This window comes from Oryx dammah, unplaced genomic scaffold (assembly GCF_014754425.2).
Source record: "Oryx dammah isolate SB20612 unplaced genomic scaffold, SCBI_Odam_1.1 HiC_scaffold_8, whole genome shotgun sequence".
Classification (NCBI taxonomy): domain Eukaryota; kingdom Metazoa; phylum Chordata; class Mammalia; order Artiodactyla; family Bovidae; genus Oryx; species Oryx dammah.
The window spans coordinates 39,606,908-39,676,782 of NW_024070192.1; the positions used below are offsets into that span (position 1 = coordinate 39,606,908).

The 69,875-nt window shown below is 53.6% G+C and overlaps 2 protein-coding genes and 1 long non-coding RNA gene across 5 annotated transcripts in view; 1 reads left to right on the plus strand and 2 right to left on the minus strand.

The window, feature by feature from the left end:
- Window positions 1–560: 560 nt before the first annotated feature.
- On the minus strand, window positions 561–26,358 carry DOC2B (double C2 domain beta). The gene is made up of 9 exons (XM_040243812.1): window positions 25,946–26,358; window positions 17,463–17,542; window positions 14,593–14,667; window positions 12,099–12,208; window positions 11,829–11,955; window positions 8,803–8,960; window positions 4,856–4,937; window positions 4,068–4,164; window positions 561–3,562 (listed from the first exon to the last, which is right to left on the minus strand). Exons 1-9 carry the CDS (start codon window positions 26,316–26,318, stop codon window positions 3,426–3,428), a joined length of 1,239 nt encoding a protein of 412 aa, XP_040099746.1. The 5' UTR covers window positions 26,319–26,358; the 3' UTR covers window positions 561–3,425.
- On the plus strand, window positions 4,931–6,226 carry LOC120866239. Its single transcript, XR_005721619.1, has 2 exons — window positions 4,931–5,069; window positions 5,812–6,226. It is a non-coding gene; the product is annotated as an uncharacterized LOC120866239 (long non-coding RNA).
- Window positions 26,359–57,339: 30,981 nt separating the features above from the next.
- Window positions 57,340–69,875, minus strand: part of RPH3AL (rabphilin 3A like (without C2 domains)) — a 137,224-nt gene continuing 124,688 nt past the window's right edge. For all 3 annotated transcript variants that reach the window (XM_040243814.1, XM_040243815.1, XM_040243813.1), the window contains 3 exons: window positions 61,987–62,100; window positions 60,352–60,499; window positions 57,340–58,448 (listed from right to left, as the gene is read on the minus strand). In XM_040243814.1, the coding sequence (XP_040099748.1) occupies window positions 58,445–58,448; window positions 60,352–60,499; window positions 61,987–62,100 (266 nt within the window). In that variant the 3' untranslated portion in view covers window positions 57,340–58,444. The remainder of the gene's footprint in view (window positions 58,449–60,351; window positions 60,500–61,986; window positions 62,101–69,875) is intronic.

Below are 69,875 nucleotides of genomic sequence, written 5' to 3' on the forward strand. Positions count from 1 at the left end.
CCCCACCCTGCCCCACTGCCACTGATCTTACAATTCCTGTCAAACCAAGCCTGCCCCCACCTCTAGGGGCACTGGCTGGTCCCTCCACTTGGAACACTTCACCTCCTCCAAGTCTAAGCTCAAAAGTTGCCTTCTCTGGAAGCCCAGCTCACCTTCCTATTTAAGCCCAACCTCCCCTGCCCACACGATTCCTTTATGCCCCCGCCTTTTTTTCCCCATCTTTTAACATACATTTACTGTTCATTGACCATCTTGCTGCGAATCTGCCCCGGGTTCCTAGACCGGTGGCTGGCTTTAGAGTTCACATCCGACAGCGGTTGGCCTAATGCTTTAGGGTTAGCAGAAGTCGTCTTGGGAGGCATGAGTTGACTCCTGGTTCTGTCGCTTATCAGGTGTGATTGCACACAAAAATTTTCCCCGTTTGTAATGTGGGCATGTACCTCCAGTGGGTTCTTGGTGCAGAGTAAATGAGACAATGTGCAGAATAAGTCCCTGTTACCAGAATCTCGTTCTTTCCTGCCCACCTATTCAGATCCATTAAGGTGAGTCTCCCAAGCTCATATGATCGCAATGAATGTTTCCATTTACTTTGGATTATATGTCATTATAAATATTAACAAATAAGACTTAAAAAGGACACCTTCGGGTAAGTCGGACGAAAGTACAAAAATTGTGTGTGGCGGCTGCAGTTTCAGGACCGTTTCTGCAGTCGCCACATGATAGCAAAACGGTGGTAAGCAGTGCACGAGTCTGCGTCGAAGACAGCCAGAGTCCATGCATCGGGAGGTTCTGTCGGTTGGAGAAGGAACAAAGGGAGGACATGCGCGGGCCGGGAGATGCAGTTCCTCGCTCTCGCCACTAGAGGTCAGGAGGTTACCGCCTCAGAGTTGGAAGACGGGCCCGTCAGGGATTGGCTAGTAGTAGTGGGCGGGGCGGAGACTAGGTAGGAGTGTAGGGGTGGAGATGGGATGCCCCATCCAGTGACCCCCTAGTTATTGACAGCTGACTTCGGAATGACCTTTTTTTGGCGTCAAATTACCTGTTTTTGTGGGGTTGATACAGCAGAGGAAAGCCAGTTTGGGGTCAAAGGCAGAGCTGATACCGCAGCTTCTCAAAGCACTTTGTCTAACAGAGATACAAGCTGTAAGGGGTCCAGAACAGATCCAGGGTCCTAGGAAAGTTCTGTCTCCCTGGAAGGCCTCCTGCCCAAGAGCCCAATCCTTGGCCTGAGCTAGCTGTCCTGAAGCCCCACCTCCAGCCTGACTGTCCCTGTGGTCATCAGGGACCATTTTTCAGGACCAAGTCTGCACTTGCACAGCCTAGGACGTTGGAAGGCCTTGGACTAGGTGCCCGGTGCGCCGGGTTCTTATCCCAAGTGCGTCCTGAATATGCCCCTTCTACTTGCGGGTCCTTGGTTTCCCCATGTGTCTAACAAGGAAGTTGTACTGGGTGAGGCTCTAGTATTCTTCTAACTTGGCCATTCAGCATTTCCACGTGTTTATAGGGTATCTGTCTGTGAAGCTCCTCTCTGAATGAGAGAACCACCCCCCAAGTAATGCTAAGAAGACAGCCAGAGTTAACCCAGACACAAGGCTCCTCAAAATCAGACTCTGCCTCTCTGAATCTGCTTCCTCATCTGTCACACCACGCACAAAGCCTTCTCAGAGAGGCAAAAGCAAGACTCCGTGACCAGCCAAGGTTGCCAGGTACTGCGTAGGGGCTGGAGTCCTGTTTTCCCTGGAAAATGGAAATAGGCTGATGGGCACTTGGTGGGATTCATATCATCACCTGCCGCCGGGCCTCAGATGGTGATGTGCTTTGTGTCTGCAGCAGAGGGTCCAGCCCAGCGCCCTGTGAGCCCTGTACTAGGGTTGCTGTGGGTGTGGTGTCAGAGCTGTGGGGCAGGGAATCTGAAAGACCTCAGGCAGATCACTTTCCCTCTCTGGGCTCTGTTTTCCATCAGTGCAGGGATGGGCTGAACACAGAAATTCCTGGTTTCTGCATTTGTTCATCCAGGGTTCCTGAAGGCCCCTTAGTCAGCAGGAAGAGGTGGGGGCTTCAGGCCTGGGCCCCAGAGTCTTGATGCCCTCAATCCCTTCCTGGAGACCCTGACCCAGGCTGCAGAGTGGCTCTCAGCTCCTGGAGGACAAAGCCAGCTGTTCCCAGAAACAAGGCCCTGGATGCTGCTGAGTGCTGAGAGGGATCTCAGTAGGGAATGATGCAGAGGCAGCTGCGGGGGGCTCCCTGCTTTCCAACCCTGAACCCGAAGGAAGAGCCTGGGATGGGGAGGGTGGAGGAAGGCAGGGAGCGGAGGGTGAGGACAAGGAGGCCTTTTGGTTTTTTTCATGCGAAGAAGTGACTCTCTTCCTGACCACAGCTGACCTGATGCTTAAGCTGGGAACAATGAGAAGCAGGACCCATCCTCCAGGTTCCTCAGGAGAAAGATCAAAGGTGGGAGAGCTGGGTCTGAGAACTGAACTTGACCCTGCATCAACATCAGTTTAAGCCACTCCTCCCATGGCTACAGCCCAGTTGGCCTGGCAGCTAGGGGTGAGATGGGGGAGGGCTGGGTGCCCCTGCCCCACTCCTAACAAACCGTGCCTCTCCCCTCATCCTCCCGAGAGAGACCCTGGGTCCAGACAGTTTCTCCCTGGCCCAAATCATCTTTCCTCTCCAGGCCTTGGACACTGTTTCCAGTGCCCTTCCTCCTTCGTCTGCCTAGAATCTCCACTCAGTCTTCAAGGTCTTGCTGAAATATCACTCCCTGCAGGAAGCCCTCCCAGCGGAGTCCACAGAAAGTGTAGGTGGGTCAGGCTGGCCTTGGCATTCCTTATACCCTTGTTGTAAGGGTTTGTTTTTAGCTCCATAACAAGACGGGGTCCTCCCTGCGGGCAGGCTCTGGGTCTCACTCTTCCCCAGGGGCCTGCAGAATCACTGAGTGAAGCACTTGCCCTTTGCCCATGTTCATGGGGAGCTCCAGGATCTTCAGCAGATCCTGGCTCTCAGGTGAACTTTTTCTACCCACCCAGTCACGCCAGAGCCGAAGTCAGAACCTCCTTTAGGGAATGGACTTTCTTCAGAGTCCTGTCCTACCCCAAATCTCCTTCCCCACTGCCCCTCTCAGCCTAGGGTCCCCTCCAATTCACTGCTGACCTCTGTAGGGTCCTTGTCCTCTGGGTGGCCCCATCTACTTCCTCCGGGTGGGTACTGAGGTCCTCTTCTTCCACCCAGCCCTCTTGGGCCTCAGGGGGTGGAAAGCAGGCCCAGCTCACCGCCCCCACCATCCCTCGGAGGGGCTGCAGTGGCTCTGTGTCCGAGCAGGTGTCCTGGATCTCCCCCGATGTGGGGGCTGAGGCCCTGAGCAGCAGCTGGGGAAGCCCAGGGCCAGGCCTGCGCTGGGCCAGGCGGCGGGCAGGCGGGGCGGGTCAGTCGCTGAGCACGGCCCCCGGGAGCTCATTGGTGAGTGTGTGCCAGCGCTCTATCCTCTTGTCCTTGTTCTTCAGGCAGTCAAACCAGTGCTTCAGGCGCTCTCCCTTGGCATTGATGCCCAGAACCACGCCACCTGCAGAGGGGAGCCCGGGGCAGCCGGGATACTTGACCTATGACTCTCAGGGTCCCTCGGGAACAGTGCCCCCAACACCCTCCCAGACTCTGTGGCAAGGCCAGACTACCTGCTCAGAGGGTGGACATTGCACTGACCACCACATGCTTAGACCCTCTTACTGCCCCCAACCCCCCAATCAGGGCCCAAGGATCCTATCCTGCCTTGGCTTTCCCCAGGACCAGAGCAGTACCGGGGGGCAGCTCCACCGTGCACAGCCACACAGCCCACCAGGAATCTGGGGCCACAAGGACTCAGAGTCCAGCCTAAGAGGGCTGACCATCATCCACCCTTTCCCCTGGTCTACCATACACTGCTGTGTGACCCCTGTCAGCCCTCTTTCCCTCTCTGGGCCTGTTCTTTCTCTGTCACACAGGGTCAGGCTGCAGCGTGGCTGTGGCCTGATTCAGGACTCTGCCCTAGGACCAGCATGTTGCTGAACAGCATTCCCGTCATGGCCTCTCACCAATGAAATCGTTGGATTTTCCAATGTCGTAATCCCAGACGGTGATTTCCAGGGTCTTCTTGGCCAGGTCCCCATGCTTAATCTCATAACAGAATTCCTGGTGGCCAGAAGGGGAGTGTTACGGCCAATGCCACAGGGCCTGGAAGTCGGCTGGGGGCCAGTGTGCAGTAATTGCTGTGACGGATTCTCGCCCATCTCACCCACTTCTGAGAGCCTGGCTGAGATCCTCAGGGGCCCCCTTCCCTCCGACCGCCTGCCCCTTGGTCACTGAAGCTGCCTTTCTCAAGATCCCTGAGAGGCTCCTTATCGCCAGGTCAGTGCACACCAGGTGGCCTGGGCCACTCTTGGGTCTGATTCTGCTGACCACTCCCTTCTTCGTGGAACCCTCTTTCCTGTCAGCTTCCAGGACCCTTCCACATCCTGACCCCCTGGCAGCACCTCCTCGGCCTGAGGACTCTGAGTCTCAGGCTCCTCTCCCTTCATCTCGCTCCTCGGAGCTCCTCTCCAGCTGCACCCACCTGCCTGGGTCCCTGAGGCCCCACATCCCCCATGGCTACAGTCCTATGAATTCCATCCTCTGAAGAGGTGTGCAGGCCTCCCCTCGCTTCCATCTGAACCTCAAGCTGGTTCAGCCTGGCCTCACTTTTCCCACGACTCCCCGACCTCACGGCTGGGGGCTCTCCTGTTGGCCCCTTCCCACCCTCCAGCTCCCACAGTGGCCCCTGCAAAACTCAGTCCCCCCAGGGGAGAGTAAGTGGCTTTCCCACAGCTTCACCAGCCCCTCGTACCTCGTTGAACTCTGGGTTCAGGGTTTTCTTCTTTACTGCTGTCTTGTGTTTGGATTTCTTGTCCACATCTGGCTTCAGGTATCTGGAATTATAACCAACCGGTAGGCAGAGGGTGAGACGAGGCTGTGAGAACATATGGAGCCCCCAGGGCTTGGAAGCACTTTCTCCCGGGAGAGAGACTTCTGTTCATTCGTGATGACCAGATATGGCGCAGGTGAGTGGTCAGTGTAGTGAGAGAAGCAAGTGGGTCATTCATCACCTGGACCTCTGTTCACAGCCTGTTCCTGACCTCACAGAGCCCCCTCTGTTCCCTGAGGAAAGGGGATTTTCCCAATTTCTGGAAGTTTTAATTTTCACAAAGTTCACATTTCCCACCAGAAAAACATTTTTAGCAGAGTTGGTCCCTTGCTAGAGCTTTTGTGTTTAATAGCAGATTATGGAGATAGAATTTGTATGCTATAAAATGCATCTTTCTTAAGTACATAACACAGTGGTTTTTAACCTAGTTCCTGGGGTGTGTTGCTGCTGCCTCACTGAAACTTTGGGGAGAAAAAGGTCTTTGGGGCAACAGTGCTTCCTGCAGAGAAAAGAAATCCCTGCTTGTAGAGCAGCGGTCGGGCTCAGAGAGGTGGAGGGACTTACCCAAGGTCACACAGCTGCCCAGCACAGGGCTGGTGCTCAGAAGCCAGGCCCTCTCGTTTGTAAAGCTTCCCACCCTGTCCCTGCGCCGACACTAGAATCTCTCTCACCCACCCCCAGCTTCCTGGTGCCCAGCACCAGGTGGGATCAGCAAACATAGAAAGTGGTATATCACAGTGGCTTTTCTGTACACTTAAAAAAAAAGTTGATAGTTATTACGTAAGTCATTACAGAGACACTGGAAAATACGTACTGACAAAAGCTGGGGGTGGGGAGAGAAATGAAGACATAGGTCTGCACAAAATCCTGTTCTTTAGCAGCTTTATATAGCCATCAATAACTGGAAGTGACCCCACCCTGGTGCACTTCAAGAGGAAGTGATCTGACAGAGGAGTATTCGGCAGTACAGACCTACAGACCGCACTCCGGGCGCACGCGCCACATGGCGGGCTCTCCAGAGCACTAGATCGTGTGGAAGCAGTGGAGTTGCTGTTAGAAGACAGTCTGGAAAAGGCAAAATTATTGTGACAGAAAACCAATCAGCAGTTGCCCGGGGCACCTTTCTGGGGCCACGGTATCTAAGGTGGTGGTTACGAGACTATACATCAGTCCCACAGCAAAAGGGAGAAACCTCCTGGGTGTAAGTTATGCCTCAATAAAGATGAATTTTTAAACAAGTGGGGGTTCCCCATAAACCCCCACCCAGAGATGGTGAATTTCTTCAGCTCCTTACAAGTTTCCATGTGTTTCTTGATTCATCTTTCTTTGCCTGTTTGGTTTGGGGGAGAGGAGGAGGGATGGGGGTCCTGGGCTGTGGGAGCGTCTTCCAGCCCTGCCTTTGGAAGCCCCTGAAGGGAAGCTGTCCTGGGCTCCCCACGCCCTCAGCACTGCACAGCCAGTGCCCATCTAGAGACCCTCACGCGACACCAGCTAGGGGTTGTCCCCTGTCCTGCCCCCAGGCCTTTGTCTATGCTGTCTCCCAGAGGGCGGGCGGCCTGTGTGGGTGAGGAGCACAGCCTGGGTGCTCCAGGGGCCCATCAGTGGCTGCTTCCCCTCCCTCTCCATCAGGACCCCCTCCTGCCATGGCTGCTGGGCTCCTGGAGTCCCCTACCATTGCTGCTTTTCGTCTCTTCTGCACAGTGCCTACTGCTCACCTAAGGCCTCTAGAAGACACCAGAGGGCTAGAGAAGGAAGGGGTGGCCCAGGGCAGGTTGCTTCGTGTTTCCTCAGCACCCCTGGGGGGCTGGAGAAGGTAACAGAAGGACCGTGTAGAAAGTTCCATGAGACCTAGCCCAGCCCTGGCACTCAGCAGTTACTCAGGATGTGTGATATAGGTTAACTATCACCAGCCCTGGAAGACTGGACTTAAGACTGGACTTGGGGTCAGCTTCTAGCCTGGGGAGACTGAGGCAGCTGTCATCTGGGAGGAAGTTCATAAAAAATAAGGATGTTGACAAAAGGCCTTGTTCCATCTAGCTCTGCCCTTCAACATCCTCTACCTGGCTCTTCCCTGTGGCCCCAGGTGCTCTGCTCAGAATCCCAAACCTGGGCCTGCATCTCCCCTACTCTTAGCCAGGAGGAGGCCTACGGTCCGTGAAGGGGCCTTTCAGAGATGGGAGCCCTGAGCGGCTGCCCCTGCATGTCACCCAGGGAACTTGAATCAGATGGAGGTGTTTCTAGGCCACTGGGAGCCTCCCTCTGATCCATGGGGCCACCCACAGAGCTGCCCTCTGAAAGGCCACCCTGACCCAGCCCATGGCTGGAGGGTGGCACGTGGCTGCAGTGGCCCAGTGACTCTCACGCCTGTGGCCGGGGGCGGCGCAGCCCAGGTGCAGTGGACAGGCCCCGCCAGAGCTGCCTCTCCCTGGCCCTGGGGGGTGGCTGGCCCTTCCGCTGTAACCGGTGAGACCCTGCTTTCCGGATAACCCAGCCTGAGACTCTGGAATTCCTCTCAACTTGGCAGGTGGGCACTGAACCAATTTAAAAACTTGACACCACCCTGGCTTCAGATCCTATTCTCTTCCCTAGGGAAACTAACATCATGGATACAAGTGGACGCACGTCCTCCCTTCCCAGAGACCATCCCTACAGGGTCACACTGCGTGCCCCCCTTACAGTCTGCTCCGGGCTTGGCACGCTTGGCATAGCTGTCCACGTTAATCCACCCAGTCCTCATTTATTCACTCCAACCGCATAGCACTCCTCTGTACGCAGACGCCACATTTCATGCATCTCTCCCTCTGCTGATGAACACTGGGCAGTCTCCAGCTTATGGTTATCTCAAGCAATGGCAGCAAAAGCAGCTTTCCACCGGGGCCTGGGTCTCTGGACCCCACGGACCTGGCAGGGAAGATGCGGCCACAGAATGTACACACCTTCCCAGCTTACCCAGAGTCGCTTACTTTCCCTCCACTGGTTTTAAGAGTCTGTCTTCTGAGCTAGGACAGCATGTCCTCTCCCAGTGGTCTGTGATCCACTGGAAGTCAGTTTTGCTAATGGTCGAGCTTGGGGCCCAACTCACTGTTTTTCAAATGGGAAACCAGTCGGTCTTTATGATGGCCACTGTCCCCTGAGGACAGGACCGTCCCTGCTTCTTAACTCTATCGTAACTCTGTCCCTCTCCCTGAGCAGAAACACCTCCTTTTGGCTGAGCCAAATTCCTCCCCAAGTTCTAACCTTCAAGACAGCCTCAAACAACAGTGAAGTCAGACTCAGATCCATCTTTTGCTAGTGGAGAGCCCCGAAGCTCAGATGGTGCCCACCAACCACCTGCTTCATCCCTCTCCGAACGGCCACCAGCTCCTCTCTGGACTCGGATCACAGCCTGTCCTGACCCAGATTCACGGCTCTGGGGCCCCTGTGTTAGTATCTCCCCAGCACCACCACGAGCCCCATCTGGCAGGGCTGGGGGAACCTTACCTGCCCTTGTGCCCACGTGTGCTCAGCCCTAAGTCCTGACGGAGCCCCTTCACTGCATCTCCCAGCCTCCTGTCCCTTCCTCCAACCTGCTCACAGCCCCTCCTGGGCCCCACAGTCACAGAGAGACCTGAACCAGCCATCGGGAGAGAACTACTCTTTCTGCATGGATTGGGCAGCCACTCAGCTTCTGTGGGCAACAGTTTCCTCATCTGAGAAACGGGTTTGGCCAGATTCAACCCAGGGAGCAGGGAAGACCCTTGTGAGCACAGCACCCCCTGTGCTTCACACAACCACTTGCTGCGCAATCTACTTATCGCAGCCCCTGCAGCCCCTGCACGTCCCGGTACCTAGAAATGAGAAGGTGGGGAAGGAGCGGGCCGCACACTCACATTTTCACGTAGGGGTCTGAGTAGCCGTTGGCGTCCATGGCGGCCAGGTGGGCACAGCGCACGATGCCGACCAGCAGGCCCTGCTTCTGCGAGCTGTACTTGAGGGAGACAAGGATGCGGCCCCGCTCCTCTAGGGACTTGTCTTCCGTCTTGTCCACCTGTGGAGCGGGAGAGCCATCACTCAGCTGTCCTTGCCCGCCCCTCCCGCAGCTACGGGCCCAGGCCACATGGACCCCAGTGGGTGCTGGTGTGTGTGGGGCGTGGTTCACTGGGACCCTGGCCCCTGGATCGTGCTTCCTGGAGCCTCAGGCTGTAGGAGGGCCCCGTTGGGAGAATCTGGGAAAACAGTCCAACCCCAGGGGCAGCTAAGAGGTGGGTGAGGCAGGGCCCAGCACCTGACCCTGGAGTCAGACCTCAAGTCCAGGTCTCACCGGGTGGCCTCTCCCCACCCCACTCAGCATCCTGAGACCTCCCATTTCCAGCTGGTGCTCATCCAGAACCCCTGTCCTCCCGCTTCTGTCCAGCCAGCCTGAGCCCTGTGACCTCCGAGGGCCCCTTCCTGGCGTCTCTGCCAGGCTCGTCTCACATCCGTCTCTGGGCTTGGCTATCCTCTGCCTGGCACTAAAGCAGCACCTCACGTGGCCCCTCGTGGGCCGGGGCCATGCTTGCACCTCTCTGGAGATGGGATTCCTGTGGGGTGAAGGAAGGACCGCTTCCCCCCCACATACACCCAGGGCCAGCTGATCACTGCATTCCCCCTGAGTGCAAACGCAGCTTTGGCCACTTCACACAGTGGTACCCATGGGTCCAACGGGGCAGGTGAGATTCAACCACCTGTCACTCAGGCCTCGGGCTTCGAGTGTGACAACCTCACTAAACCATGACTCTTGTGCCAGTTGTGTGATGTGTGAAAATTAAACAGTATAATGAGCTGGGATATTTTCAGCTGTTTTTTTTTTTTTTAACAGTGGGATATACTTTGGATGGTTTCGCATAAAGACCATTGAACTGGGACATTTCTCAGTATTTATGAACAATGAATAAGGTTTACCAGGCTCTCTACAATCTATGAGGTGCCATCAAAATGAATCTTTACTGCCGAGTGATTATCCCAAATTGCACCCTTGTCAACTGTGGGTCTCTGAACGTCACGAGATCCTGGCAAATTCAAGCGAGGCTCAGCAAGGCCTTGATCACGCCCCAGGCACAAGCATGTACACTCTCAAACACATCCCCGTGCATGAAACAGGTGTTCACGCATGCATTCCACACTCTTGCACACACACTGCTCACACACAATTCACATTCAACACCACACAGGTGATTGTTTATATCAGGGATCAAAACAGGAACACCACTCCAGCAGGAGTTGATGTTGCCTTTTATAAGTGACATAGATCATTTGGAGAAACTGGGTCAGCTGCGGTTAGTGACTAATAATAATGCTTAAAAGGTCGTCTCCATCGCACACATGCCCAGGAGTGGGAGAGAATGTGGTCACAGAGTACAGTTTGTTCAAGTTATGCAGAAATACAGGGCTGCTGTCCTGGGCACAACAACCTCAGGCCTGTTGTTCCCAGCCTTGACCAGGCCAGGCTGCGCTGAGCAGGGCCCTAGATGGGTACAAGCACTCAGGAGATGACCCTTGGGCTCTGTCCTCTAGAGCTTTCCCATTGCCCAGGCTTCTGGTGGGGAACTGTCCTGGGCAGAGGGAACTGTGTCCTCTGTGGGACTTCACCACGCAGTCCCTGAAGGCCCAGGTTTCTTAGGGCCCCAGACCTGGGACCTCCTGGCCAAGCCCTCCCAGTCCTTTTGAACTGGGTGAAGGCAGGCAAGGGGAGGGGAGAGGGAAGCGGAGTGGGGAGGGGAACATTGCTCAGAGACTGGGAGGGCTCAGCTGCTGGAGACGGCCGGGGGCAAAATCAGTTCTGACACGTTCAAACAATTGCAATTTCTGGGAAAGAATTATTTTCTGTCTCCTCTGGGTATCTCACAATCACCTCATGCCTAACACATTCCAGTTGAGGTCCGAGCATCCCCAGCTGCTCCTCCCACGGTCCCCTGCATCCCAGTGAATGACCCTTCACCCTCCCAGGCCCCACACCTAAGGATGCTGGTCTTCAGCCCTTCTCCCTGGCTCCTCTGCTGCCCTGCCCAGGCCCTATTCCCCTTCCTCCCTCTGCACTTTTGGTTTCCCCACCCCGGCCCTCCACTCCCTCTCCCTGAGGAGCCTGTTAAAATATCTTCAGATAGCTTGGCCCCCACCTAGCATGCTCCTGTGGTCCATCTCACTCAGAGATAAAGCTGGAGTCCTCTCAGTCTCCCCAACCCCAACTCCTGCTCTCAGCTCCCAGGACCCCTTGCCCCCTGCTCCCTCCAGCCCACTCAGTTGGCCTCTTGCCTGTGCTTCCCACAGGCCGAACACTTTTCCATGAAGGCTTTGAACCTGCAGCTCCCTCTGCCTGGGATATTCCCTGCTTGCCAGGTGAGCCTTCCCAGAGCACCCACCTAACCCATTGACCCCTCTCATGCTTTCCTTCTTGGCCTTGATCCCTGCCGAATGTTCTATCTGTTTGGGTGGTCTATCTCATTTTTGGTCTGGCTCTTGTCCAGGCTTCATGAGGGCAGGGAGATTAATCTGTCTCCCCAGCACTTGCAGCCATGCCAGGCACAGAGTAGGTGCTCAGTGAATGCTCTTGGGGGCTTGCCTGGTGCCCAATGGTTAAAATCCACCTGCCAATGCAGGGCACACAGGTTCCATACCTGGTCCAGGAAGATTCCACATGCTGTGTGGCCTCTAAGCCCAGGCGTCACAACTATTGAGTTCTGCAACAAGAGAAGCTACTGCAATGAGAAGCCCATGCGCTGCCACAAAGAGTAGCCGCCTATCGCTGCAACTAGAGAAAGCCTTCACACAGCAATGAAGACCCACCACAGCAAAAAATAAATAGATTAAAAAAAAAAAATGCTCCTGGCCTTGCGCTCATGGCAGCGTGGGCCCTGGATGGCTCCAGAGCCTGACTCACCGGCAGCTGCTTCTCCAGGCAGATGCTGAACGTCTTGGTGTGGTTGGGCTTCAGCTTCTTCAGGGGCACCCTGGTCTCCCCAATGAACTCGTTGTGGCGGAATTTGTCCTCATCACACACGGAGATCCTGGAGGGCAAGGGGCCTCTCAGTTTGCTTCCAAAGTCAGGGAGGGTTTGCAAGCGGTGGGTGGGGGTGTGAGGGCAGGCCCAGCCCTGTGGACAAGGCTGGGTTGGGTGGGGGAGCCGGTGGCCGGGGGGGCCCTCACCCACCGCAGGGTCTTTCGGACCATGTCTTCGTCTGTGATCCCGTAGTAAGTGAGAGTCTCGTTCCACGTGGGGTTCAGAGTGTTTCGGAGAGTTTTCGTTCTGAGCTTATTCGCCTGGAGAGAGCAAACATGAGCCTCTGAGCATCAAGGAGGGCAGTGGGCAGTGCAATGGCCCCCCGCACACGTCCCAATCCCCCAGAACCTAGCAAAGCGAGAGGGCGAAAGGTGCTCATCGCCTGACTTTACAACAGCAAAGGGACTTCCCTGGCGGTCCAGTGATCAAGACTCTGAGCTTCCACTGCAGGGCACACGAGTTCAATCCCTGGTCGAGGAACTGAGATCCCACATGCCATGGTGCTGGCCCTCTCCACTCCCTAGCCTTGCAAAAAATAAAAATAAACATCTGTATACAACAGGCAGATCATCTAGGTGGGCCATGTCATCACCAGGCCCTCAAAAGTGGAAGAAAAAGGCAAGCGAGAGGCAGAGGGAGGTGTGACAAGGACAGAAGGTCAGAGAGGTGCCACCGGCTTTGAAGACGGAGGAAGAGGCCACGAGCCAGCTGGGCCAAAGGGGCGCCTCTGGAAGCTGGAGAGGAATGGGAAACAGCTTCTCTCCTGGAGCCTCCAGGATGGAAGGCAGGCATGCTGCCAATCCATATTAGCCCAGTGGGACCCACGCCCTGCAGAACTGGAAGGTAAGAGCTCGGTGGTGGTGTAACCCACCCAGTTGGTGGTAACCGGCTAGCGCAGTCCTCGGAAAACAGCGGGGCCCAGGGGCCTGCCTCCCAGGGGCGTGCCCAGGAGCGGTGGGGGAGGGCCTCCGTGGGAGGTGTGGGCTGGGCTGCCCGAGGTCTGCTGCGGGACTTGTTCCTCTCCCGCGGTATCCTCGCCTGGCCCGAAGGCACCTGCCCTCCTTCCCCGGCGCTTCCGGACACCTCGGGTCTTGGATTCCTTACCTGTCTTGTCCCCTTCAGACTCTGACCTCTGTGCCTAGTTCCCTTTGATGTCTGCCACACCAGCCCAGGCTCTGAGGTCATACAGCCCTGGGTTTGAGTCCCCGCTCCCCCACTTGCATAAGCTCTGTGGAGCCCAGTGGGTTCCATACCCTCTGCCAGGGCTCCAGGGCATAACAACCACCTCCCTCAGCTCACTTTTCAGGCCCCTGTCTGTAAGGAGACTGTGCTCTATGGAATGCTGCCCTAACTCAGGGGTCAATCCTATGACGGGCCCCTAGGACTTAGCAGCAGGTACTGCCGACTTGAGGTCCTAGGAGTCTAGGGACGCTCGGTCACGGAGCCCCTTCCTGGGGCTGTGTAGCCCTGACAGCCCTGGGGATCACCCTGCCCGGCCCCCAGCATGAAGATGCAAGGCTGCAGGGGGAGCCTGCTCCTCCAGGCGTTGGAGGAGGGCCACTGTCCTTTTCCCCACAGCCCTGCCTTCCCTTCCGGGGTGACTCCCCTGGACCAGTGGAACTCAGACCTCAGCAGCCTGTGGCTCCTCAGCCTGGGTGGCCACCTGGGGGCAGGGCCACCCAATTGTCCGGAGCAGTGGCAGGGGAGACCCTCTGCCCAGAGGCCCACCCCAGTTGCTGAGTTTTCCTGTGAGGTCACTCGCGGGCCAGGAAAGAAGTCCTCAACTATGGCTTCTGAGAAAGAGGCCAGGATAAGAACACTAGCCACCAGGCTTTGCTGCTCAAGCTTTCGTGTCCTGTGTCCCCTGTCCCTCCATTTCTGCCTTGCTCTCTATTCAGAAGCAAAGCTGCTGGACTCCCGTTGAGTGCCCCTGGCATGGAGTCTGTCCACCTCACCCCTTGCAATGACTGTGGGTTCCCAAGGCCAAGGAAGGACCCACTTCTGAAAAGACAATGTGACCTTTCTTCCCATGAAATTACAAAGAAAACTGCACTCAACTGTAAGCTGTATGAAAGAAGTCTAATCAAGTTCTGATCTTCCAGTGCTGAGGGCCACCTTGATGCTTTTGTTAATAGCTAATTTAAGAAAAAAACATTTCTTTTCTTCTCTCATAGATGCACCTATTGGCCTGGTCTGTTTGTCAGGTCATCTGGTGTGGGAACAAGTGTTCTGTAGTCAAATAATCTAGGCAGATGCTGACCATTCCATCCCCCTTGTGGAACATCACAGAGCTGCCCACCAGGGCATTAAAGGCTCTCATAAATCCTGCAGTAAAGAAACTGGTTTAATAATGTTTCCTGAAGTTACCTGGTCACAGAACCTTTTGTTTGCACATACTATTAACATCCAGTTGAGGATGTTTCTTATAAAACGCTGGCCTGGAAATTCTCCAGTGGAGTTTCCCCAACTCAGCAGGCAGGTGGTGCTGACTAGAGGTCCCCTGGGAGGCCTAGAGGTCCCCTGGGAGGCCTAGAGGGTGTGGGGCTGAGTGGGTACGGGAGTTGGGAGCTCCCTGGGTACCCCAAGTCCAGCCTGGGCTCAGGCGAGCACAGCCAGTCAGCGGGCCCAGAGCAGGGCCCCTTACCTTACTGGCCCCTGGCAGCAGGTGCAGCTTGACGTACGGGTCTGCCAGCCCGTTGTGGTCCATCGGCTTCAGGCCCTGGGCAGAGGAGAACAGCAAAGGGTGTAAGTGGGGGCCTGGGGACACAGAGCAGCCAGGGCCTCCAGGCACCTGGGGCAGCAGGCCCCAGCAGGCCCCTGGACCTCCCGGCTGGGTCCACTCATGACCCTCTTCACGGAAGCACCCCTGCCCCATACCGCCAGGATGGGGGAGCAAGGATGACTCAGTACCAGTGCAATTTCCTGCCCCCTACCCCTCACAAATATCTGACTCTGTGTAGATGACCCAGGGCATCTTTGTCAGATCGGCCTCTTTCTCGTTGTTGTCGTCTCCTGTCATGGAGGCCAGGTGACTCACCTTTCTCTGAATGAGGCCCCCATTATCCTGCTGTGGTCAGATCCTCCCTTCTTCCTGAACCGTCTTCCCTTGCTCCCCAAGCCCTGCGACTTTCCTCACTGACCCTAAGTCCTCGTGAACCCCTGTGCACCCATCCACACGCCTCCCTCTGCAGCCACAGGAGAACATTATATGTCTGGAGACCAGGCTCCATTTCTCTCTGGCTTGGCCACAGGGCTCTGCCTGTCTGTGTCCCCGGAGGCCACACAAGCTGGCCAGCCATGCAGAGTCCCTCTGCAAGAGGGCACCCCTCACTCACTCTCGACCACCATCAAGTGTGCACAGCCAGGGAGCCCACGGAACCACAGACAGGCACCCGGCTGACCTCATTCCTGCTCCTCTTTCTGGAAACTCTCTCCTGGGATGGCTCACGGGGATGCAGGGAGGGAGTGGTGACATGTGCAGGGCGGAGGTGACATCCCCATGACCTCATCCAAAGATGAAATGCAAGCTCACCAGCCTGATCCCCCACCTCCTAGGGGAGCTGAGGCCTTCTCCCCACGCCCCACCTTGGTTCAGAGGAGCCCGCGGGTTGGGGCTGAGATCTGATGTCGGGGCTTCCAACTTCTAACCAGCACTGCCTGGTTACCAGGAAGGGGCCCACAGGTTTTAGCACCAGGATGGCCGTTCAGGTCCAGCTCCGGCACCTATCAGTTGGGTAAGTGATGAGGCCTCTGCCTCCTGAGCCTCAGTTTTATCATCTGTAAAAGGGGTTAACAGTCCCCATGTCCCAGGGTGGCTGTGGGAGTCAAGGAGGCAATGCTGTTGCGGGCCTGCTGCTGGGGCATTTGCCCCACTTCCAGTCTGTGCTAGGCCCTCTGATGATACCAGAGAAGTGGCTCAGGGTGGAGTGGAGCATCTGAGGCTGGGCCCAGAGCTGCCTGGGCTCCAGCTCTGTCCTGCCCAGTAAGTAGGGCTGACTCCAGGACGAGGCTTGGCTGGGCGGCTCTGTGTATACCACGGCAGAGGCGACCCTGCCCAACACACACCTCTTACCCTTTCCCACAAAGTTGGAACTTCCTAGTTCTGCTGTGGGTGGGTGTGTCTGCCACCAGGCCCTGTCCTCCAGGACAGCATTAGGTACTAAGCACTCACTCATTTATTGCTCACAACAATCACACAGGTGGGGACAATTAACCTGTTTTACAGATGAGCAAACTGAGGCCGCTCTACCCACTTATAGACCGAGTGGCCAAGCTAGGGTCCACTGCTGGGGCATCTGGTGTCCTCTGAGAGACACCCAAGGGGCTCCCTCTGTCAGCCTCAGCCTTCCTACCCCCTGGGGCCCCTCCCCACACCCCCGCCCACCCCAGCTCCTCCCACACCTGCACCACCTCCTGCCCAGCAGAGGGTGAACTGGAGACTGGGTGCTGCCATGGCCCCCCCACGGCCAATGCCTGAGTGGAGCAACCCTAAGTGGACACCCACACAGCCCCCCGAGAGCCCGGTAGAGACAGCGGGGAACACAGCACGGGGGGGGCTGGTGTCTGCACGGGTTGGGGAGGAGGGCTGGCTCTGCCAGAGCAGCCTGGCAGCCAATGCCCTTCCCCAGCCTCCAGGCCTGGACAACCTCTATCTACACAGCTGGGTGGAGGGCGAGGGGAAGGGTCTGCCCGGGCGCGCATCCTGCCCTCCACCTCGGCATGCCACCACCTGAGCGGCCCCTGGAGGAGAGGGTGGGGAGGTGATGCCGTGGGTCCACCAGGGACACTACTCACCCCACCACAGTGGCCCAGGCCCGGAGGCGCACAGCCGGGGCAGAAGCAGGTGGCCAGCCCCTCTGGATGGGCAAGAGCCACAGGTAGGGTGGGAGGAGGGAAAGAAGCTGGCAGGCTGCGGGGCTGGTGGTGGGGCTGGGCCCAGGCAGCAATGCCAGAGGCTCCTCGCTTGGAGCCAGGCCCAGGCCCTTCAACAGCTCTACCGGGAGGCTATACCAGGCGGTGCAGCCGCCCTTACCTTGCGGGAGAACATCAGCCTGGGCACCTTCCTCCCAGCGGGAGCGATGCGGTGGGGACGAAGGGAACAGCATGTCTAAGACCAGAGCTGACAGGGGCCAGCCCAGGACAGGGGATCATGGGGCTCAGATACCCGGCGCCCCCGCCCAGAGAGCAAGCTCAGGCTCATGTGACCAGAGCCTCCCCAGGGAAGTGGGAGACCCAGGTGCTGGGAACCTCGGGCAGGAGGCGTCCACGTCCAATCCCTCCTCCCCACCCTCAGGACAGGCCTGCCAGCACCCCACCTGCCCTTCCCTGACAGCTCCCCAGTTCTGGCGGCCTTAGGCCCCTAAATGCTACCCTTCCACCCTCCTCCTCTCATTCTCTCCAGTTTCTCGGTTCTGCTCTTTCCCTGAAAAGCCTCCCTGCCGGTGAGGCAGCAGTGTCTTGGGAGTAACTGGGCTGAGCACTGCCTCCTCGCCCTGCGCCCGCCGGTGGGCCTACCTTGGCCTTGGCGATGGTGCAGTGCAGGGCGTTGTTCTCCTGGTCATAGAGCAGGCTGAAGTCCAGCGTGCCCAGGGCAGCTGCGGACAAAGAGGGCTCAGGTCACCCCGGGGCCACACAGGGGAGGAGCATCACCCAGTCCTGTGCAGTCGGACAAGGTGTCACGGTGTCCATGCCGACTGCCACCGACTGGGCACCTACTACCTGTCCAGCCCCCCCGCCCCACCCTGGGAAGGAGCTCAGGGAGGTTAGGCCCATCACCCCCAGATACCGTGAGCGGTGGCCCAAGAGTCAAACCCAGATGGTGGCCTCCGACCCCTGCGTCATGCCTCGGGGCCTGCAGCTGGTGCAGGGTGCGGCCATGTGTGCCGGGCACTCGGCTAAAGGGGTTCCTGTCGCCTGGTGCGACTGCCGGCCTAGGCTCCACACCTCGGCTTCCTTTGGCCTGTGATCTGTCCTAAGATCGTTCGAGGAGGCAGAGGGGTCGGGCTCCAGGTGCTGCAGGCCTGGGCCCGGCGGACCGGCTGGTCCACTCACCACCCCCCCAGCAGCACTCGGGGCTGCGGCCTCCAGTCTCTCCAGGCCCTTAGGGGCCCTGGGCAGGCTGCGAGGAGCGAGCTGGGCCCTCATGGTGCCACCTTGGCCGCTGAAAAAGCAGAGAGGGATTCCCAAGGGCTGGGCAGAGGGTGTGGCAGTGACTGGATGCAGCTGCCGCCCTCAGGCACCATCACACACAGCAGCTGTGGCCTTTCACGCGGGGTATAAAGGCGGGGGTGGTGGGTGAGGGCGGACCTTGGGGGCAAGTCTCCCTCGCGAGACACACATTCACAGGATGTCTTTAGAAGCCCAGACCCTGCTTGCTGGCCAACTGGCTTCCCATTCATTCACTCATTACCAAGTGTTCACAACACGCTAGGCTCTAAGAATGAAGAGGGGGTTTCCCTGGTGGCTCAGTGGTAAAGAATCCGCCTGCCAATGCAGGAGACGTGGGTTCGATCCCTGGGTTGGGAAGATCCCCTGGAGAAGGAAAGGGCAATCCACTCCAGTATTCTTGCCTGTAAAATTCCATGGACAGAGGATCCTGGTGGGCTACAGTCCACAGGGTCACAGAGTCAGACATGACTGAGTACACGCACGCACACACGCACACGCACACATACACACACACACGCACACACACACACGAATGAAGATATCAAAAGGCAGGTTCCTGCTCCAAGGAAAGCACAGCTTAACAGGAGGAACGGAAGAGAAGGATTTGCCACAACAAAGTTCAGTGGGGCAGGATTGATGGAGGAGGCCTGAGCTTGATGTGAACTGGGGCCATCAGAAAAGGCTTCCTGGAGGAAGTGACCCTTCACTTGATCCATGCAAGATGAATAGGAGTTGGCCAGTGCAGAGTGGGGCTGGGAGAAGGGCCATTTCAACCACAGGACCACCAAGAGGGCAGGGTGCTGGGTAGTTGGAGTTATGCTAGGGGGAGGCCAGGGTTGCCCAGTGTGGGTCGAGAGCAAACCACAGAAGTCTGGCCACTATTTGTCTTGCATCTCTGCTCCTAACACAGGGTCAGGCACCCTGCTCAGCATCTCTGTTGTTGCCTGGCGGGGGCACCTGTAGGGTGTCTGACCTCTGAGGTCTGACCCTGGGTTCAAACCCTGGCTCTGCACTTCCTTGCTCTGTGACCTTAGCATATCTAGTCTCTCTGTGCCTCAGTTTCCTCATCTGCAAAATGGAAAAACAGCATCCACCTCACGGCATGCCTGGGGTACGGAAAGTACTCAGTAGATAATTATAGAAGAAGCAGATCCATTTAGGTGATGTTTCTAGATGAGCGTACTTGCCCCTCTGAGACACCTCCTGGAATGAACTCGTTCTGAACTGGATCGCTCCCCTCCCAGCCCTTGTGAGCAGAATACACAAATGGTCACTTAAGCCTTTTCGGAACAACCTGAGTCATTGCTATGACTGCGGCTAACTGTGCCCTGTGTCCAAGTCCCAGCCCAGGCACTGAAGGGTGTGTGAGACGAGTCCTTCACCAGGCGATCCTGGGTGGCCACTCTTTTTGAGGTTTTCTTGACTTTTTTCTGCCTCCTCTCTTGAGATCTGCTTGAAACTCCTGTTATGTTAAAGTACTTGCTCCTGGTCGCATAGGCAGCTCTGCCTCCTAGTCACTGGTTACTTGGTTCTTCTATGAAACCAGGTGAGAATAGTTGTTAAAATTGTGTCTAATCTCAAAGTCAACAGGCCTTAAGTGGAGCCAAGAGTCCTTTTCCCCGAGCGGAGTAAGCATGCTTTATGGCACCCCACTCCAGTACTCTTGCCAGGAAAATCCCATGGACAGAGGAGCCTGGTAGGCTGCAGTCCACGGGGTCGCAAAGAGTCGGACACGACTGAGCAACTTCACTTTCACTTTTCACTTTCATGCATTGGAGAAGGAAATGGCAACCCACTCCAGTGTTTTTGTCTGGAGAATCCCAGGGACAGAAGAGCCTGGTGGGTTGCAGTCCATGGGGTCGCAAAGAGTCGGACATGACTGAGCACGTACGCATCTGGCCTATTGCTGCCTGCTTGCTAGGCTGCCTCCGTGCCGGCGGGGCAGGTGAGGTGCTCTAAGGGTGGGATCTATCACCTTGCCTGCAACAACTAACAGCCACAGGCCCAGGCTTCTCCAGGCTTTTGCAGTAACAGCCTTTAAAGCTCTTGGCTTTGCAAGACAGTAAATCAGCCTACTGTTCCGTTCAGGCCTAACTTGCATCTTATGCCTCCAGACATTAGCCTCCGGAGGGCAGGGACCACGCCTCTGACACCAGCAATGAGCAGATGTTCAATTCACAAGGCTGGTCTATCCAAACTAACTCGTTAGCCGGCTGCTCACTCGAGCAGAGATGTGGTGTGATGCTCATGTATTAAAACACACAGTTCCAATACAAAATTGTAAAGCAATTATCCTCCAATTAAAAGAAAAGAACAGCAACCACAAAATCCACACAGTTCACAATCTCTGCCCAGTTCCTCATCCCAGAGAAGGACAAGGCAGCCGACAGAGCCCCCACTGGGAAATTCAGCTCCAGGCAGGGAGAGGGGTCCCTTCCACTGGATTTACAGACACCTGTGTTTAAGTGGGGCCCTGACACTGCTCAATAAAACCGATAGCTGTTATCACTGCCCGGGAAGGAACAGCAAGCCCGGTGCTGCCCCAGGACGGGATTGGTGGATTTCTTCAGGTGCCAGTGCAAGTTTTAGAAGAAATAATAGTTTAGAGAAGCTCAGTTGCCATTTTTAGAGACTTGCTGGTGGTGGAGCTCTCTTAGAGAGCTCTTTATTTCCTATTTCCTATTTGGAGAAATGAGGCTCAGAGAGGGGTGGTGATAAGGCCAGGGTGGCACAGCAGAGCTGGACGCAGAATCCAGGCCTCTTCACTTCTGTCCTGATTGCTCCTTCCTGCCTTAAAGCCCAGTGGCTTCCAATATTTTCTGTCTGCTACTTTGTTAAGCTGAACTCTTGAGAGGATGGGACAGAAAAACAAAAGAGAATTGCTCCTGGGGTGTGGGGAGGGCTGGTCTGCCACCCGAGAGGGGCCTCTGAGTTGAAAGGCCACCAGGGCTTGTGGCAGGTGAAGGGGGCCCTGAGGACAGGTGAAGGTGCTTGTCCCTGTGAACCACAAGGTCCTGCCCTCCAGCCACTCAAATCACACATCCTGGCTAAAGTTTACATCCTTGGATAAATTATGAGGCTTGGTCACTAATGGGCCTCTGAGAGTTGTCACCCGCTTGTTGATAATTATAGAGCTTTAATGGGGCTAATTCAGAGAAAATCAAGCTCAGCTCCTGTCAGTCCCTCTAAGGCAGAACATCCCTCTGCTTGGCTGATGGAGACTGACAGCATCATTTTGACCTTGGTTTGCACCTGGACTTTCCTCACCCATACACCCTTGGGAATAGGCAATTGGCCCTGGTTTTGTTTCTCTTTTTAAGAAAAATGTCATCCTCTCAAACAGTTTAGAAAAAAAAAAAAAAAACATGGCAAGAACCACAGAAAATGATCAAGTCTGAGTTGAAAGGATTTCCTAGTTGGGGAAACTGAGGCACCGGCCAGACGCTGCAGGGGGAACAAAGAGGAATGAGCACACATCTTATGGTCCTGCTTACCAGGTGCTCAAGGTAGAGGGTGAGGACTTTTATAAACCTGCTCATGAGCTTCTCTGGTGGTCCAGTAGTTAGGAATCTGCCTGCCAATGCGGGGGACACGGGTTCAATCCCTGGTCTGGGAAGATGCAACATGCTGTAGGGCAACTAAGCCCGTGCGCCACAATTACTGAAGCCTGTGCACCAAGGGATGCCTCCACAATGAGAAGCCCGTGCACGGGACTAGAGAGTAGCCCCCTCTTGCGGCAACCAGAGAAAGACTGCCTGGAGTAACAAAGACCCAGCACAGCCAAAAATAAATAAATTTAAAAAATTAAACTACCCCCCGTCAAATATATATAAACCTATTCATTCCCCTACTTTACACGGTCCAAAGGTTCTCTGTTGCCTCCTGGACTCTGCCAACCTCCGTGGTGTGGCATTCAGGCCCTCTGTGATGACCACTTGGGCTTCATCATCCTCTTTTCCCCTTGCTCCAGCCACTAGACTCTTCTCCCTCCACTCGGCCAGCCTGCGTTCTCCCTCCTCCCACTGCACCCTCTTTGTGGGAGAGCTCCGTGCAAGCCAGTGCTTCCCATTTGGGTTCCTGACTCGTCACTGCTGGGTTATTTGTGTGTCTCCATTTCCATGAACTCCCTGATGGCAGAGATTGCATCTCAGGCACTCTGCAACCTCCATGCTCGGCACAGTGCCAGACACCTAGTTGGTCCTGAGAGGCTGAGTGTGTGGAAATACAGCCCAGGTAGAATATGACAGGCCCCTAAGGAAGGGGAATCACAGCAAGTGGGGACAGGGAAATGATTCCAGCTGAGGGCCTTCTGGGCTGGCCTAACAGTGATTCCTCCTCTCCATCTTTGCTTCAAGGCCGCTCTGGCCATTGGTTCTGACTCAGCCCTGGATGAATCATGCAGGGGCCAGTGTAAGTGCGACCATGAGATGTGACTCTGGCCCAAGAGACAAAAGGACAGATCTCCTGGGGAGAGGTTTCCTTGCCTTTAAACTGAGACATGGGAGTGAAAACTCATCAAATTTAGGATCTTACTGTTATATAAGGGAGGTCAGCCTAAGACGAAAAGGTGGGACTTCCCTGGTGGCTCAGAATCCACCAGCCTACGTAGCAGACACGGGTTTGATCCCTGATCCGGGAAGATCCCATATGGCTTGGAGCAACTGAGCTCTTGCACCACAGCTATTGATTGAGCCTATGCTCTAGAGCCCAGGAGTGGCAACTGCTGAAGCGGGTGCACCCTAGAGTCTGTGCTCCACAGTAAGAGAAGCCCCCGCAATGAGAAAGCTGTGCACTGCAGCTAGAGAGGAGCCCCCGCTCACCACAACTAGAGCCCGTGCAGCAGCAAAGACTCAGCACAGCCAAACAATAAATCAAACTTAAAGAAAAGAAAAGAGGGAAAGGACGTGGTCGAGTGGAGAAAGACAGAACCATTGCCGCTGACACTGCTGCTGAGCGGCGGCTTGAATCTGCCCGGGTGCCACACGGCCTCAACAGTCCTCACCGTTCGAGGCACTCTGAATTTTCTGTTACCTAGAAACCCCAAAGCATTCTAGTCATTACGGCTTTGAAGGATGGCCTGAGTTTCCACAGGTGGAGACTGGTTGGGAGGGCATCGCAGGCAGGGGAGTAGCATGTGTGGAGGTGGGGGGCATAGGACCATTGGAAGGGCAGCAAGCAGCGGAGTCCAGCTTAGCCAGGCCGCTCTGCAGGTCACTGGGAGGGCACGGGCACAAGGGACACCTCTGACTGTAACATTTCTGCATCTTCTCCCTGTTAACGCTCCTCTATTAGATCAGTGGGGAGCCTGTCGATTTTGTGCTTGTGCCTTGCGGTGACTTAATCAAAGATGGGCTTTAAAGAGAAGGGGAAAAAAGGCTGAGTAAGTAAACAGCACTTCACTCCCAGCCTTTGACAACAGAGCAACCGTCCTAATTTCTTTTTGTTAGAACGGAGATAATCCAATAATTAGGGCAGCAGATAGCATAACCCTGGCTAAAGCCGTAATGAACCATCTGGCTTGAATCATTTAGGCTTATTGTAGGGATCTGGTTGTCAGAGCTGAGAGGGAGGTGAGGTCTGGGCTACTGAGTGGAGAATGGTTCCACCCTAGAACCTGGCCCCCCAACCCCAGAACCTAGATTTCTGTGCTCTCGAGGTGGGATGTTTGGCCACTGATGGGGTCTAAGCCCAAGGCGGTGGCCCCTTGAAGGGAATGAGGGGGCTCAAGCTGGCCCTGGCTCAGTCACACACCCTTCTCCTTGGCTCTCTGCAGCAGAGTGCCCTGGTAGCATGGGTGTGGCCAGCCCACGGCTTCAGGCTGGCAAGGCTGTGTCCGACTGCCCCACACTGCTGACCCCAAGTGCGTCTGTCTCCTGCTAGGACAATGAGCTCTGGGTCCGGGGCCCCAGCCCCATTCCCTCTCTGCTGTGAAGACAGTGCTCTGTGAAGGTCTGCTGAGTTGATGGACTGAAGGTGGGACAACTGGCCCATGTCTTGCTCTTGCTGGTCCCCTCCTTGCCTGTGGGTTCAGGGACAGCCAAAAGAAACAGCCTGATTTCTCACCTCTTAGCTGTATGTCTCCGGAGGGCCCAGGTGGCCCCAGGAGAGCCTGAAGCTCGGGTGGAAGCACTGCCCTGCTCGCCTGCTCCCCTGGCATAGCAGGAAAGATGCTGGAAATGGGAAAAAGTGGCCCACCCCTTCTTCTGGAGCCAGGGAAGATTCAGGGCATGCAAAGGGGTGACTTGGGTCTGCCTGCCCAGAGGCACAGCAAGCGAGGGGGTGCACCTGGCCCAGGGTGCCAGGAACTGGGGTTGGGGAAGATCCAGGGCACAGCCCAGAGGGCAATAAACTCTCCCGACCCAGTTTCCCCAGTCTGGCAGGAAAATGGAGGAAGAGGACTGCTCCCCATCCCCATACCCCTGAGCTGGCTGGGCCTCAACATGCCAGGCTCTGGCCAGAGGGCTGTGGTCCAGGCCCGAGAGCGTGCAGAGCCGGCAGCTTTCCATCACAGGCCAGGCTCCAACCGACTTGACCCAGGGCTGGCAGGCCTCCCCCTACTCTCCTCCCGGGCCTCCCCGGGTAGGGTGACGACAGGTCTGGCTCCACCGCTTCCCGCTGAGATGCTGGTAACCCCCACTGTCAGTTTGCAGAGGCACATTTTATGTTGGGGAAACTCCAGACCCTCAGGCTGAGGCCCATGTGGGCACCCGAGCCAGGCGCCCCTGCCCTCGCTGCGCTGCGTGGGGGATGGGACCCGGCGAGCCTCGGCGAAGTGGGCGAGCGACCCCTGCCCCGAGAAAAGTCCACACCTCCCTCAGGACCGGCGTTGGACTCCGGTTTTCTAGTTCTGAGAGTGACGCGGCAGGGGCTACAGCCGGGCAGGGGCCTGGCTAGCAACGCTGCCCACGTCCCTGGCCCCATCCCGCGTAAATCCATCCAGCACCGCACGGCGACCTCGGCGTTCTCGGTTTTCCCTCCAGTCCCGGGGCGGGCGGGGCGGCCAGGGCGGCCACCCTCGGAGCCCAGAAAGACGCCAGGAGCACCAGCCAGCCGAGCCTCGGCCCCGGGGGCCCCGGAGCTTGCCTATTCCCTGGGGCTCGGGGCTCATGCCCGCAGGAGGAGGCTGGGGTGGGGGTGGGGGTGGGGGTGGGGGTGGGGGCCCTTACTGGCCGGGGAAGCAGGTGTAACAGGTGGACGAAGGTCGGCGGCCCGGTCGAGCGCAGCGGCAGGATCAACGAACGTGGGAGGAGGAACCACCAAGGTTTTTCCAAAGGACAAGCGGGCCCCATGGTCCCCTGGTCCTCGGCCCGTGCGCCAGTCAAGCCGCCACGCTCTGCGGCCGCCGGGCCCACCCGGGAGGCCGCCCGACTCCGGCCCTGGGGTCTCCCCGCCTCTCGCCCAGCCCGACCCTCGGCTGCGGGGCCGATCCGCCGCGTGCTCCGGGGCTGGGAGAGATCGCGCGGCCGGCAGCAACTGGTGTCTCCCCGGGGCGCAGCTCCGCCCTGCCAGGGAACAAAAGCCGCCGCCCGCGCTGGGGCTCCCGGCGGGCGGGCCGAGAGGGGGCGCGGCGCGGGCTCCGGGGAGCCGGCCGCTGGAAATGGGACACCCCCAGGGGGCGCCCCCAAACTTCCCACCTCTCGGACCTGCTCAGGGGAGGGGTTGTGTGTGCTGGGCGCGCGGAGAGCGCACGGCGCGGCCGGGGACTGCCACCAGGCGTGGGGGGTGTGCCGGAGGAACCGAGACCGCAGAGGAGCCGAGGGCGGGCGAGGGCGGGAGCGCGAGCAGCCGCGCAGGGGAGGGGGCGAGAAGCGGGCGGGTGGGAGACTTACTGCAGTCGTCTGACTCGTAGCCGTCGGCGTCCGGCTCTTCCTCGAGTGGCTTGGCGGGCGGCCGCCCCGGGCTGGGGGCCGGGCCGGGGCCGGGGCTGGCTCCGTAGGCTCCAAAAAGCTGATCGACATCCTCGTCGTCGTCGCGGGCGCCGTCGGAGGGGCTGCGGCGGCCAGCGCTGGCCGCCGCCGGGCGCGCGGGGGCGTCCGGGGGTGCCGCGGCGCGGGGCCCGGCGTCCGGGGGCAGGCCCCGCGGGAAGCGGGGGAAGTAGTCGGAGATCTGCTTGATGGGCCGGATGGGGCCGGGGCACACGTCGATGGCCATATGCTCTTGGATGCTGATGGTCGCCTTCTCCCCGCGTCGCCGGAGGGTCATGCAGGCAGCACGGCTCCGCCAGGGCGCAGCCCGGCCCGACCCGGCGCGGCCCCGGCCCGGGGGCGGCTCAGCAGGCCCGGCGGGGCGCGGCGGGGGCTGCGGGCATCGCCGGCGGCGCCCCCGGACGGCCCTGAAGCGGCTGCTGCCTGCTCGGCGGCGGCCGGCGCGAGCGAGTGCCAGGGGCCGGCAGGCAGGGGGCGGGCCCAGCCCGCGTCACCGGCAGCCGCCGATCAGTGCGAGTGTGCGGGCGGCGCGGAGCGGAGCGAGCCGAGTGGCGCCGCACTCACTGGCACTCACACCGGCGCGCACGCCGGCCCGGGACCCTGCGCGCGCACTCGGCGGGCAGGGCCACTCGGCGCCTTCCACTCACGCGGCGCAGGACGAGCGCGGAGCCGAGCAGGGACCCGCAGGACGCACACCCGCACTTTCCCGCGCGTGCCCGCACTTCCTGGGCTCCGTTCTCACAGGACACACGCCGGTGGGCAAGGACACTTCCAGCGCACAGAAACGTGTGCAGATCTGGGCGGAAGCACCGACTGCTCACATCTGCAGGACACACGTACCCATAGAGAGTTGGTTGAAGCTACTGTGGCACTGTACACACCGCCCCCCCCCCCCCCCCGCCCCCCAACACACACACATCCCTTACAGCACTCGTGGAGGCGGTCAGGAGACTCAGGGCAGCCCTGTCCGCAGCACACCTAACAGGATATACAGACACGCCCCCAAAGTGATCAGGGACCCAGGGCACCTCGCAGCCCCCAGCCTAGCAGGACACATAGCCTCACTCCTAGGAGTGCCAGACAGGATGCTCTCACATTAGCAAAACATCCACAGCTGTCCAAGGTCACCGGTGGCACAGTCTGTTCACCCTTCCTCTCAGGTCCCACACAAGCACACTCCTCCTAACCAGGAGTCAGCCTCTCACTTGGTCAGTGAGTAGCTTGAAGGACAAGGTGTGTGAGGACCTTGACCACAAGAGGTGACTGGGAGAAGATGAGGGCAGGCAGGGGCCTGGGCATCCCCAGGGCATGATGAAGGATGAAGAGGCGGAGAGGCAGGGCGTGGCCTCAGGCTTCCCACATGGTCAGAAAACCAAACAAACACCCAGCCCCCTGCCTCTGTCCTGATTTCCTGAGAATTCGGTTCTGTTGGGAATGACTGCTGCTTATACAGGTGTGTCCCCAGAAAGCCCTGGCCATAGACAGAATCCTGTTTACTCTCTTGTTTCCATTGACATCAGAGATGCTTATCTTCTTGGCTGGGTCCCTTCCAGAAAGACTAAATGAGGGGTCTCAAGCCTGCCTCCCTGCCCCCACCATAACTCCTGTGGCTGTGTTGGGGGGAAGAGAGATGCGGCCTCACCTTCATCACTTCCAGCTGCATCATTCTGGCACATCATTAGCTCTCTCTGAACCTCAGTTTTCTCACCTGTGAAATGGTGCTAATTCCAACCACTCGGCATTCTGAGAAGGCTGCATCTGGCTAAGAGCATGGCAGATAAGAGATGCTCACCAGGTGTCGGCTTTCTCTTCGCCCTTCCCTTGGGAGAGGAGACTCGCTGCTGATGGAGATACATGAGTTATTTCGTGGCGAGTTCTGAACTGGATGGGCAAGGTCCCCACCCACCCTGGAAACCTACAGCTTTGTCAAGAGCCTTCACAGCTGTCACCTCACTGATCCCTTCTGCCACCCACCACGCAGGCAGAGTACAATGTTCCCACTTTGCAGGTGAGGAAATTTAAGCTCAGGCACCGTGACTTGCCTGGGTGATCTCTGGCTGGTGGCAGAGCTGGGCTCAGCACCCAGGCGTCCTTTTTTTGAAACTTCCATGGCCCCCACCCCTGCCTCTCCCTTCTCACCCCTACAGAGAAGTGCTGGAAACAGAGGTAAAACCTGGCCACCCAGAGCTCTTCCTGTGGCTTCTTGGATGGGGACTGCCCAAATTGAGAAGGAAGGGGAGGGAAAGAGAGAGGTGGCCGAGAATCTTAGGGGTTGCAGTGGGAATGAACTGGCCTGGGGGCTCCCAAAGGACAATCTGGAATCTTGGTGGGAGAGAAATTCAGCCCTCCAAGAATCCAAGGCCAAGGGAAGGACAGGAGAGCCCGGAAGCCTAACACAGTGAGTGGGTTTCTCATTTCCGGGAATGCTTAAGGGGATTAGTCCTTAAATAGGCACGGAGTGATTTCTGTGCCAGAGGTGGCTGCATCACTGAGTGATTACGTAATGGCACGGGGTATTAAAGTACAGACGTGGAAGCATCGTTCTGTAATTCATTCATTTGAGGGGCACGAGAGTGCAGTCACCATCTTACAGACGGGGAAGCTGAGTCTTCAGGAAGCTGAGTGACTGGGAATAAGAGCCTGGGTATCCTCACCTCTGACCCTGTGCCCTTTTGATGGCCAGGGTCTACCCGTGTGTTCCCTGGGAGAGGGGAGAGGGCGGGGCTGACTACTTATTCCTGGCCTCTTGACTTTCTGTGGGTCTGGCTTTCTGGAAGTGCAGTGCCTGGTTCTGGCTCTGTGGGTGCTGGCTCTGGGGAGGGTCTGCAAGAAGCCCAGCCTCCAAAGCATCCAGTCAGCGAATGCCAGGATACCCGCAGGAGAAACACTGGCATATTTGGGGCTAACCTCTGGTAGGTGGCAGAGTTGAGCAGTTCACCCAGCTGTAAGCCCAGCTGCCATGGGGTAGGGCCCCCTGGAGGGAGCAGAATTGGTGTTATCCAGGCAGGTGTCTAGTTTCTAGAAAGAGTCTGGGCAGGAGAGATAGGCAGATGGGTTCAAGATAGTGCCTGAGACTTCCCTGGTGGTCCAGTGGTTAAGAATCCGCCTGCCAATGAAGGGGACGTGGGTTCCATCCCTTGTCAGGGAAGATTCCACTGAGCCCGTGTGCCACAACTACTGAGCCTACATTCCACAATGCGAGAAGCATGAGACCACGCACCGCAAGGGAGAGCCGTCCCGCTTGCCACAACTAGAGAAAGCCCACGAAGACTCAGCACAGCAAAAAATAAACAAAAGCCTCCGCCTAATTGTGTCTAATTTAGGGCAAGTTAGGGGGAACAACCTTGTGAGAAATGAAGGTGGGACTGCAGATAAAGCACTCAGCACGTAAGAGGCACTCAGAACATTGTCATTCTCTTGCCCTGCCTTCCTGGTGCAAACCTGTGCCTGCCTCAGTCTCTCTACCAGTGGAATGCAGTTGGCTGCCCTCTTTTCCCATCTGCTGTCAGGACCAGATGAGGACGTTGGGAACGTACATTGAAAAGTGCAGGTCCCTGCCAAGGCTGGGGCGCTGGCGGGCATGTGTGGGGCTCTTTAAATAGCTGGACGTGTCCAGACCCCATCAATCAGGTTGCCTTCCATTCCCCACGCAGGCGGGCAGCTGGACTTGTCCTTGGCAAAGTGAAGTGGGCAGAGTCACAGCCCTCAGGAATCCTGTACTCTTTTTTTTTTTTTCACACTGTGGCATGTGATATCTTAGTTCCCTGACCAGGGATCAAACCTGGGCCCCCTGCAGTGGAAGCATGGAGCCTTAAACAGTGGACCACCAGGGAAGTCCATGGAACCATGTACTCCTGATTCTCCACCGCCTGCTTCTCCCAACAGGCTTCTGAGCTACCCCCTCCCTTCTCTAACAGACTACAAAGGCCCCAGTCCAACTAGGTACAAGTCCTGGGATGCTTGTTAATAATACAGATTCCTGGCCCTTGCCTCACACCCATGGACTCAGATATGTGTGTGAAGACTCAGGGTGTGTTTGAATAAGCACCCCTGGGTTATTTTTATGCACAATTATTTGTATGAGAGTCGCTGGGTTAGAAGGTGAAAACGGTTTAGTATTCTCACCTGTTTTGCTATCCCCACACTGTTCAATGTGCCACTCTTGGCGGGGAGGGTTGGAATTTTGCGAACACTCTGGCAAAGTCCCAATGTTGTTGTTATTTAGTCATTAAGTCGTGTCTGACTCTTTTGCAACTCCATGGACTGTAGCCCGCCAGGCTCCTCTGTCTGTGGGATTTCCCAGGTAAGCATACTGGAGTGGGTTGCCATTTCCTTCTCTAGAAGTCCCAATAGGGAGCCTGAAACATCCCACATCAGGCACTATGACTTCTTTCTTGGCTGAAAATGAACAGTTAAAGCCTTTCCTTCTGGTAGGTAAGAGGCATTTGGAGGCAATGACCTCTACCCTGCGCTTAGTGGGACGTCCTGGGTTGGTGTCTCTGCCTGGCGTCACTGTGCTCTGGGAGGAAGTGCCCTTCCTGCCCCTGGCCTCGCTGTACCCCAGACTCCCCCCTTCCCTGATCACTAGAGGAGCTCAGGGCATGCTGTGCTGATAGAAACTTGTCTGAATTGACAGGAAATTTTAACACAAAGGAGAAGCTGATGGACCACTTCCAAGCACTTCCTGTTTGATGGAGAGGGGCCTTCCAGGGGCCCTTGTCCATTCATTTCTTTAGGAATCTGCACTTTAACAAATATTTATTGTACCCCTACCCTGTGACAAGCCTCAGGCTGCTTTCTGCAGTGGCCTGGATGGTGAACGAGGCTCCACTTTTCTTTAGATTCCAGAGGACAGAGAGTGAATCAGGAAGGGACACGGGAGCTGTCTGCTGTCCCTGGCCTCCTCCTCAGCCCCTGCTGCGGCCTTGGCCCAGCAATCGTGTGGAGAGCCAGCACAGTAAGTTAATAGAAGCTGCTGCCATACAGCCGGTGGCTGCTGTGAGGCCAACTGGATGTATTAGGCAATATTAAAAATGCAGCTCTTTCTGATAATTTCTTATTCACGTTTCATAAACACATTATAGTCGTCACAGTACATTTACTAGCCCTGGGCCTGCCAGTGGGAAAAAGTTAACTCTTACCTAATGATGTTATTTTGCAGATGTCAAATGCTCTTGGAGCTGTCACAACGGGCTAAATGGCTCAAAGAGATGCTTGTATTCTCTCCCTCCTGGGACACCTGTTCAGTGGTTTGCAGACCACAGGTCTGTGAGCACCCCCCCACCCCCGACTCCACCCGCTTCCTGAGCCTAGAGATGGAGGACCTGGCTCAAGATCACCCCAGGCCGACCCAGGACTCACCCCCAGGGGCTGAGCGGAGGGACTATGGCTCTCTGCTCGGTTCCATGCAGGCTGCGGTCTGGGCTGCCGGAGTCAGAAGAGCCCAAGGTGAGAGAGGCTCACCTGGTAGGAGGGGCTTAGCCCAGGATCAGCCTGCCTCTGCCCAGAGATCAGAAGTCAGGGAGGGATAATGCTGAATCCCTAGGGGAAGATCCAGAAATAACCTGCAGGAGGATGGGGGTGGGGTGGAGTGTAACCTGTGACTCAGGTGACAGCAAGGATGAGGCAGTGCCACCAGCCCCACCCTGTGAGGCCTGGGGACCTCTGGAGCCCAGGGGCTTGTTCGAGTGTCTTCTGGAGTGGGCTGAACATTTCAGTGATATGAATGGGCAGGAGCTGTAACTGACAATTGTGAAACTGAGAGCCAACAGCCACAAATGTTCCCTCAAATAGCTCTGAATTATGATGCGGTTTAGAAGATACTAACGACGCAAATGGTGGCTTCCAGTTTTAACTCATTCTACTTTTTTAGATTTATAAAATATTTCAGTCATACAGAAAAGGCCTAGAGTATTACATAGAGACCCACTGGCCTCTAAACAAAACCCTTGCAGGTTTCTTGAAAAGCTAAACGGAGAATTACCATATGACCTAGCAATTCCACTCCTAGGTATGGGCCCGAAAGGACTGAAAGCAGAGTCTCCAACAGATACTCGCACATTGATGCTGAGCAGCATCATTCACAGCAGCCAAAAGGGAAGCAAGCCCCACGTCCATCCACAGACGAACAGAGATGGATATGTGGCGTACCCATACAACGGGATCTCAGCGAGTCGCTTAGTCGTGTCGGCCTCTTTTCGACCCCATCAGCTAGAATTCCCCATGGAATTCTCTAGGCCAGGATACTTCTCCAGGGGATCTTCCCAACCCAGGGATCAAACCCAGGTCTCTCACATTGCAGGCAGATTCTTTACCAACTCAGCCACCAGGGAAACCCAAGAACACTGGAATGGGCAGCCTATCCCTTCTCCAGCGGATCTTCCCAACTCAGGAATCGAACTGGGGTCTCCTGCATTGCAGGTGGATTCTTTACCAACTCAGCTATCAGGGAAGCCCTCAATGGGATCTTATTCAGCCCTAAAAAGGAATGAGTTATGATCTATGCTACAACCTGCATGAACTTTGGAAACATGTTAAGTGAAATAAGGCAGACACAAATATTGCAGGACTTTCCTTATAGGAAATGTGCCAAATAGGCAAATTTATAGAGACAGAAAGTAGGTTAGAGGTCACCAGGGTTTGGGGTGAGGGGAAAAGGGAGCTTAAGGGGCAAGAGTTTCTGCTTTGAGTGATGAAGAAAAAGTTTAAGAAATAGGGACCGGTGATAGTTGCACAATATTGTAATTAATGCACTGAATGGTACAACTAAAAGTGATTAAAACAGCAAATTTTTGTGTTACATCTATCTCGCCACCATTTAAAAAATTACAGATGCATCTGAAATCCTCTGGTATCTCTTCCTTCATCCCATTGCTCTCCTCAGGGGCAATCACTGTCTTGAATTTGATAATTATGAATCTATGCATTTCAGTTCAGTTCAGTCGCTTAGTCGCGTCCGACTCTTTGTGACCCCATGAATTGCAGCACGCCAGGCCTCCCTGTCCATCACCAACTCCCGGAGTTCACCCAAACTCACGTGCATCGAGTCGGTGATGCCATCCAGCCATCTCATCCTCTGTCGTCCCCTTTTACTCCTGCCCCCAATCCCTCCCAGCATCAGAGTCTTTTCCAATGAGTCAACTCTTCACATGAGGTGGCCAAAGTATTGGAGTTTCAGCTTTAGCATCAGTCCTTTCAAAGAACACTCAGGACTGATCTCCTTTAGAATGGACTGATTGGATCTCCTCGCAGTCCAAGGGACTCTCAAGAGTCTTCTCCAACACGACAGTTCAAAAGCATCAATTCTTCGGAGCTCAGCTTTCTTCACAATCCAACTCTCACATCCATACATGACCAATGGAAAAACCATATCTTTGACTAGACGGACCTTTGTTGACAAAGTAATGTCTCTGCTTTTTAATATGCTATCTAGGTTGGTCATAACTTTTCTTCCAAGGAGTAAGTGTCTTTTAATTTCATGGCTGCAGTCACCATCTGCAGTTATTTTGGAGCCAAAAAAAATAAAGTCTGACACTGTTTCCACTGTTTCCCCATCTATTTCCCATGAAATGATGGGACCAGATGCCATGATCTTTGTTTTCTGAATGTTGAGCTTTAAGTCAACTTTTTCACTCTCCTCTTTCACTTTCATCAAGAGGCTTTTTTTAGTTCCTCTTCATTTTCTGCCATAAGGGTGGTGTCATCTGCATATCTGAGGTTATTGATATTTCTTCCAGAAATCTTGACTCCAGCTTGTGCTGCTTCTAGCCCAGCGTTTCTCATGATGTACTCTGCATAGAAGTTAAATAATCAGGGTGACAATATACAGCCTTGACATACTCCTTTTCCTATTTGGAACCAGTCGGTTGTTCCATGTCCGGTTCTAACTGTTGCTTCCTGACCTGCATACAGGTTTCTCAAGAGGCAGGTCAAGTGGTCTGGTATTCCCATCTCTTTCAGAATTTTCCACAGTTTATTGTGATCCATACAGTCAAAGGCTTTGGCATAGTCAATAAAACAGAAATAGATGTTTTTCTGGAACTCTCTTCCTTTTTCCATGATCCAGCAGGCATTTACCTTTATGTTACTATGTATGTATCCATAAATAATATGTGATATTGTCTTATACATCTTAAAGCTTCATATAAATGGTATCATACTTACACATCCTCAAACAACTTTTTTTTTCCACTTACCATTGTTTGTGAGATCTAGTCTTGCTGATGCATGTAACTAGAGTTTGTTTTCATTGTCGTATAATACTCCACCACAATTTGTTTCTCCTTTGTCCTATCACTGGACATTTAGGACGATTCCCACACTTTATTATTCTGTACCTGTTGCCATGGATAGTCCTGTCTGCTGGCCCACATGGGAGAGTTTCTTTGCAACCTCCTGGAGACAGAATCACTGGGCTGAAGGACATATGTATCTCTAGCTTGATTAGGTAATGCCAAACAGCTCTCATAGTGGTTATGACCATTTCCATTCCTATCAGCTGTATCTGAGAGTTCCAGTTCTTCCACATCCAAATCAACACTTGACTTGAGTTTTTGCTGCTCTAATTGGTGTGAAAGGGCATTTCATGATGTTTAATTTGTTCTTCCTGCTAGTTAGGTGCTGTGGCATTTTTTTTCACTAAAATAGGCATAAGCTGACAATAGATAAATGTAGCAAATTGAAAATTGAAGCATTTCTATTAAGGGGTATGTTAAATGCAGTATGATTCACCTTTACAATGGAATATTATTATGGAACCATTAAGGAGAAGGGGGCAACAGAGAATGAGATGGTTGGATGGCATCACTGACTCTGTGCAACATGAGTTTGAGCAGACTCTGGAAGATGGTGAAGGACAGGGAAGCCTGGCGTGCTGCAGTCCAGGGGGTCGCAAAGGGTGGACATGACTGAACAACTGAGCAACAAAAACAACAAAGCGCTTCCCAGGTGGTGCGGTAGCAGAGAATCCGCTTGCCAACGCAGGAGACTTGAGGGTTTGATCCCTGGGTTAAAAAAACCCCAAGGGGGTTCGAACCCCCTTGAGGGTTTGATACCCTGGAGCAGGAAATGGCAACCCACTCCAGTATTCTTGCCTGGGAAATTCCATGGACAGAGGAGCCTGGAGTGTTTCAGTCCATGGGTTTGCAGAGTCAGACACAGCAGAGCACACACATGTGTGTGCACACACACAAAGAACAAGGCAGCTCTGTGGGCACTGATATGGAAGATATATTGATATCTTGATGCACTAAAAATCTTTTCATCGCAGATATATTGTTTAATAAAAAAAGAGGCATAAAACAGTATGTTCCCTCTGTATATAAATAAAAAGATATATATACATGCAAGTATTTATGTAAGCATAAGATTCCTCTGAAAGAATAAACAGGAAATAGATAAAAATAATTCATCTGTGAAGGGAACTAGGGGTCAGGGAAATTTTTCTGCTCTATGCATTTATACTGCATACATGAAAAACAGAAATTCATAGAGACAGAAGGTAGACTAGGAGTTACCAGGGGCTTGGGGATGGAGCGTGAGGAGCATTATTTAATGAGTACAGTTTCTCTTTGGGATGATGAGAAAGGTCTAAGAGTACATAGTGGTGATGGTTATACGACATTCTGAATGCACTTAACCCACTGAAATATATGCTTAAAAATGGTTAAAGTGGCAAGTTTTATATTTTACTACTATAAAAGAGTAGGAAAATAATAAGCCTATGATGAAAACAAATTTAATTTTATCCTTTAAAAATAATAATTATTTAAAACTTTGCTGCTTTCTGAATTTCTGGCCCCTGAAAGATAAATCTTAATTCTGGCTCCACAGTGGGGATGGTGGGAGCTGGGAGCCTGGGTCCAGCGGGCAGGGGTCTCCACCAGAGGGGAACTGTGAGTTCCAGAGACCCCTCAGAGGCAGAGATGCCAGCTTCTGAGGCCTCACCTTGACCAAGCACTTCCTCGCTCCCCACCAAGACTCAGGTCCCATCGACCTGGTGACCTGAGTGTCCCCTGAAGCTCTGAGGTTCCCCAGTCCCACGCATGCTTCTACTGCTTCTCTCTCAGCCCGCTCCCTGGGGCTCACAGATCCCTGCCTCTCTGTAAACATGACCTTTGGTAACCTGGGACTCTCGCACCATGTTGCCCAGCTTGGCCCTCCTCCGTCCCTTGCCAGTGGAGTCCCCCCAAATCCCTGTGATGCTCTAGCGACAGGCTGTGCTCCAGCCCTCACCAACACACCCACCATCCGATCCGTGTCATTCTCACGGTTCCTGATGCTTTTGCCCACCAACACGACAGCCCTGGCCCATACCCCTTCCCTAGCAACCACCTTCCCCAAGGCTTCACGTCAGCCACCACTGCCCAAGGCCACACTCTGGGCCCCGCTGTGCCCTGTGGCCGTGCTACATCCAAGATCACGCTGCAGCCCAGGCTGGGTGGGGGGATCAGACATCAGAGAAGGAAGACTTCCGGCAGAACCCTTCAGGCTCCCCTACTGCTGACACTCTCATCTGCTAGTCCCTGCATCTCCACCTGCCCTGGACCCTCTGAAGTTCCCAAGCCCCCAGCAAAAGCCCAAAACACAGCCAGGCAGGTGACACCCCCTTACCTGGCATTCTCCAACCTCCATCACTTATGAACCAGCTTCTCAACCGGGACCTGTGTTATTATTTACTTTAAATCAACTTGCAGGGACTACTCTGGTGGTCCAGTGACTGGGAATCTGCCTGCTAAAGCAAGGGACACAGGGTTGATCCCTGGTCAGGGAAGACTCCACATGCCGAGGGCCAGTGGAGCCCGTTTCCCACAATTACTGAGTCCATGAGCTGCAATTACTGAAACTCGCGCTGTAGAGCCGGTGCTTCACAACAAGAGAAGCCACCAGGATGAGAAGCCCGTGTGTCCTAACAGAGTAGCCCTCTCTCGCCCCAGCTAGAGAAAGCCCTTGTGCTCCAATGAAGATCCAGTGCAACCAAAAATAAATTACATAAACAAATCAACTTGCGTTAAAAATGGTTTAAAGACTCAGATTAGCTTTGTCCTAACCATAATCGCTGTGATGGGAACTGATGTGCTGGTTATATTTCTCTGTTGCATATTGAAATAAACATAATTATTACACTAAAATCATTTTCATTAGTAAATGAGGTTAAGTTAATTGCTCAGGGTCTCATAACCAGAAAGAGGCTCACTAACACTTGACTCCGGGCCATTAGGCTCCATGTGTTCAGCCCTGTCACCACTCAGGCTGTGAATTTACTGTTCCCCCAACCCCCACAAAGAGGCCAAGTTTGCTGCACACGTTGACGCTGAAGATGGCAGAACTCGGCTCCGTGCAGGTGTGTTGGGGCTGGAGCCTGGCTGAGGTTTGCCCGGCATCCGCCAGTTCTGGGCTAGTTCTCACCTCACAAGGCACCAACAGGCCCAGGGGGCCACACTAGAGATACCTCCTAGCTCCTCAGAGAGCCCAGCATCTGAGTCAGGCTAGCAGCGAGGCAGACCCATCTCCCCTGCTCCACAGCTGGGTCATGAGCCCCCAGCTGCGGGTCCTTAGCGACCAACCAGCACAGGATGCAAGGCCTGGACCTCAGTCCTGAAACGGGAAGGAGGCTGACAGTTAGGTCAGGAGAGCGGTGGAGGAAGTGGTCCAGGTAGAATGGCTGGTGGCTGAGCTGGCTGGAACTCTGGTGCGAAGGCCCCTCCAGGGGCTGGGGGTGGAGGCCCCCACACCCTGGAGGCTCCTCACCTGCAGACGTCCCTGCCTCCTGGATGAGTATGTGAGCGCCTGCATTTACAGTCAGACTCCCAGGCAGCGAAGGGTGCTCACAGCTCATCCAGCCTCCCGTCCCGCTGCCAGCCTGGTGCCCAAACACACCATCTGCCCTGCCGGGCAGCTCTCTCCCCGCCTGTCGCCCTCACCTCCCTGCCTCCAGGCACGGCATACACCTGTGCTGCCCACACGCTCAGGCGTGGTTCCTCCGAGGCCAGGTGTTCTTTCCGCGATGCCCCCTCGTGGCCGCGTCTGTGCCCATTCGAGCACTCAGCTCACTCCTGTGTCTTTTGTTCCAGTTTCTTGCGGACCTGGAGGGATGGCCCTGTCTTTGTGGCTCTCAGCTGTGGGGTCACAGTTGGCGAGCCCCCAGAGTCCCGCGGAGTTTCCTAGGACTCACCTCCCTGGGAGTCCAGGCTGCAGGCCCAGGGTGGAGCCCAGAATCACCTGCAAGTTCTGGAGTTCTGAAGCTGGGGGTAGGTGGCCTTCCACAACACAGCCAGTCTTTGTTAACATGGAAACCGGGGCCCAGAGAGGTGACCCCACTTGTACAAGGTCACTCAGTAATGCTGAGGCAGGGCCTGTGGCTCTGTGCCTGCCTCTGTCTGGGGGACAAGGTGGGTGGTTCTACCCTTTCCTGCGATCTGGGGTCCTTTGGGTGCAACCTCTGGGTCAGGGCTTAAAGCATAACCCAAATATGCCAGTGGGGTTTTCCTTGGGCTGCTCCCCAGGTGGGTTCTGGTGGCCCTGATGACTGTACCATGCCCCTTTCCCGGGCTTTGGCAGAGGGTACTTAGTCCTGAAGAGAAATCCATTTCCTTTCCTTCATCCTGCCCTCCCCTGCCCAGGCCCACTGATGCAAGCCTGGGTCTGCCTCAGGGCCTTTGCACTAGCCAGCAATGCCCTCCAAATATGCTTGTACCACATCATCTCATGGTGGGGGCAGATGCTCACCTTTTAGATCTCAGCTCCAGGCCATCTCCTCGAGAGGACTGACAATCCGAACAAAACAGTTAGTTCAGGTCCTGCTTATTGTTCATGGTCTGTGAGCTCCCTGGGGGCAAGGACCCAGCACAGTGCGTGGCCCCCGGTGGGTGGGCACTCAGTTTTCAGTGACTGAAGGGAAAAATGAAAAGCGTTGGCAGCCAGGCCAACTGGAAGCCCCCGCGAGCCTGGGCTGTTGGGGAGAACCTTGGGGTTACAGGTGGAGCAGCGGGGGTAGGAGGGAGCTGAGGCCTTGCCAGCTCCCTCCTGCCCCCGCACAAGCTCCCACCCTGGGCGGCGGTGGCCTTGGAGACAGCCATGTCCAGAGGGAGGCTGGAGGGAGCCTGGAGGGTCATCCATCAGCCAGAGACGTGGAGAGCCTGGTAAATGAGGGACGCTGTCTGAGGCTCCTCCACCGTCTGCCTGTGCTCTGGCCGTCTGGGAGCCCAGGGAGCAAGTGAAGGGGGCTGCTTCAAGCCCAGCTGCTCCTATGGGGACTGGGGACCACCAAGGCAATGCCAGGGCCACCCTGATTGAGGAGGAAGGACAATGGCCCTCCACTTCCTGTTCCCCAGGCACTTCAGTGTATGATCAAAATTACCTTATATAGCTTTCACCCCATGCTGCAAGGCAGGTCATCATTTCTTCTGACTTAGTTTGAATTTCAGTACACAAGGGTGTAGAGGTTGACATAGCCAACCTGCAAACACGACCATCAAAGTGAACATTTTCATCCTTTTTCTAGAGAGGTTTTTTTTTGTAAGCTTTAAAAATCTGAACTGTAACATAGAAAACTGCACAAAATATAGATGCACAGTGTAATGAATAGCCATAAAGCAAACACCAGCATAATCACCACCATTTCATCACAGAAGTCATGAAGCAGGAAGTTATGACCACCCCCCCACCCACCCATGATATGTGTCTCTCATTCCCGGCTTCCCCTGCCCCCTACATACTCTGAGTTTTATGATACCAGTGCCTGGGTTTCCCGGTCATTTAAATATATAAATACAATAAAACATTACAGATAAAAATTTCCCTTCCTGATTTGCATCCACCCAGCGAGCAAACATAGTTATGATACATCATTCCAGGCTCTGTTTGATATTTTACTATGCATACTTATATTAGAAAAATACTGTTTTATATAGCTTAGAACTTTTCACAAGTGGTATCAATACTGCCTGTATTATTCTGCAACTTGCTTTTCCACTCAACTCTAAATACTTTACCCCAAAATAGCTTTATTGAGGTATAATTTATACGCTATAAAATTCCACTGTTTCTAGCATACGATTTAATGGTTTTGAGTAAATTTACAGAGTTGTGCAACCATCCACACAGTCCAATTGTGGAACATATTTCCATTCCTCCAAAAAAAGTCTGAAATGCTTTCTCTCGTTTTCTCTAAATGCTTTTTGATGCACATTTTAATAACTGCCCTCTATAAAGCTCCTACTAGGTGCCACGCCACATTATGTTACCTATGTTACTCTTTGAACCCCTGCAGAACCTTGTAGGGGAGTTCAGAGAGGGTGAGAAGCTGCCCAAGGTCCCTCTGCTAGAAACTGATGGAAGAGGCTGGGGATCTAGCCGCCTGACCCAAGAGCCTGCAAACAGCCCCGCTCCCCAGATGCCCTGAACCCCACTGGGATGCGCTGAATCTTTCCTGCTATCGGCTCTGTCGGGCGAACACTTGCCTCTCACAGAGGAGACGCTGCAGCTCAGAGGCCCCGGCTGACTCGCTCCGCATCCTTGGCGTGTAGGGACCTGCACAGCTTGGGGTTCAGATCCAGGTCTCTGTGACTCCCACCTCTCTCCCCTGTTCTGTTCCCCTCTGCCGTTTTCTCTTTTCATTACAGAAAAGGGCGAAAGGGAGGGAGAAGCTGGGTAGAAAAGGAGAGATGTCAGACCCATCTCCTAAATTCTTCTAGGCTCATGCATGTACCTACAAACACACTGGCACCGCCGCACGTGCGCAGAGTGGTACACACAGCAGCACACACCCATGGGTGCACATCTAGCCGGGTGTACATCCACCCAGGTGCACACCAGGGTCAGTGTTCAAAAGTTCCCTGTGCTCACTGTGCTAAGAATGAAGAGAATGTCAGTGTGTGTGTGCGTGTTGGGAGTGGGGGGATTCGGCCTTGCTGGGTCCCTCGGTGGCCCTTCGGCCAGGGTCAGGACCCAGGAAATGCTCCATTAGGGGCAGGGCCCCTCCCTGCTGGGGGCGGGGCCTCTGGCCTGCTGAGGGCCTTTGCTAAATAAAGTCTCAGCTCCAGGGAAACCGAGCTGTGTGTGATCTCTGGGGACCTCACGGGGCTGTTGGAGCCGCAGGGCCAGCCCGGCTCCTGTGTTGCCAGGAGCCCAATGTACCATGACTCTGCTCACTGGCCTGGATGCTTCCTGTCCCCAAGGATCATTCCCGTCCCTGGACTCACGTGAACCTATACAGACCCGAGAGGGGCGTGGACGTCGCATTCAAAACACAAGGGCAAACACTGAGTGTGTGCTGTGTGCCAGACCCACGGTCTCCATGCTCCCCCAGGTGTGCACGGTGACCACTACCATTTCACAGATGGGGAAACTGAGGCACGGGGGCCTTCTGCAGCATCCAGTAGCTAACAAGTCCGGGCTGTGAGTCTGCTCCCCTTGGCACGGGGAAATACCCAGCCCATGTCCAGTGTTGTAGCATCCAGCCCCCTGAGCCTTGGGCCTGCCTGGTGATTTCCAAAAGCTGGTAAGTGATGGGGATTTTTACCCAGATGCAGCCAAATGGGAAAAACAGAGGACAATCTAGTTACTTTTCACAAAATTAAATTCCCTTAATTCAAAAAAGATGGGCTTTTTCTTGATCCTTTTTCCTTTCTTTTCTGAAATAAGAATGCTCTCATAGGATGGTTATGATTTTATATTCTTATTTTGCAAGACATAGATGTGAGCAGTTTAATGCCAGCCTCCACATCTGGGGGAGGTTTGGTTTCTGGACCCCCTAAAATTTGGGCCACTTAGGGGTACCCACCACTTGGCCCATCTCAGCCCAGAGTTGGGACTTTTCCTCCTGTATGGGTGCCCTCCAGTTTCATATTTGTATTTACCAAAACAATCCAGTTGAAGAAGTCCTATCCAGGATGTTTGAAATCTTTATGATACCAGCTCAAACTCTGGATTGCGTTAACAAAATAGAGGAAAACCTTTTTTCTTCTTTAGTAGTCAAACTTCAAGGCAACTTCAACCTGGGACCTCAGCCAGTTTCTGGGAAGTGAAGGAATCAAAAGCCTCTGAACAGTAAAAAAAAAAAAAAAGTCTTTAGAACAGAGCTTAGTTCAGAGTCCAAGCTTTGGCCTTAATGGAAATGAAGACCAACAGTTTGATAAAGTTTGTTTATCTGTCTTGCACTGGCTAACACATTGCCCCCAGGGGCAGCGGGAAGGAGGTTGGAAGGGAGGCCAGGAGGGCTTCTGGGGGCAGGTCTGTTGACAATAACATTTAGGGCAGGGTACGCCAAAGCCTTTGACTGTGTGACTTACAATAAACTGTGGAAAATTCTGAAAGAGATGGGAATACCAGACCACTTGACCTGCCTCTTGAGAAACCTGTATGCAGGTCAGGAAGCAACAGTTAGAACTGGACACGGAACAACAGACTGGTTCCAAATAGGAAAAGGCGTACGTCAAGGCTGTATATTGTCACCCTGCTTATTTAACTTCTATGCAGAGTACATCATGAGAAATGTTGGGCTGGAAGAAGCACAAGCTGGAATCAAGATTTCTGGAAGAAATATCAATAACCTCAGATATGCAGATGACACCACCCTTATGGGAGAAAGTGAAGAAGAACTAAAGAGCCTCTTGATGAAAGTGAAAGAGGAGAGTGAAAAGGTTGACTTAAAGCTCAACATTCAGAAAACTAAGATCATGACATCTGGTCCCATCACTTCATGGCAAATAGATGGGGAAACAGTGGGTGATTTTATTATTTTGGGCTCCAAAATTACTGCAGATGGTGACTGCAGCCATGAAATTAAAAGACGCTTACTCCTTGGAAGGAAAGTTATGACCAACCTAGATAGCATATTAAAAAGCAGAGACATTACTTTGTCAACAAAGGTCCATCTAGTCAAGGCTATGGTTTTTCCAGTAGTCATGTCTGAATGTGAAAGTTGGACTATAAAGAAAGCTGAGCACTGAAGAATTGATGCTTTTGAACTGTGGTGTTGGAGAAGACTCTTGAGAGTCCCTTGGACTGTGGTGTTGAAGAAGACTCTTGAGAGTCCCTTGGACTGTGAGGAGATCCATTCAGTCCATCCTAAAGGAGATCAGTCCTGGGTGTTCATTGGAAGGACTGATGTTGAAGCTGAAACTCCAATACTTTGGTCACCTGATGAGAAGAGCTGACTCATTTGAAAAGACCCTGATGCTAGGAAAGATTGAGGGCAGGAGGAGAAGGGGACGACAGAGGATGAGATTGTTGGATGGCATCACTGACTCAATGGACATGAGTTTGAGTGAACTCCAGGAGTTGGTGCTGGACAGGGAGGCCTGGTGTGCTGCGGTTCATGGGGTCACAAAGAGTTGGACACTGAACTGAGCAACTGAACTGAACTGACTGAACTGAACTCAGCTCAATATACATGGGGGCCATTTAGTGCTGGGGGCCCAGGGATTGCCTCATGTCCATAGCACCCTGAGTAATCAAGCGAAGTTTACAAGATGCTTGCTGACATGTTGATCTGGAAGAAAAGGGATGCCCCTAAATACACCTCAGAAAGGTTTCTAGAAAAGTGGCTAAAAGCAAGGCAGACAACCAAAACAAAAAACCAGACAAGGGAGAGGATGAACATCAGTTGTCTGGAAGCTTTGGGGAGAGTGGAGGACACTGTAAGTTGAGTGCCTGGGTTGGGTGGGAGGTAAGGGTCAGACGGCATCCCCCAACCCCCAGTCCTGGAATTAGCAGTGCTGGGCAGGGGCTGGGGCTTACCTTGGGGAGCTGCCTCCTGGTGGCATGGGCCTGGTACTCCAGATGGTCCCAGGGTGGTGTGTTCAACGGCAGTTCCTGGCCTCCCCTGCCGGAGCTTACATCTGAAGCCTGGGAGCTATTCTGTTTACCCACTGATTACATGGAGTGGGCATATCCAGAGAGAGGAGGGCAAGTCAGGGCATTTACCATCATTATCACAAACAAGGCATCAATCAAGAGCAAGTGCCAGGCCTTACTTGTAATCCTCACTCTTGTTATCTCTGGGAGACCGAGTCTCAGAGAGGTTAAGTTACTTGTCTAAGGTCACATAGCAGATGCCAGAGCTGGAAAGAGAACCCAGCTCTGTCTGACTCCAGGGCCTGGGCTTCGTGCCTTTGACTCTTCAGCCAGCTGGTGGCAAGTCCTGGAGCTTCCAGGGAGGACACGCCTGCTCTGGGCCAGCTGTGCTCCTGGCCTGGGATTAACCTCATACTCTCTCTCACCCCCGGGGGGCTGCGTGGATAGCAGCAAGCAGAATGCTTTCATTTCTCTTTCCCCAGACACCAGCTCTGACACCTCCAATTTCTACTGCGATCACACTGTTTTCTGAGTCAAGCAGGGTATAAGGAAAAATTGCTCTGTCCGTGGAATAATTTATCATCTTGTTATTTCCATTAGCTGACTCTGTTTGAGCCTATTCCACGCTGCGCTGTTTGAATTCCCAGTGTGGAAATCCCTGGGCTGGGTGGAAAATACTGCTTTCAGTCCTAGGAGCGGATGAGGGAGGTTCAGGGCATGGAACACGGTGGGGAGGAGGGGCTGATAAAATCCAGGGCAGGAAAGAGAGGACATTTTTGTTTCCTCTGATTTCAGAGGAGGCTGTGTGGTGAAGTTCCACAGGGCTCTGCTGGGCTGATGGAGAGTGTGGCAAAGGCCTGCTGGGACCCACAGCCAGGGGCCCATGGAAGGCAAAGCCATTGGCAGGAAGCGGGCCGAGAGGGAGGGAGTGGTTCCAGAAACCAAGGGGACTTGAGACCAGGGCACAGCGTAAGGCTACTTGAGGATGCTGATTGCAGTTTTCAACAAGTTGAGCATCCTTAGGGGACCAGGTAGACGATCATAGGCTTAAGAACGGGGATTGGGCTTCAAATCCTCATTCTGCCCCTTGCTAGCTGTGTTATCTCATGTAAGTGGCTTAACCTCTCCCAGACTCAGTTTCCTCATCTTCAAAGTGGGAAGAATGTGTCTGCCTCCCAGTGCTGTGAGAACTAACAGGGTTGGGGGAAGTATGTGAGGGGCTGAGTCTAGAATCCAGCATGGCCCAAGGGACCCAGATGTTTAAGGGGAAGCAACCCTTCCCACAGAGAAGGCAATGGCACCCCACTCCAGTACTCCTTGCCTGGGAAATCCCATGGACAGAGGAGCCTGGTAGGCTACAGTCCATGGGGTCACGAAGAGTCGGACACGACTGAGCGACTTCACTTTCATGCACTGGAGAAGGCAATGGCAACCCACTCCAGTATTCTTGCCTGGAGAATCCCAGGGACAGGAGCCTGGTGGGCTGCCGTCTATGGGGTCACACAGAGTCGGACAGGACTGAAGCGACTTAGCAGCAGCAGCAGCAGCAGCACTTCCCAGTGTGCCCAGCACCTTTCCCACCTTTAGCACAGAAAGTCCAACATCCTGCACTTCCCTGGTGGTTCAGTGAATAAGAATCTGCCTGCCAATGAAGGGGATACAGGTTCAGTCCCTGGTCCGAGAAGATTCCACATACTGCAGAGTGACTAAGCCTGGGAGCCTGTGCTCTAGAGCCTGAGAGCTGCAACTACTAAGCCTGTGCACTGCAACTACTTAAGTCCACGCGGCCTAGGGCCTGTGCTTTGCAACAAGAGAAGCCCGTGAACCACAATGAAGAGTAGCCCTCGCTCACCACTACTAGACAAAGCCTGTGGGCAACAATGAAGATCCAGCACAACCAAATCCAAGTAAGTAATTTTTAAAAAGTCCTGCACCCTGGGAAACCCCATAGTTGTGGAGACATTGGGATGGGTGGTCACCCTGGTTGTAGTCTCCATGCTCCCCAGATTCAGAAGGGGAGACTTCAAAGTCCACTTAGGCACCCTGGGAAAGGCTGAAGCCTTTGCTCAGGTTTCTGCAAAGCCTGGAGTGTTTACCTCACCTCTGGCTTGGGGATTTTGCGTAGAATCCACGCTGTGGGGTAGTTATCATGTCCATACTAAGATTCTGAACCACAGAGATTCAGATGTGAAATTCAACCCTTTCTTCCTGCAAATCCATCTCCACAAGGTGTGTGGGTGTGCTGGGTGGGGTGGGCGTGGCTTCTATCACCCCAGAGCAAACAGCATCGCAGGGAACAAGACAGGCCAGTCCTTCTGCCCCCATGGTGGGGCATGTGGCCATGGAGAGGGCACTGGTGGCCTCACTCAGAGATCCCCAACCTCATCCCATCTATCTGGCGTCACTCTCTGACCTCTCTCCCTTCTTCTAAATTCCTGTTCATTCCTATCTTTTTTGTGGCCGTGGGTCCTGGTTAGACTATGTTCTCAGGAACAGCCACTATCAGCCTTAAAAAGTATTTTCCTAAGCAAAGACAGTTCCTTCCCCCAAGAGGAAAGGTGGGGCCAACCATTCAGATCACAGAAAGAGGCTGCACATGGAACTGGGCTAGACGATCAGTGTGGGCTGGGAAGGGCTTCAGAGTGGGGGAAGGCTGCAGTGGGGATCTCTTCTTGGCTGTGCAGGGTGCCTACCGGGGATCTGTTCATGGTTCCACAGGGCGTCCCTCCCTGGCTCTTCCAGAGATGGTGCTCCCGCCTGTGCTCCAGCCCCTGCAGCAGAGCTGCTCCTCTTGAGGGCGGCCTCGCTCCCAGGTGACACCATTGAGAGGCTAGCTGGTTCACCCTTCAACAGGGAAACAGGCTCCCGCAGACAAGGCGACCCTGTCTGTACCCACACGCTCTGGAGGGAGCAGGGTCAGGACAGTGAGGACTTACTACCCCTACCTGCCCCCCCACCCCGACCCCCCTAGACAGCAGGTGCACTGGGACCTGGAGGCCGGGTGCCCAGGCAGGGTACTCATGGAGGCCCCAAAGACTGGGTCCTTAGCAGCCTGGGTTTGTCTCAACATCAGCTCTTCTCCCGGAGCCTAACAGCTGCTTTGAATTGGGTGAGCCCCTAGCAGGGACCCCACAGCTTGTGGAAAGTGTAGTTTCCTGATTTGCTGGCCTTTCCCTAAGGATGGGGAACAGATGGACCTTGGACTTGGGAGTGTTTCTATTCATCCATCCATTCATCCATCCATCCACCCATCTACCCCCCCATCCCCCCATCCATCCATCCATCCATCTATCCATCCACCCATCCATCCATTCATTCATCCATCCATCCACCCACCCATCCATCCATCTATCCATCCATCCATCCACCCATTTATCCATCCATCCATCCATCCATCCATTTATCCATCCACCCATCCACCCATCCACCCACCCACTCATCCACCCATCCACCCATCCACTCATCCATCCATCCATCCATCCATTTATTCATCCATCCATCCATTTATCCATCCATCCATCCATCCATTTATCCAGCCACCCACCCACCCACCCATCCACCCCCCCCACCATCCACCCATCCACCCATCCATCCACCCATCCATCCACCCATCCATCCATTCATTCATCCATCCATCCATCCACCCACCCATTCACCCACCCATCCACCCATCCATCCATCCATCCACCCATCCATCCTTTCTCAGTTGACAGCAGTCCATTCTTCTACAGTGTCTTTCAATACCCTGGTCCACAGATAATAACCATTCACTTATGTTTCCCTCCGTCTGCCCAGCACTCCTCCGGTCCACACCCCCTCCCTCCAGCCCTCCCTTCCTCTCGCCCTTCCTCCATCCATCCTTCCCTCTCTCCCCCTGCCCCTCCACCCTGTCCACCCACTTATCCACCTCCCTGTCTACCCATCTCTCCACCCCACAATATTTGACAGCTCACCAGGGACTCAAAGATGAATAAGACATGACCCTGCCTTTAAGAAGCCAGGGGCAGGGGAGAGGGGAACGGACTCTAGGGAGCCCAGCTCAGCTGGGTTCTGATCAGAGCAGGCCCTGCCTAGGGCGGTGTGGGGGTGGGGTGGTGGCGGGCAGGGATGACAAGCCCCAGCTTTTGGTCCCCCTTTTCCCCATTAAAGAGCTTGGGCAGAGAGGTGGAGGAGCCGGCAATGGGCAGGGAGAGGCTTCACTTGTCAGCTGCTCAGCAGGTACAGTCAGATTTAAAATGTCCCCAAAGAGTGTCTGCTGAGAGGCAGGGGGTGAGCACGCTGAATTATTTCCCCGGTAATTGGCACTGAAGCGGCTGCAGACATCCTGCGGTCTGCATCAAAGAGCTCAGAGCCCTGCCTGTCTTTGTGAGGCCGAGGGGGCAGCTTGTCTGGGTCTCCCAGGGTTCTTCCAGCCCCCACCCGCCTCTCCCCTCCCCCTGCCCGACCCCCCTCGCCCACTCTCTCCCTGGGTTTCAGCACAAGGCAGCCTGGGGGGTGGGGCTGGGCACTGGCAGGTCAGAGTCCTGGCCAGCTGCTGGGGAAGGGACAGACGAGGACACTAGAGCCTCGAGGCCCTTCTCTGCAGGCGACAGTCTTGCCGGGGGCCCTGCCAACATCTGCCTGGCAGGGTCTTTCTCCCCAAATGGCCTGGGCAAGGCCCATGTCAGGTTTTCCTTTAATCTCGTCCCTCCCGTGTGCAGAAGAGCCTCGGCTGGCCCTTGAGACGAACAATTGAACCGACTGGTCCCATGTGTTTTGTAAACAGTTGGATCTTTCTGTGTCTGCATGGGGTTGTGTGTGTGTGTGTATGAGTGTGGTGTCTATCTCCCTGGCAAGGGCCGCTCCCAGGGCTTTTTGGGCTTGTTCCTGGGATACCTCTCCCACCATGGGGCCCTCTACCTGGTCTCCTTATGCCAGAGGCTTCTTCTCCCTCCCTGGGGGCAGAGTGCAGGGCCAGGGTGGCCTGGGGTGGCAGGTCCAGACAAATAGGTTGGTTTCCAGTGGCTTCCTTCCTGCTGCAGAGCCAAATAGAGAGAAGGGGTCCGAGGGAGCCCCCAGGTTGGCAGTAGGGGGGAGGATGATATGGGCCCCACTCCTGTCCCCTGGGACTTGCCATCTCTCCACCCCCGGGACCTCTGGGGAACACAATTAGAAGAATTGTTGAGTCCAGTTCTCCCGTCTCACACATGGGCCAGCAGCAAGGCCAGCAGAATGTGAGGATCCTACCTGTCGGGCCTTGACTGTGGGTCTGGCCATACTGTAGGGTCTGCACCCAGAAACAGCAGCCAGGCCAGCCAGGACCCACTATAGAATTCACACGGCCCAGTGCAAAATGAAAACGCAGGGCTCCCTGTTCCATTATCGAGAATTTTGAGACAGGGACAGCAGAGAGTGAAACTGAGCTTGGGGCCCTGGGTGACTGCACGGGCTTCACGTGTGCCCCTGAGACCAGCCCTGAGGCCAGTGCAGTTCCAACCATGGAGGAAGCAGCTGAGGCGCCGGGGTGACTGCCGCTCCCTGTGCCACGAGCCTCAGGGGACGGAGAGGCGAGGAGGACAGCAGAGCCTCCTGCGCTGCCAGGGGGCAGTGCAAGATGGTGCAGCTGCCGTGGAAGAGTGATGAGTCCTTAAAAACGTAGGAGGACTACACAATCCAGCAACCCCGCTTCCGGGTATCCTCCCAAAAGAATGAAAAGAGGGTCTCGAACAGATCCTTGTGTATCTGCGGCATGTATGGCATGGATCTATGCATTCAGCAGCCTTCCTCACAATAGTCAAAAGGTGGAAATAACCTAACTGCGCATCACCAGGTGAATCGGGTGAGTGGATAAACCATGAGATCTAGCTGCCCAGTGGAATATTATTCAACCATGAAATGAGACTAAATTCTGACACAGGCTACCAGATGGACGGATCCAGAAAACATGAAGGGAAATAAACCAGACACAGAAGAACAAACACTATAAGACTGATTCCACTTACGTGAGGCACCTAGAGTTCAAATTCACAGAGACAGAAAGTGGTAAGAGGGTGCCGGGGGTGGGGACGGGAGGAAAGGGGAGTTAGCCTGTAACTGGCACAGAAGTCTCCTCTGGAATGATGAAAAAGTTTTGGAGATGATGGTGGTGATGAGTGTACAACCATGTGAATGTACTTAAGTATCACTGAACTGCACACTTAAAAGTGGTTAACGTTCACGTGATGTGTATTTCACCACAATAACAAAAAATAAACAGAAAAAAGGAAAGAGGGGTGGGTGGTGTGGGAAGACAAGACAGTTGTGGGGGGTTGACAGCTGAGATGAGCTGGGGGCTGTGGAATTACTGGTCCTGGAGTTCAGGGGTCATGTTCAAGGTGTGGCTCCCACAGCCCCCGGGAGGAGTTATAGGTCAGTCCAAATAGACAGGCTCTGACTCCAAAAGTGCTGAGAGGCTACTTGGTTGATGGAAGCTCCTGGAAACCCTCTCAGCTAAATGCATGGCCTGAAAAAATAGCTGCTTCATGGAACCGATTTAGGGTGTCCCGATGAGGGAAGGCTGAAGAGAGCATGGGGTGTTCTCAACCTCGTTGGGCTGGGGGCACGAGGCCGTGTCCAGCGTGGAGGCAAAAGTCTCTGAGCACCGACTGGGCTTTGTTCTCATTTGCTTATTAGCAGGAAAATACCCCAGTGGGACAAGGGGCTGACTTTACCCTATTCATCTAGAAGTTTTGATCTGCACCTTCCTTTCTCTGCCTGCATCGGGCTCCCTTCCCATCAGAATCCTGGCTTGTTCTCACCCACAGCCCCCTTCCCCCCCCCCCCCCCGCCCCCCCCCCCCCGCAGCATGGTCTTTGGCATCTGCCTGCCCTGCATTCAAATACAGGCATCTCAATGACCCTGGGCCTCAGTTTCCTCTTCTGTAAAATGGGAACATTAGAAGTATCTGTCGTATAGATGGGTGAGGATCCCTAAAGCTTGCAGCAGGTGCCTGACTCAACAGATGGTGGCCATGATGACTATTACACAGCAAAATGCTTTGTCTCTCCCGCCCCGGCTCAGTAGAATTGAGAGCTCTCTTTGTTGTCAGCAAACAAAGTGGTGTGAGGAGGCGGGGCAGTGAGGAAAGAAAGGGAGGGCACTGCCTGGGGTACCTCCGGCCGGGCAACTTTCCTCTTTGCTGCCTGCTGCTCCCCAGCACTCAGCACTCAGAACATGCCAGAGACATTTCACTGGAGAGGCAGAATAGGAGATTGCAGGCTTCTGGCAACACCAGAAAGTGGGCGTTTTCTCACTTGGGAAAGATGCCAGCCTTCACCTTCTGTGGGTGGAAGTGACTCTCACCTGCTGAGCCGGTGGATGCTCTTTGCTCCAGGGCTAAGGAACAGCTAGGGGAGGGGCCTCTGCCTGGGGGTGGGACACGGCAGCAGGACTCAGTTCCAGGCTTGTCTCCTCCTCCAAAGGGGCTCTGAGTTTTGTCTGCCAACGGGTCATCATCATTTACTCCCTGCTCCCTTGCCTGGGTCGGTCTAGGGGTATCAGTCCAAGGAGACACAGGTAAATGGGTTCCGCTAGATTCATGAGTCTCAAAGTTGGTCTCCCAGCGGGGAGTGTCAGCATCATCTGGGAATTTAAAACCGCACGTTCTCAGCCCCTCCCTGGACCTCTGAGTGAAGCTCTGGGGTGCGGTCCAGGGACCTATGTTCTAACAAGGCCACTGGGTGATTCCGATGCTGCAGGAGGGTGGGGGCCATGCCTGTTTTGTCCACCACTGAACCTCAGCCTCTGACACTGCCCTTCACAGCCCAGTAGCTGCCAGTCAATATTGGGTGGATGAACTCTTGTTCCCCAAGGGGAAGAAATGACCATCTGCTGGGCCTCAGGGTCGATGCAAGCACTGAACTTACCTCCTTACATCATCTAAAAGACTCCTGAGGCAAGCACCACATTTGAATCCTATGGGAGTCATGACTAACAGCAGTGGTAGGAGTTTAAATGTGCTTTCAGGTTTTTAAGTTCCACAACAGTCCCATGAAGGAAGTATTACCCCATTTTACAGATCAGCAACTAGAGACAGAGCAGTACCCATAATTTCAGCACCTAAGTAGTAGGGCTGGGATTTGAAACCAGTGTTCAAAGTTCACGAACTTTCCACCTGCAGTTCTTTAGAACTACTTGGGCTATCTGATATTTGGGACAAATCAAGTCACTTCTGCACTCTGTAATTTTTACAGATGGCATAGAACCCCCTCCATCCCTAGTCACAACAGTCTCATGTCCAAAGGTTAACTTGTGAGTTGGCTGCTTGAAGCAAGCAATCAGAAAGCAATCCTTTCATTTTTATAAAGAAAGGATTTCTAGGTTCCCAAACAGCCCACAAAGAACCCTTGACTCCTGGCAGCTCCCAGACCCTGGTAGGGGGTTCAGCATCCATGTCTGCTCTAAAGCTGAGGGCTTCCGGGTTAATATGTGATGAAACTTCTTCAGGACCCTATCAGTCCTCTAGGAAACAGATTTGGGATTCAGCCTGGAGGCTGCAGGGGTTGGGTCCCTCTCCTGGACTGGGTCTGGTCTGGGCATGGGGTTCTAGTGGGAGCTGAGTGTGGTGGCTTGTGCTACATCAGGTCTGAGGGGTCTAAGGGGGTGTTGGTCCCAGCATGGAGGTTCCTGAGAGCTGAGGGGCAGAGGCAACAGCTCCTTACAGACTGGATATTTGTACATAGGGACCTTTTGGGGCTGTATTTTCTCTGCCAAGCAGGTCCTCATCGCCTCCTTATTTACTTACCTGCTATGGCCTCAGGGCTCTCACAATGGGTTTATCCTATTTGATATGTATTTTTCCATTAAAAATTCCATTGTTAGAAATGTAACGTCTAAGGGGACCAACATCCCCTTAGACCCCTCAGACCTGATGTAGCACAAGCCACCACACTCAGCTCCTACTAGAACCCTGTGCCCAGACCAGACCCAGTCCAGGATAGGGACCCAACCCCTGCAGCCTCCATAACACACAACTTAAAAATTATCCTTGGGGACTTTCCTGGTGGTCCAGTGGCTAAGATTCTGTATCCCCAATGGGGAGGGGGGCCAGGTTCGATCCTTAGTCAGGGAACCAGGTCCTACATGCTGCAACTAAGACCTAGCACAGCCAAATAAATATAAAATTTAAAAAAATGTCCTGCAAACTTTATAACATAGGGCAACAATCCCCTACCCCCACTTCCAAGTCCCTCTCTTGGTAACTCTCAGCGCTCTTAGCTGTCTCCACTGGTGTTTACCTTTGCACTGAAATCTCCTGCTGATTCTATTTCTTGATCTTTCAGTTTTGTATATTATATATCAAGATACAAACTATCATATTATTTTCATTATCTCTAACACAGGGATGCTTCCTGTTTGTACATCCTTGTGTACCTTATCTGTCCTCATGCTCTGGCTTGGCCTTAGCCCCTGACCGCAGCTGTTGCTAGTATCCTGGGGACTCTCTTTGCCCCTCTCCTGTGTCAGCTCCAGTTTCCTGAGTCTCCATATCCTCTTTCTTGGTTTTCTCTCTTGTTTGGTTGGAGCACATCCTGTGGTAGCTGCCTGAGAATGAATGTATGGGAGTTAAATTAAAAACAAAAAAAAAGAGAGAGAGAATCCTCACAAGTCTGAAAATATTTTCATTCTACCGTCATTGAGATTTGGGTGGATATAAATCCAGATTAGAAATCATTTCCTGCCAGAATTCAGAAGATACTTCTTCACTGTGTTCTGGCTTCAAAATTTGATTCGAGAATTTCAAAGCCATTGTAATCCCTGGCTCTTGGTATATGACCTGTTAATTTTTTTTTTTTTTCTCTTTGGAAGGTTTTAGGATTTTTTTCCTTTTGGATTTTTTTACCTGGTGTCCTGAAATTTCATGATAAGGCTTGCTGCTCTAGGGGGGCTTTCCCAGAAGTCCAGTGGTTAAGACTTTGTGTTCCAATGCAGGGGGCACAGGTTCAATCCCTGGTCAGGGAACTAAGAACCCCCACATACCACATGGTGCAGCCAAAAAAAGAAAAAAGGCTTGCCAGAGTTCCCTAAAGTATTTTTTTTTTCCTGCACTCCTTGCCACATGCAGGATCTTAGTTCCTCAATCACACCTCCTGTACTGGTAGCATGGGGTCCTAACCACTGGACTTCCAGGGAATTCCCATGTTTCCTACATTTTTTATTCGGGAAGACTTCAGACATATATAATCACACAAATATAACATATAATTAAATATTATAAATATTACAAACACATCAGTCTATCACTGAGATGAAGGAAACATTACCAGTAAAGTTGAAACCACTCCTTACGCCTCTTCCTCTCAAGATGTATCTTGAAATCTGTTGTTTATCCTTCCTATGCGTTTATTCTTCCACTGCATAAAATATATGTTAATACATAACATTTTTGCATGTTTTAAAATCTCCACATAGATGGTGTCATAACGTATTTATTTTTTTCTGCCATCTGTTTCTTTGCTCAGCATTGTTTGTGAGACTCATCTCTGCTGAGTGGGGCATGTTTGACTATCTCACAATTTATGGATCTTTTCTTCTGTGGATGGTATTGAGGTTGTTTCCAGTTTTTAGCTAGTAAAAAGGTACTGCTCTAGACATCCCATGGACATCTTTTGGATTTCACAGAGAAGGGTTTTTCTATAGGGCAATGATTCTCAGTTCTGCCAGTACATAGAGTCAACAGGGGAGCTTTACAAAATCCTGATATCAAGGCTGGGCCCCAAATTGATTAGACCAGAATATCTGGGGGTGTGTCCAGCACGAGTGTGTGTCAAGCTCATTAGGTGACTCCAATGAGCTGCCAGTGGTGACCACCACTGCCCTGGACCACGGTGCAGTCTTCCAGCCAGCAGCGTCGGCATCATAACAGAACCTGATAGACGAGCATGCTCAGGTCCCGACCCAGATCTGGCGGGTGAGAATCTGTTTTAGCCAGACCTCGGGTAACTGCATTGCAGCTGCAGGCCAGGGGCATCTTCATCCACAGGTATTGCCACACGGCGGCTCACGGGGGTGGCGGCTTGCCACACAGCTGTGGTTTTAAGTCGCTGTGCCCTGCTCTTGGCAGGTCCTTGCTCTATGGAAGTTCTTTTCCTTTGGTTCTGGGAAATACTCTTGTATCATTTCTTCCACAATTTTCTCACTCTTCTGTTTCTCGGCTTGCAATTCTTATCAGTTGGAAATTAGACCTTTTGCATGGATCTGATCTTTTGGTTGTCCAACTGTCTTGGATTTTTCTCCCTATTTTAACATCTCTTTGTTTCAGTGTTTTACTGTCTAGAAGGTTCTCTCCTATATTTCTATCCCTTATAATGCAATTTAAAATTTATGCTATATATATATTTTTAATATTCAAGAGCTTTAACACTTCCTTTTAAAAAATGACACTTTCTTCCTGTCTCATGGACAAATACTTTCAGAGGAATGTCCTCTGACCCCTTTCTTCTGTGTATTGGAGTCTCTGTATCTTTGGCTGTTGGTTTTAATCAATTGCTGGTACCCCCAGCTGTTGTCACTACGATTGCAACACAGGAAAGCTAACAGGTAGCTCTGTGCATGTGGGCAGGGCTTGGGAATGCGGGCCCCACAGTAGCACCTGGGTAGAGACTGGGGAATTCTCAATTTCAGGATCTGTCGATCTTTTCCCAGAGAGAAATTCAATAATGTCCTGTTTGGGGGCTGGCTCTATGGGGAATAGGCCCAGCTGTTGGCCGAGGAAGGGGGGTGATAGTCTCCCCCATTAACTGTTGCCTCACCCCAGCCTTTGGCTGGGCTTGGGGTTCCCAAGCCAGAATCCTTCTAGCTCAACCTTGGCCAGCTGTAAACCATCTTCTACCAGGGTCAGAGAAGGGCGGTCACATGCCATCTGGGCTTGGGTCTAACCACTTCTTCCAATCGATGCTATTTTCACATCCATCCTGAACTTCCGTTTTAGGGATACCTGGTCCCTCCATGTTTGAAGCATTTGGAGGATTTTGTGGAGCTAACTGGCTTGTTACCAGTTGGCTTTCTCTCTTGTAGACATTTCAGGGGGTGGGAGAAGCTGGCACTAAACAAGTTTTACTCTTCCATCTTCCAAGGTTTAGACCTCTCTTACGTACTGCTGCCTTTGTTCTTCAGTCGCTTAGTCATGTCCAGCTCTTTGTGACCCCACACACTGCAGCAGGCCAGGCTTCCCTGTCCTTCACCGTATCCTGTAGCTTGCTCAGACTCATGTCCACTGAGTCAGTGATGCCATCCAACCATCTCATCCTCTGCCGCTCCCTTCTCCTCCTGCCTTCAATCTTTCCCAGAATCAAGGTCTTTTCCAATGAGTTGACTTTTTGCATCAGGTGGCCAAAGGACTGGAGCTCAGCATCAGCATCAGCCCTTCCAATGAGTATTCAGGGTTGATTTCCTTTAGGATTGACTGGTTTGATCTCTTTGCTGTCCAAGGGACTCTCAAGAGTCTTCTCTAGCACCACAGTTTGAAAGCATCAATTCTTCAGCGCTCAGTCTTCTTTATGATACAACTCTCACATCTGTACATGACTACTGGAGAAACCACAGCTTTGACTAAAATGGCCTTTTGTCAGCAAAGTGACATCTCGGCTTTTTAATATGCTGTCTAGGTTTGTGAGAGCTTTCCTTCCAAGGAGTAGGTGTCTCTTAATTTCATGGCTGCAGTCACTGTCCATAGTGATTTTGGAGCCCAAGAAAATAAAATCTGTCACTGTCTCCACTTTTTCCCCTTCTATTTGCCATGAAGTGATAGGACCAGATGCCATGATCTTAGTTTATTGAATGTTGAATTGTAAGCCAGCCTTTTCACTGTCCTCTTTCATCTTCATCAAGAGGGTCTTTAATTCGTCTTCACTTTCTGCCATTAGAGTGGTATAATCTGGATATCTGAGGCTGTTGATATCTCTCCCAGCAATCTTGATTCCAGCTTGTGATTCATCCAGCCTGTATTTCACATGATGTACTGCGTATAAGTTAACAGGAGGACAATATACAGCCTGGACATACTCCTTTCCTGATCTTGAACCAGTCTGTTGTTCCATGTCTGATTCTGACCATTGCTTCTTGACCTGCATACAGGTTTCTCAGGAGACAGGTAAAGCTATCTTTGTAGTTCATGCCATTTTCATTCCTTTAGGTCATTTTGGTGGGGTTCAAGAGGCAGAGAACATACAAATGTGTTCATTCCATTGTGTTTAACTAGAAGTCCTTGTCCATTTTATGAACATTTTTACACATGTACGTATAAGTTAATATAACTCATTTTGATTATTGATACATATACTTTTTATCTTTACATCGATGGCCTTGTTTTTCAATATTAGGTTTGTGAGTCCTTCTAACCCATGCAGATCTAGTTTATTCCTTTTACTGAAGTTTAGCAAGTGTTCCAGCAACCATTGTACCATATTTTTTTTTTTCCCATCCATTTCTCTACTTATGCATTTCAGACACACAAGTGATTGTGGCCTTTTGATCAACACACTGGCTCAATGCACATCTAATCTTTATTGTTTTTATTCTGAAGCATAACTTGTCACAGGGAAACAGGACTTTTTTGAAAAACTATCTGCCAGCGACAAGGGCAAAAGAGCTCATAGCAGGGGTCTGAGAGCCTGGAGAGGAAGGCCCTTCAAGGACCAGGCATAGGGCAGGCAGGAAGGATGGGAGGGTGTGGGCACCACACATGTGCGGGCACGTTCTGTCTCTTACAGGAAGGGTTTTCCAGAAGCATCGCCTGCACCCTGAATTAAGTGTTTTTCTGCCAAACCGAGCCTACTGAAGAGGAGTGAATTAATGGCTTGGGGAGCTTTGTGCCCCAGCAGGGAACTCAGCTGAAGGCTGCTCTTTGGTAAACGAATCAGTGTTCCCCAGAATCCTTTCCAGCTCCACCAGCCCTGGGGGAGGGCTTCTGAGAGACCTAACAGAGAGCCAAGTTCAAGAGCAGATCCTGGGTCAGGAGGGAGGTAACTGTATCCATGTCTGGGGGCTGCAGCAAGAGGGGAAGTGGGGGGTGGCCCTCTCCTCCCACCTCCACTGGGCTCCTCTCTGGGGGCCACGCTCCTCGGGGAAGGGTCACCCTCAGGCCTGGATGTCTTCCTCCATGAATACAAATATGGAGAAAGCCCCACCTCTGAGACAGCAGTGCACATGGGAAGGCCCCAAGGGTGGGTCTGGAGGCCCTTCCAGTCCAATCAAGACGACAGCAAACTTAAAATGAACACAGGAGTAGGCTGGGGAGTGGGAAGGGCAATAAATAAAGGTCAAGGTGGAATGGAGTGGCTGGGGCAGGGGTGGGGGCGCTCCCAGGAAAGAAAGGGTGCAGAAAGGCACTGGGTCCGGGGGAGCAGACTCAGCCCTCCAAACACTGGTTTGTTGAGTTAGAGGTCATGTCCGACAGGGCTGGTGGCCAAGGGCTCCAGGACTGGTCAGGAAGGAACCAGGAGCGGTCTGGCTCCAGCTCTCTCTCCCCCTCTCTCTCAAGCTCTTCCACTGGAAAGTCTGCCCCGTGCACCAAGCACACCTCTGTCCAGGGCAGGTCGAGGGGACCGTTGGAGGCCATGTCAGCAGCGGGGGCTGGCCCAGGTGTGCCTTTTACCTTTGAGAGAGAGAGAAGAAAGGCCGCAATAGAGTGAGCAGAAGCAGAGTCCCGCCGCAGGGACAGTGTGAACTTTGGGAATGGAATGCAGGAAGGTGGACTCCTTGCTGGAGCGACCTGCGCCTGAAGCAGCCACCCCCTCTGAAACTAAGTGGGGGAGTGCTGGGGAGGGCTGGGGGCTGAGCCCTGGGCCAGCCCTGCTCTACTGACTCAGCCCTGCCGAGTCATTGCCGGCAAGTCGCCCACTCCCTGTGCTCCAGTGTGGCCATCAACACCGGGCTAATCAACACAGGTGATCCTGGGATGCCAGCAGGAGCAAATGGACATGAGAGGGACCTCCCTGGTTGCCCAGGGGTTAAGACTTTGCCTTCCAAAGCAGGAGGTGCAGGTTCAATCCTTGGTTGGGGAGCTAAGATCTCACATGCCTTATGGCCTCCCCCCGACAAAAAAAATCAAAACATAAACAACGGAAGCAATATTGTAACAAGTTCAATATAAAAATGGTCCACAGTAAAAAAAAAAAAACAACTTAAAAAATAAAAATTAAAAAAAGTGGATGTCAGAACAGAAAACCTTCCAGGCCAGTCCTGTCCAAGTAAAACGTAAGCCCTGGAACCCTGTCTATGTGCTGGGCCACACGGCACATAGATCATCGGGTGGCCACTGGACATGTCCTGAAGACCTATGTAGGTAGGACCCCATGTGAACCCTGGAGCTTACCCTCCCCACAACCCGGGAGGGACACGACGTGGTCCCCACTTCAGTGATAACGCAACTGGGTGCCGAGAGACCAGATATTAGATTGAACGCTATGCAACTGCCAATATTTAACTCCTTTTGATCTACAAAAATACAGTTGCATGTGGTTCGACCTGACGGTTTGCCCAAGTTCCCATGGGTGTGGATGGCAGAGCTGGGGCTAGAGCTTGGGCCTGCTGATTCCAAACTTCCCTCTGTGGGGGACTGCAGGAGGCTAGGGGGATGGGAGAGGACCCAAACCATGTCTACGGCGCTGCCGCACCCCACCAGGCTCCCTCAGCTGCCCCCGTGCACAGCAGGGGCATCAGCTGCTCTGTTGACCCACACAGCGTGCGTCTGTGGATCCTCTGGCTGCGGAGGCACTCAGTCCAGCTGCGGCTTCTTTCTGGAAGGAGGCCAGGGGCCAATCCTGCACCTGCACGCTTTTCTCCCACTTGAGAGTGAGGACCCCCTTATCTCCCGACTGCATGATGGTCCCAGGCCAGCTGGGGCAGGTGGGAGCTTGGATTCTTGCCCTTGACTCCCACACCCATCAAATGGGGATAATAAGCCCCCTGACTTCTTGGCCAAGAGAATGAAAGTTGCCCTTGGATGTGCAGGGTGGCCCGGGCTCCACAGGTCCCGATTTCACCCTTCTTAGGATCTGGGACTGCTCTGGCCTGGGCTGTGTTTGGGGCAAGCTGATTCAGCTTCTTCAGTTATGTGGTAAGTTTCTGAAGGTCTCAGAAACTGTCCCCCACCACACCCGGCCCAGGCTGGGCACACCCTCTGGTGGACAGTAGGTGTTCTCAGGGTGGAGTTACTGTGACTCTTACAGGGATGGTGAAATACTTGGAAAGATTACATTTGATAAAACTGAGGATGCTAACAACCACTGTTACTGAGAACAGACAGAGATGGTCAGCCTTGAGATCTGGGTCCTTCTCTTTGTTCACTGTGGGCAGGGATGGGTCTGGCTCGCCTGGGTTCCCGCAGCACCTGGCGCAGTGCTCAGTGAACAGGGGGAACTGGAAACATCCCCTAGCGCTCCCCAGTGTTGGAGCACAGATGAGGATGAGGCAGGCTACACAGAGGGGAGCAGGCCACAGGGGTGGGGGGCAGACGGCGAGGAGGTGGGCGGGTTGGAAGGTGGCTTAGTACTCACCGGGGCCCTTTGGGTGCGGCCAGGGTGCGGGGGCCCCCCTGTGGGTCGGCAGAGCCTGTCCCGGTCTCACTGGCCAGGCTGCTCTGGCTCCCCGAGAGGCAGCTGGCTGGGCGGGTGGGCCCCATCTTCAGTGACTCCACACTGCCACCTGCAAGACGATCCCGTGATTGGCTCCGGGTTGGGCCCTCTGGGCCTTGAACCGAAACAGGGAGGAACTCAGCCTGGACAAGGGAGCTGACCTAGTCTCCTCATTTGGAATCGTGACCTGTATCTACGGGACTGTCCGCCAGAGCCCCTCCCCCTGAGAATGGCCACCGCCTTTTCCCCTATTCACATGGTTGCCATGGTCTAGTGGGAGCCCCACCCTTTGGCCGCTGCTGACTGGCCCACAGTCTTACAAGGACAACTGAGTGGCCCCTTGGGTCCTTTAACTAAGGAACAAGTAGTTACCCACATGAAAATGGACAGTGCCCTCGGAGAAGGAGCATGTAGTAGGGGAAGTGTGTGTATATCTGTTAACACAACAAGAGGGACATTCACTGCTGCCTTTAGTAACTAAGGAATCCTCATTCAGACACAGTTGTTAGTCCCCGCCTGCTGAGAGAGCAGAAATGGGGTCTGCAAGACTCCACTCTGTCTTTCTGTCTCCTGGACCCGCTTGGTCACAGCTGAGAGTTGGTATGAAGACAAAGGGAGAAGGCTATGGTGGTGTGGAGAGGGACGGAAGTATACAGCCTGTCCCGGAAACCAAGGCTGGCGGGTGAGTGTGCTCCACATTTTCCTAAGAGAGGATCTTCAGCTTAAAGGGGACTAGGAGGTCATCTGGTCCAGGGACAGTTTAAACCCCATGCATCAGCCCTGCCTACTGATCACTTGGAAAACTCCATGGAGAAGGATTCTAAGGCCCATGTCAGGCTCTTTGGGAGAGAGTATCATGATCAACTAGTAATGTCTGCCATGGGCACAGGAGCAGAAGTAAAAGTATGTGTGCCAGGCATTTGGCATCTCTTATCGAGTGCAGATGGCCACCCCTGCAGGAATGCCTTCCATATCAGTTCTGGCAGGAGATCACCCAGCTTTCCATTTCTTTTCAGCTTGGGGCAGTTATTGAAAAGCTTTCTTCTTATGTACTAAAAATCAACCTCTGGTAACATCTTGCAAATATCCCAGTTCTAACCTCTGGAGTAACTGTGAATGAAGCTGGTCCTATTCCTGGGGAGGCCCTTCATGTGTGGAAAGGAAAATGTGCCCCCAGGCCTTCTCTGCATGTACACCTGAGCCTCCCTTCCGTCTGTTCGTGGTGGTTTTTTACTTTCGGCTGCTCTGTGCAGCTTGCGGGATCTCAGTTCCCCGACCAGGGATTGAACCCACCACAGTGAAAGCCCAGAATCCTAACCACTAGGGCACCAGGAACTCTCTTTTCCATCTGTTCTTGAGTGGTGCCAACCTTGTAGCTCCCAGTCGTCCCAGCCAAAGGCCCACTTTGCCTCCTGGATCTAGAACCATTCCACCAACCCCCACCGAGGAGCTGCTGGGAAGCAGAGGCCACAGGAGAGGGAGAGCCACCGCCCTCGGGGCTTGGGAATCAAACAGTGCTGCTGCCTGCACTTCCTGTCAGCTAAGTCAGTCACCTACCTGACTCGCCCCAGGCTTTGTTGCCTTTCGGGTCCCTGACCCCAGCGGGCGGGAGTCTGTCATCCAGGCTGGAGGAGCTGAGATCAGAGTCGCTGTCACTGTCGCTGGAGACCACTGGGAAAGAGACACCCGCACAGGAGGTCACCCCCCACTGGCCACTGCCAGCAGGTGCGTCCGACAGAGGGGACCCGGGCAGGCCTCCTCCTCCTGCCAAGACAAGATGGCATGGGACCTCTGCCGGTCCTGGTGTTTGGAGCATAGGGCTGGCAGGGGACTCCCTTCTGCCAGGCAAAGAGGTGAGTGCCAGGGCAGCCCATCTCCACATGTCACCCCCTCCCTGGGGCTGGATCAGAAGCCTCTCGCTGGGAGGAGCCGATTATCCGCTTTGGTGCAGGCCCAACTACTCTGAAGCAGGCACTTGGCAATGCTTAAAGGCATCCAGTGATGCCCGGCAGGAATAATTCCAGTCCTCGCTGACCTGACAGAGGGCTCCAGGCCCCTGACATTCGCTAACTAGCAGAAGCTTCGCAACAACTCTGCAAGATAGGAAATAGCATTGTCCCCATTTCCCAGGCAAGGAAACTGAGGCCCTTGACCACAATGGGATGCTTACTCTGGTGGGCTGGCTCCACAGACTGTGTTTATAACCACTCTGATTCCACTGGGAGAACTGAACTAGGAGCCAGCAGGTCTGGGCTCTCATCCCAGCTCATCCAGCAACTCCCAGTGGGGTCTTGTGAACGCAGAAGGGAGCCAGGCTGGTGGGGCTGGAATCCCGGGAAAGGGTAGGGGAGGGGGAGCTCCCATGGTGAACACCCACTATGGTAGAAACCCTCTTTTCTGGACTAAATGGGGACCATATTTGGCTGGTTAGTCAACAGTGGGAGTCATAATACAGGATCTATTCATACATTAAACACTCTATTTTCATTTTAAGCATAGAAATGTACATCCACTTGCCAATCTTTTGATGTAGGGCTTGGGTGCTTCTTTGAGATCAGCCCACATGGTCTTTCATGTCTAAACTGCATCTATATTGCATTGCCTGTGATTCCCAGATTCCATTCTTTAAACTGAAGCTGAGCTTAAGTGGCTCCAACGGTAAAGAATCTGCCTGTAATGCAGGAGACTCCAGTTCAATCCCTGGGTCAGGACGATCCCCTGGAGAAGGGAATGCAACCCACTCCAGTATTCTTGCCTGGAGAATCCCATGGACAGAGGAGCCTGGCGGGCTACAGTCCATGGGGTCGCAAAGAGTCAGACACGACTGAGCAAATGACACTTTCACTTTAAAGACACAGCAAAGCAAGAGCCCAAACTCGCACCCTCCTCTACTTCTTCAGCCCCATCCCCCACAACTGCACAACCAGCTCTCCTGCCTGAGGCTCCTCTGGCCCCAGGCCACCTAGAGCTCCTGCCAAACTGTCAGCACCTCCTGCAGGGACTGGCTTTCCTCTCCCCAGAATTCCCTGCCCACCTTTCTCCTCCTGGCTTAGTTTGGGTACCACCTCCTCCAGGAAGCCCTCTGTGGTCTCCACCTGGTTGGGTGAACACGCTGTGTATTCTGCTACACCTGCAGCAACCAAACTTTCTGCTTTAAGGGTTGTGTGTGTGTTTTCCCCCAGCAGACTTGGAGGTTCCTGAAGGCAGGGGCCAAATCACATCATGACTGAGCCTAGCGTGCTTCTCCCACAGACCTGATCCTGGGGGTAGGGCAAGAGGGGTGCTAACGGTTTGTTTCCAGCTTTGCCTTCCTCTGTCTGCTTAAGGGTTTTGCTCTTTCTGCTGTGCTTCTTTCTCTCCGTACCCTCGAGGCAGAGTTCTGCTTTGGCTTTTTGGGCTTTCCAGATCTAGAATCAAAAGGAGATGGAGACTGGAGGGGTTGGGATCCACACGCCTGCCCCATTCGTTGTATTTGAGAAATGTAAGTAAAGGCCTGACTTATTTTGCAATTGCTTTTTAGGTCCCAGACTGAGTTTCTTTGATTAAGAATCCACTGAGATCTGAGTTTATGGGCATTCGTTCTATAAGCATTTATGTATTTTTTGACTCATGCACTGACTGACTAACCGCCAACACTGTGGGTCCCCAGACAAATGGAGTGTGAGGGGGCAGGAGTGAGCAAGCATCTCTCCTTTGGGGCAGATGCAAAGGGATCTGGAATATTCTGCCCCCGCCCCCAGCAGGGGGGTGTCCAGCAGCCTGTTAGGCAGCGGGAAGCCCCTGAGGAGAACACAGTGACTTATCTCCACATTGGTTTTCTCATCTCTCTGGTAGAGATGCTTACTCCAGTACTCGCCTGGAAAATCCCATGGACGGAGGAGCCTGGTAAGCTACAGTCTGTGGGGTCGCAAAGAGTCAGACATGACTGAGCGACTTCACCTTCACCTTCATTCCTTCTTCCTGACTTGGATGTTCTGTCTGCCCCATGCTGGATATGCTGGATCTTTGTAATTCTCGGGTAGAGTGGGAAATATGAGGCTGGGGCAGCAGGGGATAGCGGGACATGACATGGGGCTTCATGGTATGGAAATAATACCTGGATCCTTTGGTGCTAATAAGCAGATGCTGCAGGGCACGACATACCAAGAGCTTGAAAGAGACGACAGGAAAGGACATCCCAAGACTCCGGGTTCTGGTGGCCAGCCCATTCACCCCATTCCTTCACTCGGCTCCCTGTCCTGTCATCTGTGGTACCTGGTCACAGTGTTGGGTTGAGAGTGGGCTTAAGTTGCAAGAATACTGCTGAGCTATGTTGCAAGAGCGTGTTTGGCTAGGAGGGGTATGTCTTGTCCAAAGCCCCAACCCTGGAGGTGGGGCTCGGGCACCATGTTGCCTGGTTCCCATATGGTGCCTATGCTGTGCAAGGTTTAGAAAAAATAAACCTCCCCAAGTGACAGTCAGTGGGCTTGTTCTTTGTCTCCTTTTATAGAACCCCAAGGGCCATAGCTGCGGAAGCGGGGGAACAGCCCTAGATGACAACTAAGCTCACAAAGGTGTCGCAGAGCAGAGAAGCAGCCAGCCAAGGCCGCATTCCTTTTGAATGCATCTCCCTTGGCTCAAGCATTGTTGTTCATTGTGTCTGGGATTTCAAGCAGGGGGCCAAGCCTTAGTTTAGAGGTCTCTGTGACGCAAACCCAATCCTGTTTCTAATCCACTCTAATAAACCTCACTTGAAAGGAATAGCCCAAGGAAGTCAGCAGTGTTGACACCTGGCCTTGGCACTTACTGTCATTGGGAAAGAAAGATGCTGAAGAGACAACGTGGAGAACATCCCTGGACACTGCCCAATGCAAACGCCATTTACCCCAGTTCTCCTCCAGCAGCAAAGGCAGAAGTTTTTCTTCCTCCTCCCCCTCCAAATGTCACTGTAAAACCCAAACCTTGGTTAATTTGCCATTCGATTGCTGTTGCCACCTTTCTCTCTACACGACAGCTGCAATCGTAAATCTTCCAGGTCTATTAACAAAGCTTTTAGGCTCATAAATCTTTTGGCCCTTGCTCCTCCATCCTCAAAACACTGTGTGTGTCTGAAGGCTGATTTTTTACCTCTAATTCCCCAAAGGCTGAGTCTAGGATGGCCTGGTTGGTGACAAGTGCTTGTATTCTGCCCATGCTTGATTTTTCAGGTTGAAAATGGGAAAACACCAGGGAGAAGACTGTCTTGATAGCTTCCCCAAGAAGGAGGTGTCACCAAGTGGATTCACCGGAACTCTGCCAGGAGGCAGGGAGGAGGCCCCCTGCTGCAGTGGCCTGGGCCCCTGGACCACTTGCTTGGGGACCTGGCATCCCTGAGATTTTCCCATCATGCCCCAGCAGGGCTGCCCCATTCTGCCTGGCTCTCATCCTCAGCAGCGGACAGCACCAGCGCCAGCCATGCTCACTTCTCTGGGTATTTTTTTTTCCTCTTGGATGGATTTGCAATTTGATTGTCACCATGGAAACTCAAGAGTTTTGGTACATGAAGGTGGGGGGAAGTCTTTCCTTTTGGAAAGTCTTTTCCAACTGCTGCAAAGAACATGTGTGGCAGCTGCTGGCTTGTGGAGAAACCTTGCCTGCAATGGTCCGGGGGACAGGCAGGATGCTGGCTACGTGACCTCATAGCCCTGCACTAGGATTTAGGGAACCTGTTTCCCGGCTCTGATCTGCCACCCTCTCTCTTTGTGACCCTGGGAGCACCTCTCAGGGCTTCACCACACACAAAAACAGGCCAACCGAGACAGCCTAGACACTCTGGGTCTTGAATTCTAGGATTCAACTTCAGGTAAGCTTTGTTCCATCAGTGGAGAGATCCCAGTGCCCCTCTCTGGCTGAGAGGCGGGGGGATGTGATTTCTGGGCTACACGACATCCGCCTGCCTGGCACAAGGACAACCAGCAGCCTGTGAGCTTGGGAGGCCCTTGTGAGTTGCTGCTGCTCTGCTTGGAGGCTCCCAAAGCCCCCAGAAATTATGGGAATTAGAGAGGAAGAGATATTTTCAGCAAACATTCTGCCAAGGCAAAGCAGATGGTGGAAAATTTTGCACGCTAAAAACAAAAAAAAACCCAACTTTTATTGTAAAGGAAAGATAAGGCCCCGGGGAATGCAGAGACATCCCCAATTAGCCTTACCCAGCCCACCAGGCTGGCGCGGCTGCAGAGAAGAGTCAAAAAGATGTCCCCACGGGGACAGGTGATAGCTGCGCCACCCGCAAGTGGGGCCAGGCTCGCAGCCCAAAATCCCACCAAGATGCCTCCCACGTCTGGGGCTCTGTTTGGCGGCAGCAGGAGGGAGGTGTGGGGGTGGTGAAGAGGCACTGGCTCTGAGTCAGACGGTGTCCTGGCTCTGCCACTTGCCAGCTGTGTGACTTCGGGCCAGTTCCTTCACCTCTGTGCTTGGCAGGCTCACCTATGAAAGGGGGCAATGATGGATCCTCCTCTGGGTTGTTGTGAGCATTAGCAGAAATAACACAGGCAGTGTCTGGCACATGGCAGATGCTTGATAAATGGACTATTTTATTTGGAGGGTATCCTGAACTCATGGCCCACACCATGTGGCATGGGGATGGCCTCTGGACCCAGCATGTTTGATGCCCAGGCCAACCTCATGGGGGTGGACTCTCCTTTTCTAGGGGAACTCAGATTTCCAAGTTGTGCTTCATGAGACATTGAAGGCTTCAGAGTCTGTCTGGAGGCTGAGCTGGATTGGAACCCAGGACTATCTGTGGCTGGAATCTCTACTCTTTCCTCCTCACTCAGGATACAGGGTGTCCCTTGGTCTGGGCTTATCCCAAGGGCTCTGGCCCCCTGAAGGCAGGCCAGTTCATCCTCAGTCCCTTCAACATGCCTTTTCCCATCAGGCAGGAACTGCCACGTGGGTGAGAAAAACACCTAGTTCACTCCCAACATCTAGGGTTGAATACTGGCTCTGCTTTGGACACTTCTGGACAAATACCGTAATTTCTCTGAACCTCAATCTTCTCATCTGTACAATGGAGACAATAACAATAACAGTAAAATAAGATCAAGTAGGATGTAACGCACTGCAAGTTTAAAAAGCTATTTGAGGGACTTCCCTGGTGGTCCAGTGGCTAAGACGCCTCGCTCCCAGTGCAGGGGGTCTGGCTTCAACCCCTGGTCAGGGAACTAGATCTCATATGCCACAACCAAGAGTTGGCAAGCCGCAACTAAGACCTGGGGTAGCCAAATTTGCTCATTCATGCCCGACTCTTTGCGACCCCATGGACAGCAGCACGCCAGGCTTCCTTGACCTTCACTATCTCCTGGCGTTTGCTCCAAGATCCCATATGCTGCAACTAACAATTCCAGTCCTGCAATTAAGACCCAGCACAGCCAAAGAAATAAATAAATATTAAAAAAAAACTATATGAGCCTATAAATATTTTTCAAAATGAGATTCCAATTCATCCTCTAGGAACCAACCCAAATCGTGCCTGTGTTGGAAAGTTTCTCTCGCCCAAGGATGGAAGATGGCCCCCAACCCTGCTCTCCCTATACCTGCTGGTCCCTCTCACACTCCCCACCCCTACCCCCTGCCGGCACTGCACTGTGTTTCCCACAGATGCCTGCTTTGACTTGCCCAGTTCTACCAGAAACCCCTTCACGGCAGGGCCACATCTTAACCGGTGTCTGCCTCCTTCCCTCAGCCCCCAGTGCTGGGCCTTGGGCCAAGCAGGCACTCAGTAAATACGTGTTGACTGCTTTCTAAAAAATCCTCCCCAGGATAGGACATGGCACCTCATGGAGACAGCAGGACGGATGGTGGTCAGCGAGGTAGTGGCCAGCCAGCCGGGGCTGGGCGTTCAACCAAGCAGGTGCCTCCCCTCCCTGAAGGACACTTGGGTGGGACAAGCCAGGCGACAGGAGATAGTGGCCTCAGCCGGAGCCAGGGATGGACTAATGGAGGGGGGCTATTGGAGGCCGGTTGCCATGGACACCGGATGAGTGGGCTCTGGGGAGGGGAGCGTACTGTTCATGCAAAACCTTATCTTCTTCCAAACCCAGGACCCAAGGATAGGTTCTCCCTTTGCTTCGGAAACTTCCTTCAGGGCCCTAGAGAGTAGGGATCTGAAAGGAAGAAAGAAAAATAGCCTCAAACCCAGGGGGCCTGTCCTCCTAAGGAGGGGCTGAGTGGAGTCCGAGAGCCTCAGAGTCTGCCTCCCTCCTGGCCTGGAGTCTGGAGATCCAGATGACCCTCCCTTGCCAGCTGCCTGATCACCCTGGGCTTCATTTCCTCCCCTCTGAGGTAGGGATAGTTGCAGGACCACCACAGAGGGAAGGTGAGGCTGTGGGACCACCTTCCTTGGTTCCCCTTCTAGGCTGCCCCCGGGACCTCAGCAGGGACGGCCCAGACCAGGCCAGGAATTGAGAGTGGGGAGTAGAGGGTTTCTCCTGCTTGTTTATTCATTGCCATTGATTTTAATTAACTCCCTCTTTGGGGCTTGCAGAGAGACAGGAGGCACCAGATAATGAAGAAGAATCCTCCGATCAATAGAGATGTGATCGTCTGCATTAACATCCTATGGTCCTGTCCTGGCTGGAAGCGCTCCAGAGAGAAGAGGGAAATGGACAGATGGAAGATAAGAACAGATTCTGCCAGAGAGAACACAATACCACTACTCTGTAGCGGGGGTGGAGAGTTGTCAGGGAAAGAAGAAATCAGGGAGAGCTTCCTGGAAGAGGTGGAATTTAAAGATGAGCATGATTTTGGCAGGTAGAGATGCTGGGACTGGGGTGTGCCAAGCATCCCTGACAGAGGACAGGAAAGGCAAAGGCCAGGTGGTGGGCATCTTTGGGGCCAGGACAGGCTCAAGAGGAAGGTTCCAGACTCAGGCACTTAGGGGACAAGGGGCTGGTCTGGGTGTGGTCTGCAGTATTTCCCTCTGGCAGGTTATTGCTTCTGATTTATGGCAGAGATGCAGCAAAGTGGGTGTGTACCTCCTGCCGGCTCCTCTGCTGGGATATAAAATTTGCCTCATCCACTCCATGACGTCAGTGCTCTCTCTCTGTCCTTCTTTATGTCTCTCTGTGTCTCTGACTTCATCTCTTTGAGCCTCTCTTGCTGATGGTTTTAAAAAATCTCTCTCTGCCTTTGCCTCTTGTCTTGCCCTCTCTTGTAGGCCTTTGTGTCCCCACTGTTCTAAGCCTCCCTGCGTTGGTCTCTTGGTCCCTCTTCCCATTTTGGTTGGTGTCTTTCACTCTCCCGTTACTCCACCTGTCTCTGGGTCTCTGTCAGGCACATCCCTTCAGAGTCTGGCCTCAGAGTGCGTCCCTCAGGTTCCCTCATCCTAGAATCTCAGCCCCTGCGAGGCCCATGGCATCTGATCTCATCCTGGGTGTGGGAAGGGCTGTCAGCTTTGCCCAGACTGCATATGGACCCCAGGGGCAACT

What these genes read in the sequence shown, in the direction of transcription:
- DOC2B (XM_040243812.1), bottom strand. Translation starts at nt 26,318, where the DNA reads ATGACCCTCCGGCGACGCGGGGAGAAGGCGACCATCAGCATCCAAGAG. An exon ending in CTACGAGTCAGACGACTGCA is followed by an intron (nt 17,543 to 25,945) that starts GTAAGTCTCCCA and finishes CTTTGTCCGCAG; the next exon opens with CTGCCCTGGGCACGCTGGAC. An exon ending in TGCTGCCAGGGGCCAGTAAG is followed by an intron (nt 12,209 to 14,592) that starts GTAAGGGGCCCT and finishes TGCTCTCTCCAG; the next exon opens with GCGAATAAGCTCAGAACGAA.